We start from the raw sequence: 72,089 nt of genomic DNA, 5'->3' as shown, positions 1-72,089 counted from the left end.
CCTTCGCTATGGCAAGAACACCCTTCCTCAGATAAGGATAGCAAAACTGCAGACAATATTCCAGGTGTGGTCTCACCAAGTCCTGTATGATTGCAGCAAGACATCCTTGCCCCTGTACTCAAATCCTCTCGCTGTGAAGGCTACCATATAGAACATAGAACATAGAACAGTACAGCACAGAATAGGCCCTTCGGCCCTCGATGTGCCGAGCATTGCCCGAAACCAAGTACAAGCTATCCCACGCCCTGTCATCCTGGTGTGCTCCATGTGCCTATCCAATAACCGCTTGAAAGTTCCTAAAGTGTCCGACTCCACTATCACAGCAGGCAGTCCATTCCACACCCTAACCACTCTCTGAGTAAAGAACCTACCTCGGACATCCCTCCTATATCTCCCATCCTGAACCTTATAGTTATGCCCCCTTGTAAGAGCTACATCCACCCGAGGAAATACTCTCTGAACGCCCACTCTATCTATCACCCTCATTATCTTATAAACCTCTATTAAGTCGCCTCTCATCCTCCTCCGCTCCAAAGTGAAAAGCCCTAGCTCCCTCAACCTTTCCTCATAAGAACTATCCTGCAAACCAGGCAGCATCCTGGTAAATCTCCTTTGCACCCTTTCCAATGCTTCCACATCCTTCCTATAATGAGGTGACCAGACCAGAATGAGGTGGGCAGCACGGTAGCATTGTGGATAGCACAATTGCTTCACAGCTCCAGGGTCCCAGGTTCGATTCCATCTTGGGTCACTGTCTGTGCGGAGTCTGCACATCCTCCCCGTGTCTGCGTGGGTTTCCTCTGGATGCTCCGGTTTCCTCCCACAGTCCAAAGATGTGCAGGTTAGGTGGATTGTCCACGATAAATTGCCCTTAGTGTCCAAAATTGCCCTTAGTGTTGGGTGGGGTTACTGGGTTATGGGGATTGGGTGGAGGTGTTGACTTTGGGTAGAGTGCTCTTTCCAAGAGCCGGTGCAGACTCGATGGGCCGAATGGCCTCCTTCTGCAATGTAAATTCTATGAACTGCACACAATACTCCAAATGTGGTCTCACCAGGGTCATGTACAGTTGCAGCATAACTCCGCGGCTCATAAACTCAAGCCCCCTGTTAATAAATGTTAACACACTATAAGCCTTCTTCCCGGCTCTATCCACTTGAGTGGCAACCTTCAGAGATCTGTGGTCATGAACCCCAAGATCTCTCTGTTCCTCCACATTCCTCAGAACCCTGCCGTTGACCCTGTAATCCGCATTCAAATTTTTTCTACCAAAATGAATCACCTCGCATTTATCAGGGTTAAACATCTGCCATTTTTTGGCCCAGCTCTGCATCCTATCAATGTCTCTTTGCAGTCTACAACAGCCCTCCCTCCACCTCATCCACTACTCCACCAATCTCGGTGTCATCAGCACACTAATCTCTTATTAATTTTTAAAATAATCTTTATTGTCACAAGTAGGCTTACATTAACAGTGCAATGAAGTTACTGTGAAAATCCGCTAGTCGCCACATTCTGGCGCCTGTTTGGGTACACTGAGGGAGGTACATATTGGCTATGATGGATTGGGAAATATTACTGAAAGGAATGAAGGTGGAATGACAAACATTCAAGGTGCACATGGGTGAACTGCAACAACTGTCTGGTGCGGAAGTAAGACGGGAAAGGTTGCCAAATCATGGCTTACAAGGGAAATTAGGGATAGTATTAGATCCAAGGAAGTCGCATACAAATTGGGCAAGATAATAATCTTCCGAGTCAGTTTTTACGTCCTCTGCAAGCTTGCTCACGTACTCTATTTTCCCCTTCTTAATCCATTCTTTTGTCCTCCTTTTCTGAATTCTAAACTGCTTCCAATCCTCAGGTCTGTTGTTTTTCTTGCCCAATCTCAAAAATGTATAAAAGGATAAATGTGTTTAATTATTTCCCTGTGAAGATGACAAGAGCTAATTCTCAGTGAAGAAAATGTTCTGCTGCTGAGATTGTAGGCCAGGTTTTCTGAGTGATGCTGATCTATTAGTAATGTTGACGTGAGTGTCAAGGTGGCACAAAGTTAGCACTGCTGCCTCAGTGTCAGGGGGCCCAGGTTCGATTCCGGCCTGCGGTGACTTCTGTGTGGAGTTTGTACGTTCTCCCAGTGTCTGCGTGGGATTCCTCCAGGTGCTACGGTTTCCTCCCAAGTCCAAAGATGTGCTGGTTGGGTGGGGTTGCGGGGATAGGACGTGGGAGTGGGCCTAGGCAGGGTACTGTTTCAGGGGGTCGGCGCAGACCCGATGTCCCGAATGGCCTCTTTCTGCACTGTAGGGATTCTATGGGAATTGCTCCCGTAACAGCCTCCCCGAACAGGTGCCGGAATGTGGCGACTAGGGGCTTTTCACAGTAACTTAATTTGAAGCCTACTTGTGACAATAAGCGATTTTCATTTCATTTTTCATTTCATTTTCATTTCATTTCATTTCTTGCCCACGCCCTAATTCCTCTCTTTGCTACTTTTGGAGATATGGACAAGAGGACTTGCATGAGAACAGTGGTGGGTTAAGTAAAGGTGCCCGCCTGTAAAGGGCACTCCTGGGTCACCTCGCTTATTGGGACAGTTTGCTGTGAAGATATTTACATTGATTAGCAGATTTTAAAAAGAATACCTGACCCAAATTGTTGGCCATGGAATTACAGAATAATCATTGCACAGAAGAAGGCCATTCGGCCTGTCAAGTCATGGCCAGCTCTCTGCAAGAGCATTTCAGATAGTCCCACTTCCTTGTCAAGTCGTAAAGTAGAAAAGGGAAGAAGGGTTTAGGGAGAGACTTCAGAATTTGTGTAGCTGACAGCTACACAATGGAAAATTGGCTGAACCAGTCACTCAGGTGGTTAATAAAGCATCCTCATTGAGGATGACTTCTCCAAGGTAATTAGGGTAATTAAGCTTCACCTTACCATGGTCATCAGAATGAATAACATTTCAAACACAATCAAGTGGCCCATGCATTGGAATCAGGATGGGAATATTTTTGCTGTAGTTCTCTGACGCTGGCAAGTTTTAAAGGTGTAGAGTTTGGACCCCAAATATACGATCTGCAAGGCTGATGGGATCTGAGTCCTCAAGAACTTTCAAAAGGTAATAGAACGGTAAGATAAGTAATTTATAGCTAGGGTGGAAAAATTGGAATGTAGGACCAAATTGGAATGATCTTTCATGGAGCTGACACAAACCACAGTATGCCTAATGGGCTTCTCCTGTGCTGTAAGATCCTTACAATCCCTAGAGTGCAGAAGGAGGCCATTCAGCCCATCGAGTCTGCACCGGCCCTCTGAAAGAGCACCCGACCTTGGTCCACTCCCCACCCAGTCCCTGTTACTCCACCTAACCTTTGGACTAAGGGGCAATTTAGCATGACCAATCCACCTAAGATGTAAACTTTCTGGACTGTGGGAGGAAACCGGAGCACCCGGAGGAAATCCAGGCAGACAGTTCACACAGTCAGTCACTCAAGGTCGGAACTGAACCTGGGTCCCTGGTGCTGTGAGGCAGCAGTGCTAACCATTGTGGCACCGTGCCGCCCGCATGTATGTTCCCGAAAAAATGGCACAATGGTGCACCGATCCTCCGTCTGGTAGGGGGCTAGCAGGCACGCAGTGTACAGCTCCCAGCCCTAGCTGGAGATGCAGCCGGAGAATTGCCGTGGAACATGATGCCGGCTGAGCGCGGACCCGGACTGCCAAATAGTGCCCCCCATTGGCCAGGCTCACCACTCCCGGACCACCCCCCACCAGTGCCCCCAGCCCCCGCCAAAGCCCCCTCTGCCTGCGGATCGTCTCCCACCCCCCGACTGTGGTGGTGCTGGACTCAGTCCGCAGCCACCGCGCCGGGACCCCGAACAGAAATAGCACAAGCGCCCCACGCCACCGGGATCTCGGCCCATCGGGAACGGAGCATCGGGGGGGGAGGGCCTCAGGTAACGTCCTCAGGCCGTCCCGACGGCCTGCGGCGTACTCTGCGATTTCGTTGCCAACGGGGACTCTCCGGCCGATCGCCGAACGTGACTTTGGTGTCAGAGACAGGAGAATCCCGCCCTAGGCTTTTTAAATAGCTGGAAAGGTCATGCTGTCTAAATCAACCCATATAAACATGGTCCCCGTTTCCACAACGCCGCAAAAAGGGCAGGAATCTTGGGGCTATTGCAACCTATGGGTGTAAGGGACTACTGCGTGCGATACCCTCCACCCCAGGTCCCCAATGTTAAGGTGGAGGACTCCTCTGCAGAGGGACCGCCACTGGGAACCTCCGGCACCTGACGGCCACAAGGGGGCCAAGGTATGTCCGGGTGACAGGCGAGGGCAAAGAAGGGGAGGGCCTGCAACAACAGCCTCGACAGAAAACCCCTCCGTACAGTGAGAAAGGGCAGCGAGGGCATCCTTCATCACAATTTAGATTTAATTTGTGCAGTAATTGGATTCTGGGAGATGGAGACCACTGGCTGCCATGGGCGTCTGTAATGATTTAAAATAGTTTTTGAAAACGCCTGCTGTGGAGACTTGAGAATGTTAAACTATGAATATCTGCAATCTGAGCTCAGGGAGACTCTTTGACGAGGTAGTGTTAATAAATCCTCTACGCAACGGTGGTCAAGGCAATTTCTGTTGTGATATCTTCATCCCATAATAACCAGTAGGTTCATGACTGTCACTGGATTTATTTATACACAATTGGAAAAACTGCATTTACGACAAAATACTTGAACGTGCGTGAGGGCTTTATAACAGTGACTGCACCTCCAAAGGACGTCAATGGCTGTAAAGTGCTTTGGAACATTCTTAGGTCATGAAGGACATTATAGAAATGCAGTTATTTCCTTTTAAAATATCGTAATGTTGGGTGACGGTTTAAACAACCGATAATGGAAAGTACAGAGTCCATCTAACATCTCCCACTTTATACATAATTTAATGGAAAGAGAGATTGGGAGAAGCATATAACAGGCAACCAATCCAATCTCTTTTCGCACTGTGACTTGAAGTTAAAATTCATGCACTTTTCATTATTCTTTCATGGGATATGGGTATCAGTGGAAAGGTCAGCATTTGTTACCCACCCCTCATTGCCCTTGAACTGAGTAGCTTTTGTAGAATCCGTATAGTACAGAAGGAGGCCATTCGGCCCATCGAGTCTGCGCCGACCCTCTGAAAGAGCACCCCACCCAGGTCCACCCCCCTAACCCATCCCTGCAACCCCAACTAACCTGCACATCATTGGGCTGTGGGAGGAAACCGGAGCACCCACACTGAGATGGGGAGAATGTGCAAACACCACACAGTCACCCAATGTTGGAAGTGAACCCGGGTCCCTGGCGCTGTGAGGCAGGAGTGCTAACCACTGTGCTACCGTGTCGCCCTGTGCTTGCAGAAATATTTCAGAATCAACCATGTTGCTGTGGGTCTGGAGTCACATGTAGGCCAGACCAGGTAAGGACGGCAGATTTCCTTCCCTAAAGGACGTTAGTGAGCATGATGAGTGTGGTAGTCACCACTAGTAGTATATTACATATATTATGGCACTGCCCGTATAGTAGAGGTAGGGAGAGCTCAAGTGGTCATAGTAAAGACTGCGGAGAAGCACAGGATGGTCATTGACGACAGTCAGACCATCAATCGGTACACGCAGCTCAACACGTACCCCCTCCCACGCATACCTGACATGGTCAATGAGATTGCGCAGTATCGAGTCTTTACCACAGTGGACCTGAAGTCCGCCTACCACCAGCTCCCCATCCACCCGGAGGACCGCCAATACACTGCGTTCAAAGCGGACGGCCGCCTCTATCACTTCCTTAGGGTTCCCTTCGGCGTCACTAATGGGGTCTCGGTCTTCCAGCGAGAGATGGACCGAATGGTTGACCGGTACGGACTGCGGGCCACCTTTCTGTACCTAGATAACGTTACCACCTGCGACCACGATCAGCAGGACCACGACGCTAACCTCCAAAAATTCCTCCAGACCGCCAAACTCCTTAATCTCACATACAATAGGGAGAAATGCGTGTTCCGCACCAACCGCTTAGCCATCCTTGGTTATGTCGTGGAAAATGGAGTCCTAGGGCCCGACCCCGACGGCATGCGCCCCTCATGGAACTCCCACTCGCCCACTGCCCCAAGGCCCCTGGGGGTTTTCTCCTACTATGCCCAGTGGGTCCCTAATTATGTGGACAAAGCCCTCCCACTCATTCAGTCCACAGTTTTTCCCCTGACGGCTTCCCCCGCCAGGCCTTCAACCGCATCAAGGCAGACTTCGCCAAGGCCAGGATGCATGTGGTCGACGAGTCCCTCTCCTTCCAAGTGGAGAGCGATGCATCAGACGTAGCTCTGGCCGCCACCCTCAACCAAGCGGGCAGGCCCGTGGCCTTCTTTTCCCGCACCCTCCATGCCTCTGAAATTCGGCACTCCTCTGTCGAAAAGGAGGCCCAAGCCATTGTGGAAGCTGTGCGACATTGGAGGCATTACCTGGCCGGCAGGAGATTCACTCTCCTCACTGACCAACGGTCAGCTGCCTTCATGTTTAATAATACACAACGGGGTGAAATCAAAAACGACAAGATCTTGAGGTGGAGGATCGAGCTCTCCACCTATAACTATGAGATCTTGTATTGCCCGGGGAAGCTCAATGAGCCCCCTGATGCCCTATCCCGCGGTACATGTGCCAGCGCACAAGTGGACCGACTCCGTGCTCTTCACTATGACCTCTGCCACGCGGGGGTCACCCGGTTCTTCCATTTCACCAAGGCCCAGAACCTGCCCTACTCCATTGAGGAGGTCGGGACCGTCACCAGAGACTGCCAGGTCTGCGCAGAGTGCAAGCTGCACTTCTACCGGCCAGATCGAGCACACCTGGTGAAGGCCTCTCGCCCCTTTGAGCGCCTCAGCATGGACTTCAAAGGGCCCCTCCCCTCCACCGACCGCAACACGTACTTTCTGAACGCGATTGCTGAGTACTCCCGGTTCCCCTTCGCCATCCCATGCCCCGATATGACTTCTGCCACGGTAATTAAAGCCCTGAACAGCATCTTCACTCTGTTCGGTTTCCCCACCTACATCCACAGCAATCGGGGATCTTCTTTCATGAGCGATGAGCTCATAGATTATCATAGAATTTACAGTGCAGAAGGAGGCCATTCGGCCCATCGAGTCTGCACCGGCTCTTGGAAAGAGCACCCTACCCAAGATCAACACCTCCATCCTATCCCCATAACCCAGTAACCCCACCCAACACTAAGGGAAATGTTGGACACTAAGGGCAATTTATCATGGCCAATCTAACTAACCTGCACAGCTTTGGACTGTGGGAGGAAACCGGAGCACCCGGAGGAAACCCACGCAGACACGGGGAGGATGTGCAGACTCCGCACAGACAGTGACCCAAGCCAGAATCGAACCTGAGACCCTGGAGCTGTGAAGCAATTGTGCTATCCACAATGCTACTGTGCTGCAAGGGCATTGCCTCGAGCAGGACAACTAGCTACAACCCCCGGGGAAACGGGGAGGTGGAGAGGGAGAACGGGACGGTCTGGAAGGCCGTCATGCTAGCCTTGCGGTCTAAAAATCTCCCGGTCTCCCACTGGCAGGAGGTCCTCCCCGATGCGCTCCACTCCAGCCAATTGCTCCTCTGCACCGCAACTAACACGACCCCTCACGAACGTGTGTTTGCCTTCCCCAAGAAGTCCACCTCCGGGGTCTCGCTCCCAACATGGCTGACAGTTCCTGGACCCGTCCTCCTTCGGAAGCATGTGCGGACCCATAAGTCGGACCTCTTGGTCGGAAAAGTCCACCTCCTGCATGCAAACCCGCAGTATGCCTACGTGGCACACCCCGACGGGCGCCAAGACACAGTCTCCCTCCGGGACCTGGCACCCGCTGGATCCCCACCCACGACCCCCGACCTGACACCACCCCCCGGTTGCCTCAGTCACCCCTGCGCCACTCACCCTCCCTCCAGTGAAACTCACCGCAGCCCCCGCCCCAGTAGGATCCGTCCTCCCACTGGTTCCACTCAGGTGATGAAGACGAGGACAACACGCTCCCGGAGTCACTGGTGACCAAGTCGGCGCCCACATCACCATCAGGACTGAGGCGATCACAGAGGAGGATCAGGGCCCCCGACAGACTGAACTTGTAATGTTTTCCACCACCCCCACCGGGACTCTTTTTTTAACAGGGGGTGAATGTGGTAGTCACCACTAGTAGTATATTACATGTATTACGGCACTACCCGTATAGTAGAGGTACATGGGTAAATCCCTGCCTGCTGGCTCCGCCCAGTAGGCGGAGTATAAATGTGTGTGCTCGCCGGTGCTGCAGCCATTCTGGTTCCAGCTGCAGGAGGCACAACATCTTTGCTCAATAACGCCTCGATTATTCCACTACTCTCGTCTTTGTGGTAATTGATCAATGCGCTTTTACGATAATCGATGATAATTGCAGCAGTCACCGTTACTGAAACTAGTTTTGGATTCCAGATTTTATTAATTGAATTTAAATTTCACCTCCTGAATTGGTGGGATTCGAATCCAGGTCTCCAGTCTGGGCCTCTGGATTACTAGTCCGGTGACAATACCACTATGCCACCGTCTCCCCATAATTTACATTATCAGAGATAATTTAAATTACCCCACTGCGAAGGAATAATCTTCTACCATGATGAACTTTACATCTACTTGAACTGATATAGCATGTTCAGCACAGGAAACATTCTAAAGCGTTTCTCAAGGAGTGATGAATGTCACGTGGTGGTGGAAGAGTTAGGAGAGATGCCAGAAAGCTTGGTTTGAAAAGAGCGGTGTGGCGGAGGGTGACGGGATGTAAAGTAGGGGGTGCGGGATGGGTGAGGGGGTGTTTACGGAAAGAATTCCGAGAGGGATTTTCACACCAAAGATAATGGGGAATGCAGGACTTAATGTATGAGGAAGGCGGACTGGGGGGGGGGGTCCTACAATTCTGCTTTTAGAATAAAGAAAGTTGTTTTAACAATGTAGGAAGGATCCCAGTCTGAAATTATTTGAAGGCTAACAGGGTGGCATCATACAGAGCAGAGAGGTTATTTTGAACTTGTATAAGGCACCGATGGATCTCAGCTGGGGTACTGTTCTGGCCACAGCAACTTAGCATGGATTCGAAGGCATTGGAGAAAATGCAGAAAAAATTTACGGGAGTGGTTCCCGGGTTATGAAATAAGATGAGGGAAGTTGGGGAAAGAAGGCTGGGAGGAGATCTGATAAAGGAATTCAAAGTCATGAGGGGGCCAGGACAGAGTAGATAGGGAAAACGTTCCGCTGGCGAAAAGAGAAAGAATGAGATGACACAGATTTAAAGTACTTGGGAAAAGAAACAAAAATGATATGAGAAAAAAATGGGCAGGATTCTCCTGTCCGCCAGCCGCGTTTTCCTGGGTGGCACACCCTTGCCGGCAGCGGGATTCTCCGTTCCCGCCACCTGCCAATGTGATTTCCCATTGTGGCTGCCCCATGGCACCGGGAAATCCGTGGGCATGGGTGCACCACCTGCTTAACGGAGAATCCTGGCGACGAGAATGCTGCCCAATACTTCCACGCAGTGAGTGGCTAGGGTTGGAATGCGCTGCCTGAGAGCGTGGTGCAGGCAGGTTCAATTGAGGCACTCAAAAGGGAATTAGACTGTTATCCGAAAAGGAAAAATAGACAGGGTTGCGGGAGAAAGCGGGAGAATGGAACTTGCTCGTTTGGGGAGCGGGTACAGACACGATGGGCCGAATGGTCTCCTGCAATGTAACAATTCTGTGATTCTGTAAAAGAAGTGACAAAGAAAATGACATTGAAGACAGAATGGTGAGCGATAATTAATGAACCAAACTTAAAAAGAATAAAGGCGCGAGTCTGGATGGGAAAAGACAGTGGAGACACTATTACATAAAAAATCATTGGAAAAGGCAATTGTGCCTGAGGACTGGCGACCAATCATTATGATTCTCATTAATAAAATGGTGGATAGAACAAGTCCAGGGAACTATTGAGCAGTTAGCTTCATGTCAGCTATAGGAAAGATAATGGAATCTTCAGTCAAAGATCTAATGGAAAAACATCTAGAAACTGCAATTAATAATTAGGTTTTCAGCATGGCTTTGAAAGGGAAAGTCACACTTTGACCAACCTTAGTCATTAATGAAATAAAAACAGTGAGCATTGGGTTATGATTTTAAAGTGTGTCCATGTGGAGTTTGAACATTCCCTCCAGAAATAACCTCTCTGCTCTGTACGATGCCACCATATTAGCCTTCAAATAATTCTCCCTGAAGGATAGCAAATGTTGTCCCCTTGTTCAAGAAGGGGAGTAGAGACAACCCCGGTAACTATAGACCAGTGAGCCTTACTTCTGTTGTGGGCAAAATCTTGGAAAGGTTTATAAGAGATAGGATGTATAATCATCTGGAAAGGAATAATTTGATTAGAGATAGTCAACACGGTTTTGTGAAGGGTAGGTCGTGCCTCACAAACCTTATTGAGTTCTTTGAGAAGGTGACCAAACAGGTGGATGAGGGTAAAGCAGTTGATGTGGTGTATATGGATTTCAGTAAAGCGATTGATAAGGTTCCCCACGGTAGGCTACTGCAGAAAATACGGAGGCATGGGATTCAGGGTGATTTAGCAGTTTGGATCAGAAATTGGCGAGCTGGAAGAAGACAAAGAGTGGTGGTTGATGGGAAATGTTCAGACTGGAGTCCAGTTACTCGTGGTGTACCACAAGGATCTGTTTTGAGGCCACTGCTGTTTGTCATTTTTATAAATGACCTGGAGGAGGGCGTAGAAGGATGGGTGAGTAAATTTGCAGATGACACTAAAGTCGGTGGAGTTGTGGACAGTGCAGAAGGATGTTACAAGTTACAGAGGGACATAGATAAGCTGCAACGCTGGGCTGAGAGGTGGCAAATGGAGTTTAATGCAGAAAAGTGTGAGGTGATTCATTTTGGAAGGAATAACAGGAAGACAGAGTACTGGGCTAATGGTAAGATTCTTGTCAGTGTGGGTGAGCAGAGAGATCTCGGTGTCCATGTACATAGATCCCTGAAAGTTGCCACCCAGGTTGAGAGGGTTGTTAAGAAGGCGTACGGTGTGTTAGCTTTTATTGGTAGAGGGATTGAGTTTCGGAGCCATGAGGTCATGTTGCAGCTGTACAAAACTCTGGTGTGGCCGCATTTGGAGTATTGCGTGCAATTCTGGTCGCCGCATTATAGGAAGGATGTGGAAGCATTGGAAAGGGTGCAGAGGAGATTTACCAGAATGTTGCCTGGTATGGAGGGGAGATCTTATGAGGGAAGGCTGAGGGTCTTGAGGCTGTTTTCATTAGAGAGAAGAAGGTTAAGAGGTGATTTAATTGAGGCATACAAGATGATCAGAGGATTGGATAGGGTAGACAGTGAGAGCCTTTTTCCTCAGATGGTGATGTCTAGCGCGAGGGGACATAGCTTTAAATTGAGGGGAGATAGATATAGGACAGATGTCAGAGGTAGGTTCTTTACTCAGAGAGTAGTAAAGGCGTGGAATGCCCTGACTGCAACAGTAGTGGACTCGCCAACACTAAGGGCATTCAAATGGTCATTGGATAGACGTATGGACGATAAGGGAATAGTGTAGATGGGCTTTAGAGTGGTTTCACAGGTTGGCGCAACATCGAGGGCCGAAGGGCCTGTACTGCGCTGTAATGTTCTATGTTCTATGTTCTATGTTCTCCGTGTCTCGGTGGGTCTCACCCCCACAACCCAAAGATGTGCAGGTTAGGTGGATTGGCTAAATTGCCCCTCAATTGGTTAGGGGCTGGTTTAGCACACTGGGCTAAATCGCTGGCTTTTAAAGCAGACCAAGGCAGGCCAGCAGCGTGGGTTCAATTCCTGTACTAGCCTCTGTGAACAGGTGCCGGAATGTGGCGACTAGGGGCTTTTCACAGTAACTTCATTGAAGCCTACTTGTGACAATAAGTGATTTTCATTTCATTAATTGGGGAAAAAAATAATTGGATATTCTAAATTACTTTTAAAAGTGATCTTTAAAACCTTTGAAGCTCTTGTATAACTAGGGCAGTCGAAAAGGCTTTAAACTAAATAGTGGGGGCAAGATATCAGTTTTGAAAGATGTGGGGCGGGATTCTCCCCTACCTGGCGGGGCAGGAGGTCCCGGCGGGACGGTGTGGTGTGAACCACTCCGTCGTCAGGCCGCCCCAAAGGTGCGGAATCCTCCACACCTTCAGGGGCTAGGCTCACCCCGGAGTGGTTTGCACCCCGCCGGCTGGCGGGAAAGGGGCTTGGCGCCACACCAACCGGTGCCGAAGGGCCCCCACCGGCCGGCGCGAGTCGGCGCATGCGCGGGATCCCGGGGCCAGATCCCTCCGCAACCCCGCAAGAACGCCGGAACCCGCTCGCGCCGCCAGGTCCCACCGATAAGGGACCGACTCTAATTTACGCCGGCGGGACCGGCATAGAACGGGCGGGACTTCGGCCCATCGCGGGCCGGAGAATCCAGACAGCCCCAGGGCCCATTGAGTCGCGACGGACCCCGCATTCTCCGAGGCGGGCGGCGCGACTCATGCCGGTCCGGTTTTTGGGGGGGCGGGAGAATTGGGAGGACGCCAGGGCGGGATTCACGCCGACCCCCGCCGATTCTCCCACCCGGCGGGGGGTCGGAGAATCCCGCCCGTGAGCAACGAAATCGAGAAGGTACTTAAATACTTGTTTAAAAAAACTTTCCAATTAAGGGGCAATTTAGCGTGGTCAATCCATCTACCCTGCACATCTTTGGGTTATGGGGGTGAGACCCACGCAGACAGAGGGAGAATATGCAAACTCCACACGGACAGTGACCCGGGACCGGGATCGAACCTGGGTCCTCGGCAGCGTGAGGCAGTAGTGCTAAACATTGCACCACCATGCCATCCTGAAACAGAGATAAGGCAGGAGAGCAGGCCAGCAATACGAGAAATGATGACCAAAGCATGGCAGGAAGGGGCAGATTGTATAATCATAAGAATGTCCCAGCAGATAAGGCTAGAGGTTGCAAGAAAATGTAAAAAGACAGAACTAGCCTTTGAATCTGAATGTATGGAGCATTTAGACATAGAATTTACAGTGCAGAAGGAGGCCATTCTGCTCATCGAGTTTGCACCGGCCCTTGGAAAGAGCACTCTACCTCAGCCCACACCTCCACCCTATCCCCAGTAACCCACCTAACCTAAGGGCAATTTATTATGGCCAATCCACCTAACCTGCACATCTTTGGACCGTGGGAGGAAACCGGAGCGCCCGGAGGAAACTCACGCAGACACGGGGAGAATGTGCAGACTCCGCACAGACAGTGACCCAAGCCAGGAATCGAAGCTGGGCCCCTGGGGCTGTGAAGCAACTGTGCTAGCCACTGTGCTACCGTGCTGCCCAGTTCTCTCAAAAAGCATCACGCAGAAACCAATCTGTGACTGTTGTCAGGCAGAAACCAGCCACTGGTCAACCCACTGGCTGCCAGTTAACCAATTGAACCAACTTCCTCCAAAGTTGGTCCATCAGACCCACTCAGCGCCGACGAGTCTGGTTTCTCCTCTCCAAAATAACCACTGTGCTACCGTGCCACCTGGTAACAAAACAGATGAATTGACAGCACAAATAGAGATAAATTTGGATAATGTGAGAGACATTACTGAGCCATGGCTCCAGGATGGCAAAGGTTGTGATCTGAATATTCGAAGATACAGAACATTTAGGAATAATAATAATAATAATCTTTTATTGTCACAAGTATGAAGTTACTGTGAAAAGCCCCTAGTTGCCACGTTCTGGCGAGGACAGGAAGCTTCCAGAAAAGGCGGAGGGGCTGCTCTGTTAGTTAAGGTTGACATTGATACAACAGAGGGAGAGGACCTTAGTTCTGGAGATCAAGATGTAGAACCAATTTGGGCAGGGATGAGGAATAGTAAAGGTAAGAGGTCACTTGTGGGAGTGGTTTATAGGCTTCCTAACAGTCATTAATTGGGCTGTAGGACAGTGTATACAGGAAGAAATAATGGGAGGTTTGTGAGAACAGTACAGCGCTAAGGTTTTAATCTTACATTTAGAGACAACGAATCAGATTGGCAAACGCGCCTGGATGCTGAGTTCCTAGAGTGTTTTCAGGACAGTGTCTCAGAGCAGCTCATTTGAACACCAACCAGACAGCAGACTATACTTGATCTGATATATGTGCAATGAGATAGGATTAATTAATTACCTCATATGAAGCTGCCCCTGAGGTTCGATCATAATATGATTGATTTTCACTTTCAGTTTGATGAAGAGAGGAGTGGTTCTAAGACTAGTGTTTTAAATGTAAATAAGAGCAATTATGAGGGGGTGAAGACAGAGCTAGCTAAAATACTCTAGAAAATTAGGTTAAGGGATGGGTCAGTAGAGATGCAGTGGAAGACATTTAAGGAGATATTTCAGAAAATATATATTCCAGTAAGGGTAGGACACACGGCTAACACATGGCTAACTAAGGAACTTAAAGATAGTATCAAATTGGTGGCACAGTGGTTAACATTGCTGCCTCACAGCATCAGGGGCCTGGGTTTGATTCCGACCTTGGGTGACTGTGTGGAGTTTGCACGTTCTCCCCGTGTCTGCGTGGGTTTCCTCCGGGTATTCCGGAATCCTCCCACAGTCCAGAAACTAGGTGGATTGTCCATTTTAAAATTGCCACTTAGTGTCCAAAGATTAGGCGGTGTTATTGTGACAGGGCAAGGCAGTGGGACTATGTAGGATGCTCTTTCAGAGGGTCGGTGCAGACTTGATGGGCCAAATGGCCTCCTTCTGCACTGAAGGGATTCTATAATTCTATGAAAGAAAAAGTATATAATTCTGCAGGTCAGAAGACTGGGCAGAATGGAAAGAACAGTAAAGAATGATTAATGGGTTAATGAAGAGGAAATTAGAGTACGAGAGAAAGCTAGCTATTAATATTAAAACAGAAAGTAAGCGTTTGTACAGGTGTTTAAAAAGGAAAAAAGCAATAAAGTGAATGCTGGCCTTCTAGCGAGTGAGAATGGAATTATCATAATGGAAGATAAGGAAATGGATGAATTGAACAGTTATTTTGTGTATCTTCGCTGTGGAGGATACAAATAACATGCTAGAAATAATGGTGAATCAGGAGGTGAAAGAAAAGGAGGAACTTACAACAATTACAATCGGCAGGTAAAGGCTACTGAGAGAATCATGCAATTTAAAAGCTGACAAATCTCCAGGTCCCAGTGGACTTCATCCTAGAATCTTAAAATAAGTGGTTGCTAAGACAGTATCAGTTTCAATTTCCCAAATGCTTTAAATTCTGGAAAGGTCCCAGCAGATTGGAGGACAGTAGATGGGATTTTCCATGGCCCCGTGGTTTGTTTTGCGACGACGGGAAACAGCTCGCTATTGGCTGTCGGCAGGATCTTATGGTCCCTCTGCTGTCAACAGGGTTTCCCGTTTTATACGCCCCCCACCGGTAGGAAACCCGCAGCGAGGGTTCACCGTCAGTGGGGCCGGATTATCCCGCCAGCGGGAACAGTCAGAAAATTCTGACCAGTGAATGTAGCTCCTCGATTCAAGAAACATGGGAGACAGAAGGCATGAACGTAACTACAGGGCAGTAAGCTTAGTGCACCATCATCTATTATTAAGAAGGTTATAGTGGGTCACTCAGAAAGTTGCACTACTAACAAGCAGTCAACATGGCTTTGTGAAAGGGAAATCATGTTTGACTAATTCATTGGAGTTCTTTGAGGAAGTATCAGGCAACGTTGATAAAGGGGAACCTGTGGATATGCTGTACTTAGATTTCCAGAAGGCATTTGACAAGGTGCCATGTCAAAGGTTGCTATGTAAAATCAGAATTCATGGTGTAGGGGGTAACATATCAGCATGGACAGAGAATTGGTTAGCAAACAGGAAACAGAGAGTAGGCATAAATGGGTCATTTTCGGGTTGGCAAGAAGTAACAAATGGAGTGCCAGAGGGATCAGTGCTGGGGTCTCAACTATTTATAATCTATATTAATGACTTGGATGACAGGATTGAATGTATAGTTGCTAAATTTTCTGATGACCCAAAGATAGGTGGGAAAGTAAGTTGTGAGGCGGACATAAGGGGTCTGTAAAGGGATACAGATAGATTTAGTGAATGGGCAAAAATTTGGCAGATGGAGTCTAATGTTGGAAAATGTGAAGTTGTCCGCTTTGGCAGGAGGAATAGAAAAGCTGCATAACATTTAAATGGAGAGAGATTACAGAACTCTGAGGTGCAGAGGGATCTGGGTGTTCCGGTACATGAATCAGGAAATGTTAGTATGGAGATACAGCAAGTGATTAGTAAGAAAAATTGAATATTGTTGTTTATTGCAAGGGAAATGGAATATGAAAGCAGGCATTGTTTTGTGCAAAGAGTTATTTGGAACTCCATCTAGAGTTCCGAGTTTTGATTTCCTTATTTAAGAAGGGATATAAATGCATTTGAAGCAGTTCAGAGAAGGATTACTTGACTGATACCTGCGGTGGGGAGAGTGGGGGTGTTATTAGACGAGGAAATGTTAGACAGGCTGGGTTTGTATCCACTGGAGTTTAGAAGAATGAGAGGTGATCTTATTGAAACATAAGATTCTGAGGGGACTTGGAAAGGCGGATGCTAAGAGGATGTTTCTCCGCGTGGGAGAATTTAGAACCAGGGGACACAGTTTAAAAATATGGGATCTCCCATTTTAGACAGAGGTGAGAAGAACCAATTTCTCCCAGAGGGTTGTGAGTCTTTGGAACTTTCTTCCTCAGAGTGCGGCGGAGGCAGGATCAATTCATATTTTTAAGACAGAGGTAGATATTAATGACTTGGATGACAGGATTGAATGTATAGTTGCTAAATTTGGATGACAGGATTGAATGTATAGTTGCTAAATTTTCTGATGACCCAAAGATAGGTGGGAAAGTAAGTTGTGAGGCGGACATAAGGGGTCTGTAAAGGGATACAGATAGATTTAGTGAATGGGCAAAAATTTGGCAGTTGGAGTCTAATGTTATGGGGTTATGGGGGGAGGGAGGCAGGAATGTGGAGTTGATGGCACACTCAGATCAGCCATGATCATATTGAATGGTGAAGCAGGCTCGAGGGGCCAAATGGCCTACTCCTGCTTCTGATTCGCACGTTTGTATTTTTGCATGTTTGTATGTGCCTGATAATCCTACTGGGTATAACAGAGGTCTGATTATACCTGTGTATAACTCAGTGTTGCCTTGACTTAGAGATAGCAGGCTTGTCTATGAGGAGGATGGTTAGAGGAAGTCACGTCGAGGATTTGAATAAATACCGAGGGCCGCCAGTTGATAATAAATCTTTAAGAAAGAGATGTCGTAGTGGGGTTACATTATTGGTGAGCTGCAGTCTTCTCAGGAGATCTTTCAGGTGGGTACCATGCTGGTCTGTATGGAAGCACAATAGGTTACTTACTGTCACAATGCACTCAGCTAAACTCATTCTAGTGTCGCTCTAGGGGAACTGTAACTGGTCTCAAGTTGAAAGAATTCACCAATGTTAGGTCACTGTACAGTGCTCCCTGTCCCAGGGTGTGTGTGTATGTGTTAGAATAGGTGAGTTTGTGTGTGTGTTAGTGAATATGAGTATGTGAGTGTCTGTATGTACAAGGGTATATGAGTGTTTGTGTAAATGTGTATGAGTATGTACGTGTGTTAGCATATGAGTGTGTGAGTACCAGTATATATATAGGTATATCAGTGTGTGTGTGTGAGTATGTGTAAATATTGGGACAGAACAGGATTGGGCATGGATATGATACTCCCACAGTTGAACAGCCTGTCAAAACTGACTGAATAGTTCCACACGTGAAACCATGGCTGGTTGGATGAGGTGCTGTAGGTGTGCCAGTATTGTACACCCCACCAGGAGCCAATATCTCCAAGAGAGGAGGGAAGGATGAGAACTGCTGAGGAAGTAGGCCATGTTGGAGCTGGACTCTACAGCTGCCCGGCATTACCTCTTCGTGCCTGAGTCTAGTTATTGAGTGGCCAGTTATTCACTTGAGTTTAGAAGGGTGAGAGGAGATCTGATTGAAACGTATAAAACTCTAAGAGGACTGGACAGACTAGATGCAGGGAAGATGTTTTCCCTGGATGGGGAATTTAGAATCAGGGGTCACAGTCTCAGGGTACCGCATTGACCATTTAGGATTGAGACGCGGAAACATTTATCAAAGGGCAGTGAACCCATGGAACCCAATTCATTTTTTCCAATTGAGGGGCACCTACCCTGCACATCTTTGGATTGTGGGGGCGAAACCCACGCTAACACAGGGAGAATGTGCAAACTCCACACAGACAGTGACCCAGAGCCAGGATCGAACCAGGGACCTCGGCGCCGTGAGGCAGCGTTGCTAACCACTGTGCCACCATGCTGTCCTAATTTATTAGATTTTATTGGCATCAAGGGTATGGGAGAAAGTGGGAAGATGGCATTGAGATAGAGGATCGGCCATGATCATACTGAATGGTGGAACAGGCTCGAGGGGCCAAATGGCCTACTCCTGTCGCTAGATTTGATGTTTCTATGTTGTGTTATGATGGCACTTGAGTCCAGACCCTGTTTTCGATCAGAACTGCACATGTCCACTTGCACCAAAGTGCAAAGTGCTGGTGTTGTTCCTCTTCTCACTGAGTTTGGATGCTGAGATCAATACCAGTTGGTCTGAGCACATCCGTACTCAGGTAGGCTAACTGGGTACAGACTGAAGATTGAACTTGTGACTGTCCTGGCTTGTACGGAGGCTGGAGCATTATCAGCTGAGCCTTCCGGGGACCAGGAAGCCATCTGTTTGGGGGCATTTTCCGGGCTTTTCGAGGTCGGAAATATTTTGAATACCGCGCTGAATGCCGAGTGAATAATTCAGTGACTGGAGGATGAGGCTGTGAGCTGACAAATCCGATCATTTTACTTTTGATGTGAAATGCGTGTGTGTGGAATTTCACAGACAGGCAACAGACGTGTAATTGGATCATCACGGTACTGTGTCATCCAGCTGTGAGAAGAGCAGAGGCAGGTGGGATTGCGGAATGTGTCTGGAAAATCTTCAGCAGCTCACTGAAACCTGAGCCATTGTGTTGTAAATAGAAGAAAATTAAGAAGAGATTTAATTTCTGTGACGCCTTTCGCAATCTCGGGACGTCCCAAGACACTTCACATCCAATGAAGTATTTTTCAGAAGTGGTGTGATAGTGGATCTTAAGCATCCACCTGAATAGTTAAATATGTTTCACGGCTCCTTCTCAAAGCTTTCAAATCATCAAAGGCCAGACCAAAGGTGTTCTGTGTTCTCCTACATTTCAGTGACACATCCGGTTTTCCACAGAAATCAGCCACAGAAACCACCCGAAAACCTTTTCAAAATTACGACAATGGTCAAACCACAAATGCTGATTAAAGTGTCTAACATCTAGTTTCTAATGGTCTGACACAGGACAGAGTGCCAAGTCCATGATGGTAGGCAGGCTTCATCACGCAGGTGAAGAAGAGGGAAATAGTGGTGTCAAAGAACAAGAAAAGGTTTTCTTTCTGGGTGGTTACTGTGAGGAAAATGAGTCTCAATATTAATTTTTTTGAAATGTCATACACTGGGAAACAAGCTTGTATGGGTGTGACTGGTTTGAATCGGAGACAGATAGATTGCAAAGGTCAAATATCAATAAAGGAGGTATAAAGTGGTTTGGAATAGCAATGAACAAAATCTAGGAGAACCTGAATAGGAATTTATATGAAACAAATAAAATAAGTGGTTTTACGCTAGATGTTGTATTCCAAAAGGAACATATACAATTGGAAGATTGTAAAAAAGATGAGGCAAAATAGGATAGGTTCATGTTTGAAATATAGTAGCTATAAAATAAGGGTTGATCAATTCTGGGAAAAGGAATTTCGAAAGGGTTGGTAGTAATGGAGTGGAAGATGAAAGGATCAAATAGATTTGAGGAAACATTGGAGACTATGTTGGTGGTTGTGAGATCCTGAACAAGACAGTTGTTGAAGCCAGATCTGTGAACAGCAGTTTTCTGCCACCTTTGGAGCAGGCCATTGTGTGGTAACAGTACTGGAATTTTATTGATTAGGAAATCTATAAGGACTGTTGCCATCAAAAGGGGTGGGTGGGGGGGGGGGGGGGGGGGGGGGGGGGGTTACTCTGAATTTATTGAAACCAAAATCTTTTAGGGAATGTTTGCCAAGTACTGTTAATTGAGTGAAGGTGTTTTTGAGTTTTCTTTTTTTTTTTCTTTATTCTCATAAACATTTAACACTAATATAAAATCATCACAATTGGTCTGAGAGTTACTTACCCTGGAGGGACTTCAGAAAACACAAATTGCAAAGTCGCTCTGGCAGCTGATTAAAGTTTCCCTTGGGGAATCTGCACTCCCTGGCACTCACCAGTGCCAAAACACAATATGGGCACACCAATATATCCCTGTTCATTTGGCTAGGCGGTGAAGAGGGATTTGCTATTCTATCCAAAAGGAGAAGAGAGCTTCTGGTGAATGCAATCTCCATTTGTGTATTCTTCTCTCACTTAACAATTTTACGATTTAATACATCAGTACAAGATGATAAAAGCACGCAAAAGAGTCTTTGCTTCTGCAGCCCTTTAAAACATTGCTGCAACACTGGGAAGCACTGCCTCTTTTCCCGCTCTCTGCCAGTGGCGTCAATAGTTAGGGTCAATCCTGAAATTTTAGGTGGGACCAGCCATGAAGATTTGGCACTTTTTGAGCCTTTACCTCAGAGAGAAAAAAGGCTGCTCAAAAAATAAATACATCAGGAATAGTAACAAACTATAACAGGATGGCACACTCTGTTCTCACTGGACTCCAGTTAATTCCTGACTTGCACAGAACAGAACAGTCTAAAATTGACCTCTGAAGGAGAACAAGATTAGGTTTTGTGCTGATAACAATGTTACAACACTCTGGGCAAGTGCACGGTCAATTCCAGCCCCACAGGCCTCGAAGTCCCAACACAAGTGAATTAACCGATAGTTTCATACAAAGTTTGCAGATCTTTTTGCCCCTTGACTGCTCAATAAGTTACAGTCACCAGGTTTGTAAGTTGAACAAAATAACTGTTTATTTATAACAGGAACAAAGTGGAAATATGCAATAATTATAATGGAATAACAGCCAGATAATCTACTACCACCCCCCCCCCCCCCCTTTTACCCACCCTCTAACCAAACACGCACAAGACAGGCACCCAGACAGGGAGGGGAAGCGATAAAAATAATAGAAATTAAAATGAACTGAAAGATGAGTGGCCTGGCTTCTGATGTCAAGGTTGTTGTGGAAGACTGTCCTCCCAGAATGGTTAACTACCGAAGACACCGGTATAGTGTTAGAGATGATCTCCTGACTGGGGCTTTCAGTCAGTAGTCCCCGACAATAGGTTTTCCCCTGGAGAGGCACTTTAACTTTTATTAACCCGGGCCTTCATTCAAAGGACTTTCCAACTCCACCCAAATGACCAACAGCCTTACTGACATAAGAACAGAGTTTGCCGCACAGGATTTAAAAAGAGTTTTAAACAACTGACCCTGCCTTCAGCTGGGGTAGGGGGGTGGGAGGGGAGGGGGCTGGTGGCTGGACTGGATTTCTTTGCAGTTCAGTCTGGCTGTGGAAAGAGAAAAGTCTTTACTTTCGATCTTCAGAACGAATCCATTAGATGAATGAGAGAGATCAGGGCTGTGACCCTCCAGCTTCTGACCCGAAATGAAAGTAAAACCTGTTTTCACTAAGGAATGTTTCAGAGACAAAAGAACCAATCACTTCCTGTCCTATAGAAGAACCCGGCTTATGGGATAGCTCATTGGCCACCAGCCAAGCCAATCAATCCGGGTCATCACTGATGTCAGACCAAACCGCAGGTCCTGCTGGGTTTGCTGTTTTTAAATTAAAGGTAAGCTGCTTGTCCTTAAAGCCATGAATCAGTCATGGACCAAAATTGCAATCGCACAATATAACCAAAATTAAATGGCGGAAAAGGTAACAGACAGGGTTTAACAGGTGGATCCTTCCACAAATATCTAACAGTTCCAGGTTACAGAGACTGATGTTAGGGGCTGGTTTAGCACAGGGCTAAAGAGCTGGCTTTTAAAGCAGACCAAGGCAGGCCAGCAGCATGTTTCAATTCCCGTACCAGTCTCCACGAACAGGCGCCGGAATGTGGCGACTAGGGGCTTTTCACAGTAACTTCATTTGAAGCCTACATGTGACAACAAGCGATTTTCATTTCATGTCCCCACATAACATCTTGGTTGGGATGCTCCGGTTCCCCAGCCGCTTGTTTCTCGGAGATGTGCTGTTCGCTGGCGGCGGGATTCTCTCTTTGCACTGCTGTCAATGTCATTTCCCATTGAAGCCACCCCGTGCCACCAGGTAACCGATGGTTGGGGGGGTGGGGGGTGTGGGGGGGGGGTGCTGCAGTTGGGAATACACCCAGTCATGCCTCTCTCTAATCACCCCCTCTGTGCCCCTCTCTCTCATCACCCCCTCTGTGCCTCTCTCTAATCACCCCCTCTGTGCCCCTCTCTCTAATCACCCCCTCTGTGCCTCTCTCTCTAATCACCCCCTCTGTGCCCCTCTCTCTCATCACCCCCTCTGCGCCTCTCTCTCTTATCACCCTCTCTGTGCCCCTCTCTCTAATCACCCCTTCTGTGCCCCTCTCTCTCATCACCCCCTCCGTGCCCCTCTCTCTCATCACCCCCTCTGTGCCTCTCTCTAATCACCCCCTCTGTGCCCCTCTCTCTAATCACCCCCTCTGTGCCCCTCTCTCTAATCACCCCCTCTGTGCCTCTCTCTAATCACCCCCTCTGTGCCCCTCTCTCTAATCACCCCCTCTGTGCCTCTCTCTCTCATCACCCCCTCTGTGCCTCTCTCTAATCACCCCCTCTGTGCCCCTCTCTCTAATCACCCCCTCTGTGCCTCTCTCTAATCACCCCCTCTGTGCCCCTCTCTCTAATCACCCCCTCTGCGCCCCTCTCTCTAACCACCCCCTCTGTGCCTCTCTCTAATCACCCCCTCTGTGCCCCTCTCTCTAATCACCCCCTCTGTGCCTCTCTCTAATCACCCCCTCTGTGCCCCTCTCTCTAATCACCCCCTCTGCGCCCCTCCCTCTAATCACCCCCTCTGTGCCCCTCTCTCTAATCACCCCCTCTGCGCCTCTCTCTCTTATCACCCTCTCTGTGCCCCTCTCTATAATCACCCCATCTGTGCCCCTCTCTCTAATCACCCCCTCTGTGCCCCCTCTCTAATCACCCCCTCTGTGCCCCTCTCTCTCATCACCCCCTCTGTGCCCCTCTCTCTCATCACCTCCCTCTGTGCCCCTCTCTCTCATCACCTCCCTCTGTGCCCCTCTCTCTAATCACCCCCTCTGTGCCCCTCACTCTAATCACCCCCTCTGTGCCCCTCAATCTAATCACTCCCTCCGTGCCCCTCTCTCTAATCACCCCCTCTGTGCCCCTCTCTCTAATCACCCCCTCTGTGCCCCTCTCTCATCACCCCCTCTGTGCCCCTCACTCTCATCACCCCCTCTGTGCCCCTCTCTCTCATCACCTCCCTCTGTGCCCCTCTCTCTAATCACCCCCTCTGTGCCTCTCACTCTAATCACCCCCTCTGTGCCCCTCTCTCTCATCACCTCCCTCTGTGCCCCTCTCTCTCATCACCTCCCTCTGTGCCCCTCTCTCTAATCACCCCCTCTGTGCCCTTCACTCTAATCACCCCCTCTGTGCCCCTCACTCTAATCACCCCCTCTGTGCCCCTCTCTCTAATCACCCCCTCTGTGCCCCTCGCTCTCATCATCTCCCTCTGTGCCCCTCTCTCTAATAACCCCCTCTGTGCCCCTCTCTCTACTCACCCCCTCTGTGCCCCTCTCTCTCATCACCTCCCTCTGTGCCCCTCTCTCGAATCACCCCCTCTGTGCCCCTCTCTCTCATCACCTCCCTCTGTGCCCCCCTCTCTAATCATCCCCTCTGTGCCCCTCACTCGAATCACCCCCTCTGTGCCCCTCTCTCTCATCACCTCCCTCTGTGCCCCTCTCTCTAATCACCCCCTCTGTGCCCCTCTCTCTCATCACCTCCCTCTGTGCCCCTCTCTCTAATCACCCCCTCTGTGCCCCTCACTCTAATCACCCCCTCTGTGCCCCTCTCTCTACTCACCCCCTCTGTGCCCCTCTCTCTAATCACCCCCTCTTTGCCCCTCTCTCTAATCACCCCCTCTGTGCCCCTCTCTCTCATCACCTCCCTCTGTGCCCCTCTCTCTAATCACCCCCTCTGTGCCCCTCTCTCTCATCACCCCCTCTGTGCCCCTCACTCTAATCACCCCCTCTGTGCCCCTCTCTCTAATCACCCCCTCTTTGCCCCTCTCTCTAATCACCCCCTCTGTGCCCCTCTCTCTCATCACCTCCCTCTGTGCCCCTCTCTCTAATCACCCCCTCTGTGCCCCTCTCTCTAATCACCTCCCTCTGTGCCCCTCTCTCTAATCACCCCCTCTGTGCCCCTCTCTCTCATCACCCCCTCTGTGCCCCTCTCTCTCATCACCCCCTCCGTGCCCCTCTCTCTCATCACCCCCTCTGTGCCTCTCTCTCTAATCACCCCCTCTGTGCCTCTCTCTCTAATCACCCCCTCTGTGCCCCTCTCTCTAATCACCCCCTCTGTGCCCCTCAATCTAATCACCCCCTCTGTGCCCCTCTCTCTAATCACCCCCTCTGTGCCCCTCTCTCTCATCACCCCCTCCGTGCCCCTCTCTCTCATCACCCCCTCTGTGCCCCTCACTCTAATCACCCCCTCTGTGCCCCTCACTCTAATCACCCCCTCTGTGCCCCTCTCTCTCATCACCTCCCTCTGTGCCCCTCTCTCTAATCACCCCCTCTGTGCCCCTCTCTCTAATCACCCCCCTGCGCCTCTCTCTCTTATCACCCCCTCTGTGCCCCTCTCTCTAATCACCCCCTCTGTGCCCCTCTCTCTCATCACCCCCTCTGTGCCCCCTCCCTAATCACCCCCTCTGTGCCCCTCACTCTAATCACCCCCTCTGTGCCCCTCTCTCTAATCACCCCCTCTGTGCCCCTCTCTCTCATCACCCCCTCTGTGCCCCTCTCTCAAATCACCCCCTGTGCCCCTCTCTCTTATCACCCTCTCTGTGCCCCTCTCACTAATCACCCCCTCTGTGCCCCCTCTCTAATCACCCCCTCTGTGCCCCTCTCTCTCATCACCCCCTCCGTGCCCCTCTCTCTCATCACCCCCTCTGTGCCCCTCACTCTAATCACCCCCTCTGTGCCCCTCACTCTAATCACCCCCTCTATGCCCCTCTCTCTCATAACCTCCCTCTGTGCCCCTCTCTCTCATCACCTCCCTCTGTGCCCCTATCTCTAATCACCCCCTCTGTGCCCCTCACTCTAATCACCCCCTCTGTGCCACTCACTCTAATCACCCCCTCTGTGCCCCTCTCTCTAATCACCCCCTCTGTGCCCCTCGCTCTCATCATCTCCCTCTGTGCCCCTCTCTCTCATCACCCCCTCTGTGCCCCTCACTCTAATCACCCCCTCTGTGCCCCTCTCTCTAATCACCCCCTCTGTGCCCCTCTCTCTAATCACCCCCTCTTTGCCCCTCTCTCTAATCACCCCCTCTGTGCCCCCTCTCTAATCACCCCCTCTGTGCCCCTCTCTCTAATCACCCCCTCTGTGCCGCTCTCTCTCATCACCTCCCTCTGTGCCCCTCAATCTAATCACCCCCTCTGTGCCCCTCTCTCTAATCACCCCCTCTGTGCCCCTCTCTCTCATCACCCCCTCCGTGCCCCTCTCTCTCATCACCCCCTCTGTGCCCCTCACTCTAATCACCCCCTCTGTGCTCCTCACTCTAATCACCCCCTCTGTGCCCCTCTCTCTCATCACCTCCCTCTGTGCCACTCTCTCTAATCACCCCCTCTGTGCCCCTCTCTCTCATCACCTCCCTCTGTACCCTTCTCTCTAATCACCCCCTCTGTGCCCCTCTCTCTAATCACCCCCTCTGTGCCCCTCTCTCTAATCACCCCCTCTTTGCCCCTCTCTCTAATCACCCCCTCTGTGCCCCTCTCTCTCATCACCTCCCTCTGTGCCCCTCTCTCTAATCACCCCCTCTGTGCCCCTCTCTCTCATCACCTCCCTCTGTGCCCCTCTCTCTAATCACCCCCTCTGTGCCCCTCTCTCTACTCACCCCCTCTGTGCCCCTCTCACTAATCACCCCCTCTGTGCCCCTCTCTCTCATCACCTCCCTCTGTGCCCCTCTCTCAAATCACCCCCTCTGTGCCCCTCTCTCTCATCACCTCCCTCTGTGCCCCTCTCTCTAATCACCCCATCTGCACCTCTCTCTCTAATCACCTCCCTCTGTGCCCCTCTCTCTAATCACATCCTCCGTGCCCCTCTCTCTAATGACCCCCTCTGTGCCCCTCTCACTAATCACCCCCTCTGCGACCCTCTCTCTAATCACCCCCTCTGCGCCCCTCTCTCTAATCACCCCCTCTGTGCCCCTCGCTCTCATCACCTCCCTCTGTGCCCCTCTCTCTAATCACCCCCTCTGTGCCCCTCTCACTAATCACCCCCTCTGTGACCCTCTCTCTAATCACCCCCTCTGCGCCCCTCTCTCTAATCACCCTCTCTGTGCCCCTCTCGCTAATCACCCCCTCTGTGCCCCTCTCTCTAATCACCCCCTCTGTGCCCCCTCTCTAATCACCCCCTCTGTGCCCCTCTCTCTCATCACCCCCTCCGTGCCCCTCTCTCTCATCACCCCCTCTGTGCCCCTCACTCTAATCACCCCCTCTGTGCCCCTCTCTCTAAACACCCCCTCTGTGCAACTCTCTCTCATCACCTCCTTCTGTGCCCCTCTCTCAAATCACCCCCTCTGTGCCCCTCTCTCTCATCACCTCCCTCTGTGCCCCTCTCTCTAATCACCCCATCTGCGCCCCTCTCTCTAATCACCTCCCTCTGTGCCCCTCTCTCCAATCACCCCCTCCGTGCCCCTCTCTCTAATCACCCCCTCTGTGCCCCTCTCACTAATCACCCCCTCTGCGACCCTCTCTCTAATCACCCCCTCTGCGCCGCTCGCTCTCATCACCTCCCTCTGTGCCCCTCTCTCTAATCACCCCCTCTGTGCCCCTCTCTCTAATCACCCCCTCTGTGCCCCTCTCTCTAATCACCCCCTCTGCGCCCCTCTCTCTAATCACCCCCTCTGTGCCCCACGCTCTCATCACCTCTGTGCCCCTCTCTCTAATCACCCCCTCTGTGACCCTCACTCTAATCACCCCCTCTGTGCTCCTCTCTCTCATCACCTCCCTCTGTGCCCCTCTCTCTAATCACCCCCTCTGTGCCCCTCTCTCTCATCACCTCCCTCTGTGCCCCTCTCTCTAATCACCCCCTCTGTGCCCCTCACTCTAATCACCCCCTCTGTGCCCCTCTCTAATCACCCCCTCTGTGCCCCTCTCTCTAATCACCCCCTCTTTGCCCCTCTCTCTAATCACCCCCTCTGTGCCCCTCTCTCTCAACACCTCCCTCTGTGCCCCTCTCTCTAATCACCCCCTCTGTGCCCCTCTCTCTCATCACCTCCCTCTGTGCCCCTCTCTCTAATCACCCCCTCTGTGCCCCTCTCTCTACTCACCCCCTTTGTGCCCCTCTCACTAATCACCCCCTCTGTGCCCCTCTCTCTCATCACCTCCCTCTGTGCCCCTCTTTCAAATCACCCCCTCTGTGCCCCTCTCTCTCATCACCTCCCTCTGTGCCCCTCTCTCTAATCACCCCATCTGCGCCCCTCTCTCTAATCACCTCCCTCTGTGCCCCTCTCTCTAATCACCCCCTCTGTGCCCCTCTCACTAATCACCCCCTCTGCGACTCTCTCTCTAATCACCCCCTCTGCGCCCCTCTCTCTAATCACCCCCTCTGTGCCCCTCGCTCTCATCACCTCCCTCTGTGCCCCTCTCTCTCATCACCTCCCATTGCCTCTCCATGACCCTCTCCCTCATCATCCCCTCTCTCTAATTACCCCTCCCTTCCTCTCTTGTTCTGTAATCACCCACTCCCTACCCAGACTCTAATTACCCCTCCATGCCCCCTTGCTCGCTAATTACCCCTCCCTACCGCCTTCTTCTGTAATTTGCCTAATTACCCCTTCCTGCCCTCTCTCTTAATTATTCCCCACTGCCTCTCCCTCTAGTGAAGCTCTTTCTGCCCCATTTCTGCCCTCTCTCTCTAATCACCCCCTTCCCCGCCCCCTCACTCTCTCTAATCACCCCCTTTCCCACCCATCTCTCTCTCTCATCACTCCCTTCCCCACCCATCTCTCTCTCTCTAATCACCTCCTTCCCAGCCCCCTCACTCTCTCGAATCACCCCCTTCCTCTCACCCCCTTCCTCACCCATCTCTCTCTCTAATCACCCCCTTCCCCACCCCCTCACTCTCTCTCTAAACAGCCCCTTCCCCGCCCCCTCACTCTCTCTTTAATCACCCCTTGCCAAGCCCCTCTCTCTTTCACCCTCTTTCTAATTACCCCCAACATTGCCCCTCGTTCCCAGCCTGCCTCTGTGACCATTCCCTATGGATTCTCTCCCACTTGCAGCTCAGACAGAATGTGAAGCAGACCAGAATGCCCATTGCATGGAAGTTGCTATGTGAGTAGCTTGTTTGTTGTTTGTTGACAGAATCCACAAGTCCTGAGGAACTCTTCAGGAACCCGACATCTGATCATTGCTAAGAATAATGCAGTAAGTTTTCCAGTGCCAGCGATTGGTGCGTTGATCAGATTCTGGGCACTGGTTTGTTACGTGACACCCTGTCCCCTTTACTGATGCTCACTGCAGATTGCTGGATGTAAACAACTCTCTGAGGAGTTAATCCTGATCGGGGCCGTAATCAAATCTGGGAGAGGGAGTCCCATGCTCATTTGATACCTCCTTTTCTCCTTGATGGAGATGGGAGCTGCCTGGAGAGGGCGACCGTGTGTGTGTGTGTGGGTCATGGGTTCCTTGGTTCAGACTGAATATCCAGTGCAAAGTATATTAGATCCATCCTTGCCAACCCTGTTTCACTGCAGCACTCTTATCCAAAAGGTTGTGGGTTCAAGTCCCACACCAGGGACTTGAACACATTACCTAGAGGCTGATATCCTCAATGTTGTGTGGAGAGAGAAACAGAGTTAACGTTTCAAACCCAAATGACCCTTCCACAGAAGTGAAGAAAGGTGGAAATGTAAGATTTATACGGTAGGAGAGGTGGGTGGAGGAGGTGGGGCAGAATAGAAGGACAGGGTGTAAAGTCCCATTCTCTCCGAGGATCCTCCGCCATCTTGGCAGACAGAACAGTCGAGGGTCAGAGGTCAAGTGAGGTTTAATTAGATAATATTTGGAGCCCTGAGCTCAATTCGAGTAAGACAGTCTGGAAATGCTGTTCAAGCACTGGAGTAGGTGCAGGGAGGGGCAGCGGGACCGATCCCAAACACAATGGGAGGAACAATGTGAGAAGGTGACAAAAGCTTAAGTATTTAAGGATAACATGAAGTGCGAATCACATTGCTGATTAAGGGGATCAGAGCAGAGAAGGTAAATTTACATTGGGTTAATCTTGAGGTCAATTTTCATTCGTTTCCGGGCGGCATGTGGCGCAGTGGCTAGCACTGGGACTGCGGCACTGAGGACCTGGGTTCGAATCCCGGCCCTGGGTCACTGTCCGTGTGGAGCTTGCACATTCTCCCCGTGTCTGCGTGGGTTTCACCCCCACAACCCAAAGATGTGCAGGGTAGGTGGATTGGCCACGCTAAATTGCCCCTTAATTGGAAAAAAAATAATAATTGGGTACTCTAAATTTATAAATAATTTTTTTTTTTTAATTTCATTTGTTTCATCCAGAATAAATCCGTGAAGTCTAGCTTCAAGATGGGTTCAGTACCTTTATCCAAGCAAACCGGGCTTGAGTACTGACATTGAGTAAAGTCCAACACAATGGTGGCACCCTCACACTGCGCAATGTCAATACCAGCCAGCACTGAAAATCTCCATGTCTTCCCCATGCCAATGCTGGTTCATTTCACTATCCAACTGGGTCTTTTTCCTGTTGTCTGGCAGATGAGACTGTCACCATATTATAATATCCTCAGCATTCCTGTTCTTTACAGAGTTAGACGCCAATCCCAAATCCAACCATAAACCATCATGGCTACAGCAATCTGATCAGCTAAATTCAACAATGAACATGCAGTTCATCCAGTCCCTGATACCTTGTCGACTGGTCACAGGCTTTCTGCTGATTTTTATAAGTAAATTGTCCACCATGTCCAGATGGTGGCAGAATGGTAGCACCGTGGCTAGCACTGCTGCCTCACGGCATCAGGGATCCGGGTTCGATTCCCGGCTTGGGTCACTGTCTGTGTGGAGTCTGCACGTTCTCCCCGTGTCTGCGTGGGTTTCCTCTGGGTGCTCCGGTTTTCTCCCACAGCCCAAAGATGTGCAGGTTAGGTGGATTGGCCGTCTAAATGACTGCATGCTGTACAGGGATGTGCAGGTTAGATTACGGGTGTAGGGCGGGATGGATCCGTGCAGACCTGATGGGCCGAATGACCTCCTTCTGCACTGTAGGCGTTCTATGATGGGTGCTTGTGGAATGTCTGAGAGATTTTTTTTGGAGCAGCTTGTGACAGCCTACTGGGGAAACAGATAATTCTGGATTTGGTGATGTGTAATGAGACAGACTTGATTAGGGAACTTAAGGTGAAGGAATCCTGAGGGAGCAGTGACCACAATAGGATAGAATTTACCCTGCGGTTTGAGAGAGCGAAGCTGAAATCAGATGTAACGGTATTACAATTAAATAAGGTAACTACAATGACATGAGGGAGGAGCTGGCCAGAGTTGATTGGAAAACGAGCCTAGCAGGGACGACAGTGGAACAGCAATGGCAGGAGTTTTTAGGAGTTATTCGGGAGGCACAACAGAAATTCATCTTGAGGAGGAAACACGCTAAGGGGAGGACAAGGCATCCATGGCTGATGAGGGAAGTCAAGGACAGCATAAAAGAAAAAGAAAAAGCATACAAAATTATGAGGATTAGTGGGAAGCATTTAAAAGTGAGCAGAGGACTAGTAAAAAAGCAATAATGGGGGAGAAGATGAAGTATGAGTGCAAGCTAACGAGTAATATAAAGGAAGATAGGAAGAGCTTTTTTCAATATATGAAAGGTAAGAGAGAGGCAAAAATAGACATTGGACCACTGGACAATGTGGCTGGAGAGGTAATAATAAGAAACAAAGAAATGGCAGAGGAACTGAATAGTTACTTTACATCAGTCTTCACGGTGGAAGACACCAGTGGGATGCCAGAGATCCAGGAGAATCAGCGGGCAGAGGTGAGTGCAGTAGCCATCACTAAGGAGAAGGTTCTGGGGAAACTGAAAGGTCTGAAGGTGGATAAATCACCTGGACCGGATGGACTACACCCCAGGGTTCTAAAAGAGATAGCTGAGGAGATTGTGGAGGCATTGGTGGTGATCTTTCAGGAATCACTGGAGACGGGAAGGATCCCAGAGGGCTGGAAAGTGGCTAATGTGACACCACTGTTTCAGAAGGGAGGGAGGCAGAAGACGGGAAATTATAGGCCGGTTAGCCTGACTTCGGTCATTGGTAAGATTTTAGAGTCCATTATTAAAAATGAAATCGCAGAGTATTTGGAAGTGCATGATAAAATATGACTGAGTCAGCACAGCTTCGTCAACGGGAGGTCATGTCTGACAAATCTGTTAGAGTTCTTTGAGGAAGTAACAAGGAAGTTAGACAAAAGAGAAACAGTGGACATGATTTATTTAGATTTCCAGAAGGCCTTTGACAAGGTGCCACATAGGAGACTGTTAAATAGGTTAAGAGCCCATGGTGTTAAGGGTAAGAACCTGGCATGGATAGAGGATTGGCTGACTGGCAGCCGGTGACTAGTGGTGTGTCTCAGGGATCGGTGCTGGGACCACAACTTTTCAAAATATACATTAATGATCTGGAAGAAGGAACTGAAGGCACTGCTAAGTTTGCAGATGGTACAAAGATCTGTAGAGGGGTAGGTAGTACTGAGGAAGCAAGGGGGCTGCAGGAGGACTTGAACAGGCTAGGAGAGTGGATAAAGTGGCAGATGGAATACAATGTGGAAAAGTGTGAGGTTATGCACTTTGGAAGGAGAAATGGAGGCATAGACTATTTTCTAAATGGGGAGATGCTGAGGAAATCAGAAGTACAAAGGGACTTGAGAGTCCTTGTTCACGATTCTCTTAAGGTTAACGTGCAGATTCAGTTAGGAAGGCAAATGCAATGTTAGCATTCATGTCAAGAGGGCTAGAATACAAGACCAGGGATGTACTTCTGAGGCTGTATAAGGCTCTGGTTAGACCTCATTTGGAGTATTGTGAGCAGTTTTGGGCCCCGTATCTAAGGATGTGCTGGCCTTGGAAAGGGTCCAGAGGAGGTTCACAAGAATGATACCTGGAATGAAGAGCTTGTCGTATGAGGAACGGTTGAGGACTTTGCATCTGTACTCATTGGAGTTTAGAAGGATGAGGGAGGATCTTATTAAAACTTACAGGATACTGCGTGGCCTTGGCAGAGTGGACGTGGAGAGGATGTTTCCACTTGTAGAACAAACTAGAAGCAGAGGACACCATCTCAGACTAAATGGACGATCCTTTAAAACAGAGATGAGGAGGAATTTCTTCAACCAGAGGATGGTGAATCTGTGGAACCCTTTGAGGCAGAAGGCTGTGGAGGCCAAATCACTGAGTGTCTTTAAGACAGAGATAGACAGGTTCTTGATTAATAAAGGGATCGGGGTTATGGGGCGAAGGCAGGAGAATGGGAATGAGAAAAATATCAGCCACGAGTGAATGGTGGAGCAGACACGATGGGCCGAGTGGCCTAATTCTGTCCCTATGTCTTATGTTGGAGTTAAAGCTTCAGAAATTTGCTTTTCAGAGCCCCCTAGCAGCCAGAGTCTGAAATTACAGTGACAGTTGACATGGCAAAATTGATTGGGAAATGTTGACATACAATTTATAGTGGTAAATGTTGGCATGGAAATGTATGAATTAGGTGTCTGTACCCTTTACAAAGTTTAAAACAAATTATAATCAGAATAACTAATCACAACAGGTGAAAAAGGAAAACTGAGAAAAAGTACAAGATACATCTTTTATTATAAAATGTTTAAAATATTTATTAAGAAATTAAGTATTTATGTTTCTATAAAGACATAATTCTAATTACAATATGTGCAAAACATCATTATATACAACACTATTCATCTGCAAACATATATTGAAAACAAGAGAGAAGTAAAACGCTGGAGGAGCAACCCAGGGAGTCAAAATGTGGCAACATTCATTATTACTAAGTGAACAGCAGAATAATAGTGATGGAATGGAGGAAGCAAGCTTATTCACCCCTTCTGTACGTCTAGCATTCAAACCTAGGCTGTGAGGTGGGTTCTCACAATTGTTAATATCATTACAGACAATCCTTCCTCAGGTGCTTTGCATTTAATCCCAGAGTATATTGGGGAGTGGTGGGATGGGGTAGAGGTGTTTTTCTGTCTACTTGCTGATTGTAGTCTTTCTGTTTTGCTAGTGGGACAGAAGCCCCTTTATCCTCCACCTCCTGCTTCGATCAGGAGTGTCAATAGTGGCTCGGATTCCTGGCTAGTTTGTTACCTCTCGCTGCCACACTGAAACAGTTAGTTGGATTTTGCCTTGCTGGCTGAAAAGCAGATGTAGGATGTGGTTACTCTGGTCTTTCTCTGGAGTCTGTTCCCTCTGTGTTCAGGCACCCCCACCTCCACGTGACAACACTGTGGCACAGCGGGTAGCACTGCTGCCTCACAGCGCCAAGGACCCGGGTTCCATCCCAGCCCTGGGTGACTGTGTGGAATTTGCGCGTTCTCCCCCTGTCTGAGAGGGGTTTCCTCCAGGTGCTCCGGTAACCTCCCACAGTCCAAAGATGTGCAGGTTAGATGGTGTTACAGGGATAGAGTGGGGGTGTGGGCCTAGGTAGGATGCTCTTTCAGACGGTCAGTGCAGACCCAATGGGTCGAATGGCCTCCTTCCGTACTGTAGGGATTCTATGGATAACACCACTCTTACATTTACCATTTTAGTCCAAGTCACAGGAGACCAATGTAGGTACACGGGCTCCTTGAGTTTAAATCATTGCCACTGAATCCTTATCCCATTCTCGGGAGTCTACATGCATATAAACATAAGGAGCAGGAGTAGGCCATACAGCCCTTTGAGCATGTTCTGGCTATTTCAAGAATAGAACAAGGCTTTATTCCACTTGTTGTTGTTGTTGACAAGTTTCCCTCTGGTATATTGTAAAAGGACTATGCAAAAGGAGTAACAGGAGTGGCTGGTTGGGCCCTGGTCTCAGAATTGTGCTGGTTAAGGCCCCCACAAGAACAGCTCCTCAAGGCCAATACGTTCATGGAAAATTTCAGACAACTGCTTTCGATGGTGCCATCAGAATCCGTCCTCTGCTCCTCCATGTCTAATATTCTTATAACCGGTAGATTGAGGAGAACTTTATCCCAGTGGCTTGGGGTGGTCTTAGAGATGGAAGGATGCTGCGCGAATCACGGCCCATTAGCAGACAGGATTTCTCCCGAGTTTGGACACCATTTCACTTCAGTTAAACAATCTCTATCGCTAAATCTTACTACCCGGACAAATCTACGCACTCCAGGGCTAAATTCTACTTGGCAAAGGCTGCTCTCCTTTACGTGTCTCTTAACATTGTTACAGAGCGTCACACGAGTGTCGGTAGTCTCACAAATCTATTCTAACCGATCGCAAAGGTCAGATTAAAAAATGCAGCCACATCTCCACATTAACAGTAATACTGGCAGACACCAAGAAATATATTAAACACATACAGAAAAAAAAAGTCTATAAATATACACTCAGAATATTTACTACACAAGACCCTCTACAGTTGTCTCATTGCGCTTCAGAAATGAAGCATGTTCAATTCGGATCACTCCACCTCAGTGAAGTTTGTTTTAAGGGGGGAGAAAATAAGAATACAAATTAAATAGAGTTACTGTAGGAAGGTCCACCTCAGTGCACAGGCATTAGCTGCCCGATACTAAAATATTCACATCTCCTTGTTGCACAGTGCACATCCAAGAGCTAATCTCTACTGCCCCAACTGATAGAGAAGATGTGTTTCTAGAATTGAATGGTCGGACATTGGCTGGAATTCTCCGGGTGTTAGGATTCACTTTTCCCGCTCCCCGCCAGCAGGTTTCACGGCAGCGTGGGGTGGTTTCAATGGGATATCCCATTGACAAGTGGCGGGAAAATAGAATCCCGCCGCCAGCTACCGGAACGCGGCTGAGATACACGCAGCTGGGGGACCGAGAATCTCCCCCCCCCCCACCATTGTTTATGGCTATCTCCTCAGAACATCAGGACCAGCGTGTGTCTGTGCTTTCCGAATGGCTGCTTAGTTTCTTCCTGCTGCATTTCATTGCCCCAAAGTTAAGGCCCACCCTCACAAGGCAATCTGGGACGGGATTCTCCGATCACACTGCGGTGAGTGGGGAATTTGGCTGAGAGACAATTTCTCCGTCCTCACCAGCAGAGGTAGCGGAGCGGAGTCGCCACGGAGAATCCCGGCCCCGCTCTCATCTTCTGAACAAGGCCTGTGTTTAGGAAGTTGCAAGAATTGGGCTGAAGTGATTAAGCACCACCCAAAATTCGAATGCTAGACCTATTTTGTTTTAATTGCCATGGAACACTGACTTCACAAACAAAACATTTGGGAACGGTTTTGCCCTTTTGTTTATTAATGTGAGGCATGACCTCGAGCAAAATATACCTGTGTGTCCTTTGGAAATGTCGGAATTGCCAATGTAAGGGAAAGGTTTGCCAAACACTTTCCGCAAGGACTCTGACTTTTCCATTCCCCACAAATTATACCATGGCTTTATGATCAGGAGGAGGCCATTCAGCCCTTCAAACCTATTCTACCATTTGATTAGATGTTGGCTGATTTGTACAACACCAGTTTCCTGTTTTGCCCTATAAACTTTGACATCCTTGACGAACCAGAAATCTGTGAATCCAGTCTTGAAAGCTCCAATTGATGCAACATTCGCCGCCTTTTGGAGGCAGAAGCTTCCAGAATTCTAATGCCCTTTGTGTGAAAAAAGTGCTTCCTGCCTTCACTCCTGCATGGCCTCGCTCGATTATTAAGATCGTGTCCCCTTGTTCTTGAATCCAGCAGCAGAGGGAATAGTTCCTCTGGATCTACCCTATCAAGGGGCGGGATTCTCCATCCTTTCACGACAGTGGGATTGTCCGTTCCCGCTGCAGTGAATGGGCGATTGGGCTGAGCGCCAGATTCTCCGTCCTCGCCAGCAGTGGTAGCGGGAAGGTCGCATCGGAGAATCCCGGCCCACAATGTTTTAGCAGCCCTCATGTCACAGATTGGCAATGGGGGAAGACTGAGGGACGCATCAAAATTGAAAGTCTCAAAATTACAGAGAGCCACAAAGTTGATGGACAAGTGATCACCATGGGACCCTACTGTCAACTCAAATTGTCCTAAAGTGATAGAAGTTGCTGACAATATGAAGGTCAAAGTTATGGGCAGTCTATTGGAGTATGCAAGTGTACCACATGTTAATGCACATTCCTCACATGCCAAGTGCTGGAATGTGGGCTGACCAGGAAAAGCTTTGAATCAGCGTGGACAAACCCCACACAACAGCTGAGCCCCCATTTTAACCCAGCCCGATTGGTGCGTTTGAGTCCATGGTTTCAGTGGAAAATCGGGCAGGGAATAAAATGGACTTTTGGCCCAAACTCACCCTGGGTTAGGTTAAAATTGGGGCTCTGATTGCAGACTTGACTAGCGGTAGATTGGCGCCTGACTTTCTTCCCTGGTGAGTGCTTGATAACATGAGGCAGGGGGAACGAAGATAAAAATAGGAAAAGAAGACCAAAGAATCAAAAATTTATGGAAATCTCTTTTTTTTTAAAAAGAGATTGATCAAGGTGTTGGAGCATTGGGCCTGGTTGCCTTGCACTTTGCCCTCTTCTTCATTAACACTTATCTCTGCCAGTCATTAATTGCAGAATACATGGAATTCGAATGGAAAACTTCAGGCCCTGATTCTCCATCTAATGCAACATTCATGAGCCCAATCAGAAGTGCATTGGCAGACTGGCACAGTATCCACCAGAAATTGTCGGTGGCATTGGACACAGTTTCAGAAGAAATTGGAAAGTTAAAAAAGAAATCTTTAAGTAAGGCTCCATTAGGTCAGCCATCGTACACTTACTTCCTGAGGTGTTCCCCATCTTAAAGGCTCCTCAGAGATTGCTATTGGTCTTCTTAAAGTTGGCCATCATAGACCCTCTGCAGATGGACATCTTAAGCCTCCTTGGAGATGATCACCTTCTCGGGTAACTTTTGAGAGGTGTTTAGACAGCACCACAGGAGAAATAGAAACTAGCCATAATTCAGAAATAAGGGCCGGTCCAGTTTCCCTGGCAGCATAGGGGTGGCTTCAATGGGAAATCCCACTGACGAGCGGCAGGAGTCGAGACCCCCGCCACCAGCGAATGGTGCGCCACTAAGAAACACGTGGCTGGGGGACAGGAGAATCCAGCCCAAGAACTCCCAATTTGTTTTACATTCAAATATCTAAGTCCCTATCCCGTTTTCAACTTTGGAAAGAAACTATGTCCAATGAACTAAATTAACATTAAAAATCCAACTATATATATCACCACATTAACTCTGATTAAATTAGTTAAGGAAAAACATCAAGATGAATAGTTTTTTGTTACAGTTAATTTGACCAGGTCTAAACCAAGCTTGCAAACTGGTTTAGAAGAGATGCTAGTCGTAAACCAACCTATTCAACCGAAGCTTAAAGATTAGCACTTGCTGGGTAGGTAGAATTTGTCCGCGTCCTTTGTCCGATTTTTAATAAAACTTAATTTTCAGAGGTGCAAATTTAACAGCACATCCCGTTCTTTGAATCAACTGTGAAGATCTCACTTTTCTTGGACCCTTTCCAATGGATGTCGCCTTCATGTTTAATGGCTAGTTGGTTTTTAAGACAACGTGTCGGCTTAATGGGTCAACAGGCCCCCTACGGCGGAGGCTCCAAGAGATTGCGAGGGATGTACTGTACGTGGACCACTGGAAATAAACATCAACACGCATGACAGATATAGCCATCGCAGGCACTTAACTCCAAAATTCAAATGTGCCATGAGAGCCGATGCTGCGAATGGTCATGAATCTAGTCTTTAGGGTTGGTTAAATAGGTCAGTGAACTGGACTGGTATGGTTGCCAGTGTAGACATGAATAGGCAGCAAAGTGGACTAGTTGGCACAGCAAATGGCCGCCAGTCGTGACAATGCAGAAGTCTTTATTTTCGCCCGAGTCCGCCGTCGCTGCGCTTACTCGGAAAACTTGTGGATGTCGTTGTGAAGCATGTAGTAGGGGTAGGAGATCTCGTTCTGGTACGGGCAGTTGTAGTGGCACCGGCACTTGTTGGTCCACATCATACGCTTGGAGAAGGTCTCACCGTCCTCACAGAGGAAACGCACGTGGATGGTGCGGGTCTGCGATGGGGTACAGCAGCGTCCGTCAGTGCAGGAGCCGCACCAGCGGGGTTTGTACTTCCGCACACTGGTGCATCCGGCGTAGGTGAATCGCACGGGCTCCTTGGCCTTCTTCATTCTCAAGCACTTTTTGCCTTTCTACCAATGAGGAAAGAGAAGAAGTGATAGGACGCCATATCATGATAAACCCAACACCAAATAACACACAAACTCACAGCGCTCACGTCCCCGCTCCAGACGCCTGATCTTATCAATGTGCCAGACCAGGATCGGGGGAGGGAGTCTCACTTGTCCGTCGCACACAGCTGGAAACTTTCCCATCTAGTTACAAAGCATGTGCTGACCGTGTCAGCACACAGCAAAGGCCAACCCTTCATCTTGCATGTATTTAGAGGATGCGGAATATGAACCGTCACAGGGCTGGAATTAAATAGTCACATCAGGCAATATCCGCATGCCTAAAACAGCACACCCTGCGCCTCTGGCTCAGTTGGTAGCACTATAACCCTGAGTTACAAGACTGCAGGTTCCTGGGATGGCGCTGCTTTCATACGAGAAGTCGGTTAGAATTATATTGATTTGAGTTTAGAAGAGTGAGAGGGGATCTCATAGCAACTTCTAAAATTCTAACAGGATCAGACAGGGTAGATTCAGAAAGAATGTTCCCGATGGTGGGGGAGTCCAGAATTAGGGGCCATAGATTGAGGATAAAGTAAACCTTTTAGGACTGAGGTGAGGAGGAATTTCTTCACCCAGAGAGTGGTGAATCTGTGGAATTCACTATCACAGAAAGTAGTTGAGGCCAAAACATTGTGTAATTTCAGGAAGGAATTAGATCTAGCTCTTGGGGATAAAGGGATCAAGGGATCTGGGGGTAAAGCAGGATCAAGGTATTGAACTTGATGATCAGCCATGATAATAATGAATGGCAGGGCAGGCTCGAAGGGCCAAATTGCCTCCTCCTGCTTCTATTTTGTATGTTTCTATATCTAAGTCTCACTCCAAAATATGTGCACAAACTCTAGGCCGACACTCTGGTGCAGTGCTGAGGGAGTGATGTGGTGCCCTTTAAATAAGATGTTAAACTGACACAATAGCCGTTCTCTCGTTTGGATGTCAAAGGTCCCAGGATGTTATTTGGAAGAACAGCAGACGGACTATCCAATATTTATCCTTCCGTCAATGTTACAAACTGATTATTTGGTCATTTATCACATTGCTGATGGTGGGATCTTGCTGTCCACAAATAGGCTGTTGCTTTACATAGAATCATAGAATGGTTACAGCACAGGAGGAGGCCATTCAGCCTGTCATATCTGTGCTGGCCCTCCAGCGGAGCAATTCACCTCATGCGCCCCCCCCCCCTCTCCACCACTTCCCTGTAGCCATCCACATTCATCCTTTTCAAATAAGAACTTAATTCCCTTTTGAATTCCCATGATTGGACCTGCCTCCATCACATTCTGTAGGCAGCACAGTGGTTAGCACTGCTGCCTTACAACCCTAGGGACTCGGGTTCAATTCTGGCCTTGGGTGACTGTATGGAATTTGCACGTTCTCCCCGTGTGTGCGTGGGTTTCGTCCGGGTGCTCCGGTTTCCTCCCACAGTCCAAAGCTGTGCAGGTGAGGTGGACTGGCCATGCTAAATTGCCCCTTAGTGTGCAGGTTAGGTGGGGTTGTGGGCAGAGGCCGGGGGAGTGGGCCTAGGTACAGTTCCCGTTCAGAGGTTCGGTGTATAATTGATGGGCTGAATGACCTCCTTCTGCAGTGTAGGAATTCTATGTTCCATTCTACTCTCAGGCAGTATCTCCCAGATCCTAACTATTCGCAGCGCGAGAAAGTTCTTCATCCTGTTTCCATTGCTTCTTTTGCCACTTACCTGAAATCCGTGTCCTCGGGTTCTTGATCTTCTCCCTCAATGAAAACAATTTCTCCCTAACTACTCTGTCCAGGCCCCCTAATATTAAAGCAGCGATCACAGCCTGAAAATACTTTATTGGCTGTGACATTGTGGAAGGTGCTATACAACTGTAAGTCTTACCGTTGTAGGCCAGTTTAGGGGAGTTGGCAGTCAAATAGCGGCCAACTATTCAGACAACACATAGCGAGGAGCAAACCTTACCTTGAGGTTGGTGTTGAGTGTCACATTGCAGGGACGGAGCTGGCAGAGGCGAGTCTCTTTCATCAGTTTGCACTGGGGGTTGTCGCTGGTCACTCTGGTGGAGATGCCAATGCCACAGGTCTTGGAGCACTGGGACCAGTTAGTGGTCTGGACCAGACACTTTGACCTGGAGCTACGGCCGTGGGACTGCGCTTTCCAGGCTGCGGACAGAAACGAGTCATCATCAAGAACAATCTCATCTGGGTAGTAGCAGGCGGGTAAACATGAATAGGGTGCGCTTTCAGAGGGTCGGTGCTGAATCGATGGGCCGAATGGCCTCCTTCAGCACTGTAGGGATTCTTTGTTTCTGTATTCATTGGCTTTTAGAAGAATGAGAGGTGATCGTATTGAAACATAAGATTCTGAGGGTGTTTGACAGCGTGGCTACTTGATAAGATATTTTCCCTCATGGGGGATTCTTGAATTAGGAGGCATAGTTTAAAAATAAAGCATTTCCCATTTTAAGATGTAGATGAGGAGGAATTTCTTCTCTCAGTTAATCTTTGAAACTCTTCCTCCTACGGAGCAGTGGAGGCTGTGGCATTGACTGTTTTTTGTTCTACAAGGGAGTCAAGGAGCAGGCAGGAGAGCAGAGGTAAAGCCTCAATCAGATTAGCCATTGTATTCAATGGGCCGAATGGCATACTCCTGCTCCTATTTCCAATGTTCTTATAGTAATCATCAGAGGGAATGCTCCTTGATTGTTTCCCTCCCCTAGCCCAGGGCAGTAAACCCTACACTTCTTCCCAGCCGAGACCAGCCAGTACCACACAGGCCCAGAGCTTGAACCTGGGTATTTCCCGGTGCAAATGGCACAGTCCCAGACTGGCTAATAAGTGTTGCAATCCGGGAGCTGCCAATTCCTCTATTAAAGGGGGAAACACACAGGAGTTAACTACTGTCCTACCTGGTTCTATCTTAAGGCCGCCTCTGACCAGCTCTGTCAATTCATTGCTCGACAGAGGTTCTGAATCTGGCTGGTCTCCAATCTCTTCGTAACTCATCGAGTCATCTGCGTCCTCGGTGCTATCGCCAGAGTCTTCACCAATGTGGTTGGTCTCGCAGGCCCATTCTTCGCAGCACTGGCCTGGTATCTTGACTAGCCGAGGCTTTGGACAGTCCATGGTTGGTAGAGAGTATTCCTGGGGACAAAGGGGCATACAGCCCACCACTCCATCGATACAGGTACACTGGTGCTTGCAGTTGGGCTGAAAATTCTCTCCGTTCTGGTACATATTCCCACCAAACTCACAGGGCCTTCCTTCAGATTTAGCTACAGTATCAAAATAAAAAATAGCCATGTGCAATATTCAGCAAGAAACTCCTCAACTTAAAAATCTGCTGAAATGTTTGGAAAAGCCATCAATTTATTATGGTCTAGAAAACAGTGGCTGAAATACACAGATTCAATAGTAAACTTCAAAAGGGAATTGGAACTGTACTTGGGGGAAACAAGTGATTTGTAGGGCGATGGGGAAAGAGCAGGGCTATAGGACTTATTGATAGCTTCTTCAAAGAACTGGAATGGTCATGTTGGGCTGAATTGTCTTCCTCTGTGCTGTGTAATTCTAGGTTTCCAATTCCTAGTTTATTTCTCCTCTTCGTCTTTAGGATGTTCACGATGCTAGGTGTGGGCAAACACGGGAGTAGTTTTTTTTAAAATTCATTTTTACAGAATGTGGGCTTCGTTGGCCAAGCCAGCATTTATTGCCCATCTCTAATTGCCCTTGAGAAGATGGTGGTGAGCTGCCTTCTTGAACCATTGCAGTCCATGTGGCACAGGTGCACCCACAATGCTATTAGGGAGGGATTTCCAGGATTTTGACCCAGCAACAGTGAAGGAACGACGGATATATTTCCAAGTCAGGGTGGTGAGTGACTTGGAAGGGCATGTCCAGGTGGTGGTGTTTCCAGGTATCTGCTGCCCTTGTCCTTCTGGATGGCAGTGTTTGTGGGTTTGGAAGATGCTGCCTAAGGAGCTTTGGTGAGTTCCTGCAGTGCATCTTGTAGATGGTACACACGGCTGCTACTGCATGCCAGCGATGGAGGGAGTGAATGTTTGTGGAAGGGGTGCCAATCAAGTGGACTGCTTTGTCCTGGATGGTGTTGAGCTTCTTGAGTGTTGTTGGAGCTGCACTCATCCAGGCAAGTGGAGAGTATTCCACTACACTCTTGACTTGTGCCTTATGGACAGGCTTTGGGAAGTCAGGAGGTGAGTTTCTAGCCACAGTATTTATATGAGCCCAGTTCAGTTTCTGGATAATGGTAACCCCCCCACCAGGATGTTGGTAGTGGGGGATTCAGTGATGGTAATGTCACTGATGCATGTCAAGGGCGATGGTTTGATTATCTCTTATTGGAGATGATCACTGCCTGCTATTTGTGTGGCATGAATGTCACTTGCCACTTGTCAGTCCAAGCCTGGATATTGTCCAGATCTTGCTGCATTTGGACACGGGCTGCTTCAGTGTCTGAGGAGTCTCGAATGGTACTGAACATTGTGCGGTCATCAGCAAAAGTCCCCACATCTGACCTTATGTTAGAAAGGTCATCAATGATGCAGATGAAGATGGTTGGAATTAGGACACTACCCTAAGGAATTCCTGCAGTGATGTTCAGGGACTGAGATGACTGATCCCCAACAACCACAAGCATCTTCCTTTGTGCCAGATATGACTCCAACCAGTGGAGAATTTTCCCCCTGATTCCCATTGACTCCCGTTTAGCTAGGGCTCCTTGATGCCATTCGCGGTCAAATGCTGCCTTGATGTTAAGGGCAGTCACTCTCATCTCACCTCTGGCATTCAGCTCTTTTGTCCATGTTTTTGTTTTTAAATTTGGAGTACCCAATTCATTTTTTCCAATTAAGGGGCAATTTAGCATGCCGAATCCACCTACCTTGCACATCTTTGGGTTGTGGGGGCGAAACCCACGCAAGCATGGGGAGAATGTGCAAACTCCACAAGGACAGTGACCCAGAGCCGGGATCGAACCTGGGACCTCGGCGCCGTGAGACAGCAGTGCTAAGCACTGTGCCACCATGCTGCCCTTGTCCATGTTTGAACCAAGGCTGTAATGAGGTCAGCAGCTGAATGACCCTGGCAAGAACCCAAACTGAGCATCAGTGAGAAGGTTATTGATAAGTGAGTACCATTTGATAGCACTGTTGTTGACCCCTTTAATCACTTTACTGATTATTGAGAGTAGGCTGATAGGGCAATAATTGGCCGGGTTGGATTTGCCCTACATTGTTACATACGTGTTGTAGCTGTACTGGAACATCTTGGCTACTGGATGGAACTAGATTATGCAAAGATTACAGAGCACTGGGATTAATTTTGGATTACATTAGCGAAGAATGAGCGCAGTCATGTTTGGCTAAATGGTCTGTCTCTGCAGTACCTTACAGAGGTATGGTGACATCCTGCCCCACAGGTTCAGCACCATCTGTCTGTACTGTGTAAATGTATACCAGGAAATGAACTAGGGTTCGGATAGTTACTGACAGTTACACATAACCACAAAGGTTATGACTGAGTACTAATGACCAGGAGGGTTACTTCTGATGACTAGTAATTGGGAAGGTTTCTATTGATTGAAAATAACCACAAAGGTTATTACACATTACCAATAAGCACGAGTGTTAATACAATGATCAAAAACCACGAGAATTACTACTGATTACTGATAACCATGAGCTTTACTACTACTACTAATGATCTTTATTAGTGTCACAAGTAGGCTTACATTAACACTGCAATGAAGGTACTGTGAAAATCTCCTCGTCGCCACATTCTGGCGCCTGTTTGGGTAAATGAGGGAGAATCAAGATGTCCAAATTACCTAACAGCATGTCTTTTGGGACTTGTGGGAGGAAACCGGAGCACCCACACAGACATGGGGAGAACATGCAGACTGTGCTCAAACAGTGACCCAAACCAGGAATCGAACCGGGGACCCTGGAGCTATAAAGCAACAGTGCTAACCACTGGGCTACCATGCCGCCCATTAACTCTGTTCGGTAATTGTCGGTTATTGATAACCATAAGAGTCATTACAGGTTACTAATAAATATAAAAATTACCATGGGATTACGCTATCTTACTAATTGCGACAAGGGTTACGACTGATCACTAATAACCACAGAGGTTACTTACAACTACTGGGATTACTATAGGTTACTAATAACCACAGGTTACTGACGATCACTTTTGCTTGGGAAATCAGATTGAGCCCACTATGTACCTTGAGAAACAAGATGGCTTTCCCCCCTAAGCTTCCCTACTCCTGTTGAATGATCGACTTACCTCGGCAGATGCCCCGTGTGGCGGTGTCACTGGAGCCGAAGCTACACTTGAGTCCCTTGATGTGGTCACAGGGTTCCATGGTGCTACAATCCTGGTTGAATTGCCGGGCACAGACCTTACAGCAGTTGCAGCCATCCATTATCAAGCTGTTGCCCGGGGCACAACTCGAAGGGGCATCAGGGCAGTGGCACTCTGATCCACAGCCAATCTCCACCTGGGTTGGGAAAGACAAACATCAATCAGCTCTCTGCGGGCACTCAGCTCCTGTCCTGCTGCTTATGGCCAATTATATTGGAAGATTAGTGGAAACAGATCAGCGGCAGAGTATGATCAGGTCAGACTTGTGGGCAAACCAAGCCTCGACATTCAACACATTACTGAAAATCCCAGCATGGACTCACTGCAAACTGCACATCTTTTATTCATTCATTTCATCTTACCAGTTGGAAACTAATTGAGGGATCCTGGTTTATATACAGAATAACCGATACCCCACATTGAGTTCCAGGTTGGAATCTAATTGAAGAGTTTAGGGAGTTTATATTTTTATATGAGTGGCACGGTGGCACAGTGGTTAGCACTGCTGCCTCACAACGCCAGGCTCCCGGGTTCAATTCCGGCCTCGGGTTTCTGTCTGTGTGGAGTTTGCACTTTCTCCCCGTGTGTGCGTGGGTTTCCTCCGGGTGCTCCGGTTTCCTCCAACAGTCCAAAGATGTGCAGGTTAGGTGGATCGGCCAGGCTAAATTGCCCTTAGTGTCCAAAAGATTAGGTGAGAATATGGGAATGGGGCGGGGTGTGAGCCTAGGTAGGATGCTCTTTCAGAGGGGTGGTGCAGACTTGATGGGCCGAATGGAGGGATTCTATGATATATAGAATAACAGCGACATAGGAGTATTTTATAGGTTGGAATCTAATTGAAGAATTTAGGGGATTTATATATAGAATAACAGAGACCCATGAGTGAGATACAGGTTGGAATCTAATTGAAGAGTTTAAGGGATTTATATATAGACTAACTGAGTTACAGGAGATAAGTGGTCCTGTTCAGCCAGCTGCTTGGGGAGTATCTTACACGGAGCTATGATTCAAAAGATATGTGGGAACATGTCAACAAGCGCCCACAAGGGTTCAGTGTGACGATGCCTTGTTACATACAGAGTTTGTATTTCTGTTCCTCCACAGCCTCGGTGCTTTATTCTCATGCGGTGTGTGTGTGTTCTTTTTAACGAGGCATTAAACTGAGCTCCTGTCTGCTTTCCCGTGGTTACTTTGTCGAGTTTTCTCCAGCACCGGGAAACAGTGAGACACTGGCCCGTCAGATCACCCAGCTCTTCAACCCCCGATTGGTGCTGGCGTGTCTGTATGGGACTGTCCATTCAGAGGCATGACTCAGCACAGGAATAGATCCTGCACTTGTGCCAAACTCAGTGATCTCCAGGGCACTTCATGAATACAATTTGCAATTAGACTTTAGCAAGAATCGTCTGTTGTGAAGTGGCCTACGGGCGTTTAACCCTGACAGGTCCAGGCAAAGAACGAGCACTGCATTTTTGAGCTTCAACTCACAGAGTATGACACTGAAATAAATACCAATGTTATATTACTAAAAAAACATCATGGGTTCATCACTGAGGTTACTTGTTATCCACAAAAATAAATTCCACATTTTCGACATCGTTTTTTAAAAATAAACACTTTCATGTTGCTTGCATTGTCACCTCCAACCCACATCACTCTCTCTTGCCAATTTCCTTTTCACTCTATTCCTACTTGTTCAATTTGAATTTAATCTGTGCTTTAAAAAAAACTTAACCCACCCTGGAGTCATGCAAGCAGACCAGGGAATGGATAGGCAAGGGTTAATTGCCAAGGGAGAGCTTGATGTAGTCAGCTGACACACTGACCTTTCATCTCTGACCTGGGGTATCAGGTTGACTGTCTCCTCCTCGCTCTGATAGATGGTAAGATTTCCCATATTATGCCCCTTGCAGTGCCCCCTGGGAACTAAAGTGTGCCATCCAGCTCCCTTTATCCGGCCAAAGACCTGCTCCCAGGAGAGAGGCTGAAGGCACTGTCTCTCCTGAATCTATCTCCAAGCCATGGGAAACCAGAGCCTGTGGAATCATACCACTCAAACATCCTTCGACTCCTTACATTTAGCAGCCAGGAAGGCACTCTTGGGTGTCCATCATAGGTCAATGCATCCTCACCTCGGAGTCACTCCAGAGACCTCAGCCCACATCGGCTGACACTCTGGTGCAGTACTGAAGGAGTGCTGCAATGTTGGAGGTGTTGGTTTTTGGGCTAGATATAAAACAAAAGTCCCATCTGCCCTGTTAGGAGGATGTTTATCCCAACCGCCTCAGCATTCAACACCTATACTTCTCATCTCATCTTTACCTCATTGCTGCCTGCGGGATCTTGTGTTCCACACAATAATCACTACACTTCGAAAGTGCTGGCTGTGGGATGTCCTGAGCTTGTGAAAGAACGGCTATAGAACCATAAATACTTCTGCTTCCTCTCCGAGTCCAGGTATTAACCCTCCCCCCCTTTCCTTTGCACAATTCCTGATCCAGGTGTGACTCCTGTTTGAAACCTGGATTGGCATATTCGGAGAAGACAGGATGTTTTGTGTTCTTAATTACATGGCAGTCAGTCTGAGACTGCAGAATCAGGGATGTTTTGAGATGGTAACTATACTTAACTGGGTCACCACAGCCTGCGCTGTAGAACTGGCATATTTAACTGTTCGAGTGCTGCACACCTTTACCCTGTACATTTACATAGCCCGAGTACAGTGCAGTTTGAGGGCAACAGCGTCAAAGCAGAGACCGTTAACCCTCAGTTACCCACTGCAGTTCTCATAGATGCTGCAGGCGAATAACTCTAGGATGTTCCCGAAACAAAAGAAACATATCTGAGGTAAATTACACATTCACTTTACACTCTGGGTGCACTCAATGCTCTTTTTTTTTTGAGGGAACTAGCAATTCCATCCAAGGAATCAAGGGGTTAATGGATTTAGTTTCCTGGTGTTGTTCCCAAGTGTGGCTTCAAGATGTGGCCCCTTGGAGAGTTACCTCTGTCCACTCTGCTCCTCGCCAACCCTGGGTGTGACGTTTTCCCAAAGGCAGCCTTTGTCATTCAGTTTGTGGTTATTAAGGAGCAGCGTGAGGCCCAAGGTCAGGCTTCTAAATTGTGCCATTCAAGTCAACCAGCTTGGTGTGCATGTCAATGACAGGGGCCTCCCAGTATGTCAGGAATTTAGACCTAGAGCACAGTGGCCCAGGGTCTGTCGAGGCATTGTTTATTTTCCCTCACTCTGCACTCACTCCCCTTGGAGTAGAGTGTGAAGTAATGGAGGGTTTGCAGGCTGATGACACACTGCTCATTCCCTCAGAACTGTTTATTTAAGGGGCAGCCGAGGTCCCAGGTTCGACGCCGGCTGAGGGTCACTGTCCGTGTGGAGTTTGCACATTCTCCTCATGTTTTCGTGGGTTTCGCCCCTGCAACCCAAAGATGTGCAGGGTAGATGGATTTGCCATGCTAAATTGCCCCTTAATTGGCAAAAATTAATTGGGTACTCTAAATTTATAGAAAGAAAATAACTGCTTATTTGTAACATTTCTGGAAGTACATTACAAAACATCCCGAGCTGAAAATGACAGAAAATTCAATCCGTCTCCACACAGCGTGTTCCAATCTCGGGATGCCTCGACACAATTGTAATACTCTTGATCTTCTCAATATACACTCCGTGTCAGGCTTACAGTCTGAGGGCAAACTGTTTCAAATTAAGATTGCAGCAAGTGCAATAGAATTTAATTTGTTGCTGTACAGCATGTTTCATTGAAGTGTCTCAAATCAATTTCAATGTTCTTGACATTTACAAAATAGATTCCTTGTCAGGCATATAGCTGAGGGGTTCAACACAGTTCCTAACCCCCCTCTCCTGCTGTACTATGGCTGATAGATATCTTGATTTGTTTGTTAAGCAAAGGTATTAATAATAATCTTTATTATTGTCACAAGTATGCTTATATTAGTAACACTGCAATGAAGTTACCGTGAAAAAACCCTAGTCGCCACACTCCAGCGCCTGTTCGGGTACACAGAGGGAGAATTCAGAATGTCCAAATTATCTAACAAGCACGTCTTTCGGAACATGTGGGAGGGAACCGGAGCACCCGGAGGAAACCCATGCAGACAGTGACCCAAGCAGGAATCGAACATGGGACCTTGGTGCTGTGAAGCTAACCACTGTGCCGCCCAATAAGGGATATGGGCCAAAGGCAGGTATATAGAGTTAGGCCACAGATCAGCCATGATCTCATAGAGTGGCGGGGCAGGCTCGAGGGGCTGAATGGCCTACTCCTGTTCCTAACTGTGACTTTAATTGCTCCGTCATTGGCTTGGGCTGCCAGGGTCCGAAACTCTGGTTTCCTTCTCTGAACTCTACCTCCTTTTTCCTTAAGGCGCTGCTTAAAACCTAAAACTTTGGCCACATTTCTTTGCTCAGGTGTCCCAATATCAGTTTATGTGGTGCGTTGTCAAATGTTGTTTGTTAACAATCGAGTGAAGCACCTCAGGGTGTTTTTCTATCTGCTTATATAGCAAGTTGTTGGCTGTACAATGGGAGGACTTCCTCGTCTCTCACAGCCCAGAGGGTGGCCACAGGTTGGGGAAGGATGGGGAGGGGGGGGGGGGGTTACCCACACCCACCCAGGCACATGAATCCCTCTGGATGCCAATCCGGAACTCGAGAGCTACAGTCAACTGATCTCTACTCACCAGGAGTGTCTGGAACTGGGCTCGAGCTCCAGACCTCCTGACTCGGAGGGGGAATCCCGAGCTAAAGGCTCACCCCAAGGCTTTTCAGATGATGCATCGTTGCGATCCTATTTGGCAGGGGATGTCACCAAATGGAGGGGGGAGGTGACAGAAATTCCCGTTGGCAAAACTGGAGGGAGGGAGGGGAGAAGGCAGGAGGGCGGGGAAATCTCTTTTCACGTGGCTTATTTAAAGGTCCCTTTTTCGAGCCTGGCTTTAAACAGCCTTTTTTGAATGCACGCTGTGCCTCAGTGAGCAGCACTCTGGATGTACTCTGGGTTCCAGGAACTTGACTACAAAATCCAGGCACTAACTGAGGGAGAGCTCTCTGGTGAACTGGCCAATATTTATCCTTCAACTCTTTACACAGAGGGTAGTGGGTGCCTGGAACTCGCTGCCGGAGGAAGTGGTGGAAGCAGGGACGATAGTGAAATCTTGACAAATACATGAATAGGATGGGAATAGAGGGATACGGACCCAGGAAGTGTAGAAGATTGTAGTTTAGTCGGGCAGCATGGTCGGCACGGGCTTGGAGGGCCGAAGGGCCTGTTCCTGTGCTGTACTTTTTTTTGTTCTTTGCTCTTGCTATCCGCAATGCAGATTATTTGGCCATGATCACATTGCAGTTTGAGAGCTTGTGTTTCCCACGTTACGAGCAGTGACGGCACTTCAATAAACAGGCTGTAAAGCACTATGGGGTCCCCTGAGGTTGTCAAAGATGCTATAGAAATGCAAATATTAGCTTTTAAACATCTAGAAGCTGCAGCACCAAGGCAGGGAGTCGATTCCTGAGAAACGTTCCCCCACCTGCCTCGCACTCAGAGAGCTCCCAGCTCTGTAACTCAGCAACTTGGGTCAAAGCCACCAAGAGTGTTCTCCTAATAAAAATGGGGAAACAGAGCTACCCTGGTCAGGCCACCAGGAGCAACAGGCTATGGGATTGGGGGGGGGGGGGTGGTGGTTAGGAAACTTTTATCAAAATGCTACTGATTTGCAGCTCTTTGTCACAATCACAAGAAGATGTGATGACTCCCAGTGAAATGCGGGACAGAAAGTGCAAAGGTGTCAATGTCCCATTGATAAAAATCCTGGGAGAGATCCTTCCGGCTGTTCTCGCTGGGGGCATCTTCCGGTCTCGCCGATGGCACGCCCCATCGCTGGTTTACCCCTGGGGTGGATTCAGTGGGAAATCCCATTGACAGAGCCGTCGAGAAACACGGCACTTGGGAGGCCAGAGAATCTCGGCCCATGATTTTTTTACACATTGTTGATAAAAACAAAGCTTGCATTTATATAGAGCCTTTCACAACCCCAGGACCTCCCACGGCACTTAACAGCCAATGGCGTTATTTGAAGTGTAGTCACCACTGCGCGGCAGTCAATTTGAGTACAGCAACATACCACAGAGAGCGATTAAATAGCTACCGAATTGGTTGCGGGGTAAGTATTGGCCAGGGCCTTTGCGGGAGCTTTTCTTCGGAAAAGCACCGTGGGATCTTCCGTACCCGCCTGAGAGGGCAGATTGTTCCACGGTCTCATCCCAAAGACAGCACCTCCTCAGTTCCGCAGTGTGCTGGAGGCTGAGCTCAGACCATCTCGCTGGAGTGAGATTTGAACCCGCACAAACCTCTGCCACAAAGGCAAGGGGTAAACCACTGGGACACAAACCTGGACAAAGACGAACCTCGCCAGCAACCCCCCGCCCCCCAACACCAGGTTAAAGAGGTAATTGTGAGATTTCCTTTGACCAAATTCTTCACTTTGCAACAATCCAAAACTTTAATAATACATTTACCAGGGTTTGTGAGGGAACCTGGGAGCAGATTGCAGGGAATATCGCAAAGGTTTAAAATCAGATGGCAGATTGGATGAATTTAGGAGTTTATCTGTTTGTCTTTAATCCACACACTGCATCAGGAAACTTAAATGATGAGGAGCATTTAAAACAGAATGGACACTATGTGCATTTATATATTTAGATACACATATCATTTAACACACAGACTTTGTCTAATTTGTAGCGATTAATTTGAAACATTGAAGAGACACATACCCCAGACGCAGTCCCCAGCAGGATGATCAGATACGCAAGTGCTTCTTCCATCTCCTTTGCCAAAACAAATGGTCAAAACAAAAAACCTTTCCTGCTTTCTAATTACTTTCAAAACAGTTTTTTTTTAAACCCTTTAAAATAAACTAAATCTCCTTCGTGCAAAAGGTGAGGTGTTAATTTCAGGGTGAGTTTCAGGTGAAGTTTCAGCGGCGGGAGATCCACTTTGTCCCCGGAGGGAGAAATCAGTTGGAAATGGGGAAAAGACGCGTCTCCCCTACCCCGGTCCCCCCCGCTGTCGTCCTGGGTCTACCGTGCGCACCAGGCGAGATGGAGCCACTTGACTGACTCCTTCCAGACCAGGAAAGTGCTGCTTCTCGCTGGTGTTCTTGTCTTTCTAGCCGGTGTCAACACCGCGGGTCGCTGTTCATTCAGTGCCGGGAGCTCAGGCTTGTTTTTATAAGGAGAGGAGGCTGCCCCCACCCCCTCTACCCCCCCCCCCCCCCCACCAGCCCTCCCACCAGCCATCTCCTCCCCTCCCACCGCCCCCGCGTCACCGCCTGGCCGCTCTGATACCCGGAGCCAAGTGCGAAACACCTTCCGCTGTGAAAACCCGATTAAAAACACCATGGTGAGAGAGAGAGAGAGACAGATGGACAGAGAGAGAGACAGAGAGTCAGGGCGAGGGAGAGAAGCAGCGAGAGAGACAGACAGAGAAGCAGAGAGGTAGACCGAGGGAGGCAGACAAGAGAGACACAGAGAAGCAGAGAGCTAGACAGAGAGAGAGAGACAGACAGAAAGAGAGAAAACCAGCGAGATAGACCGAGACAGAGAGACAAACAGAGAGGGAGAAGCAGAGAGATAGACCGAAAGAGGCAGACAGAGAGAGAGACCGAGAGAGAAGCAGAGAGATAGAGAGAGACTGGTGGACACAGAGAGAGAAAGAGAGAGACAGTCAGGGCGATAGAGAGACGCAGAGAGATAGACGGAGAGAGAGACAGGGCGTTAGAGAGACGCAGAGAGATAGACAGAGAGAGAACTAGAGAGATAGACCGAGAGAGAGAAACTGGTGGACAGAGAGAGAGAGAGAGTCAGGGCGATAGAGAGACGCTGAGAGATAGACAGAGAGAGCGACAGAGATAGACAGAGAAAGAGACCGAGAGAGAAGCAGAGAGATAGACAGAGAGAGAGAGGCAAAGAGAGACACAGAGAGAGTGAGAGACAGAGAGAAGCAGAGAGAGACAGAGACAAAAAGAGACACACACAGAGACGGAGAGAGACGAGAGAGACAGAAGAGAGAAGCAGAGGGACAGACAGTCAAAGAGAAAGAGACAGAGAGGGACAGAAAGAGAGACAGCGAGAGAGACGCGAAACAGAGAGAGGCCGAGAGGGAGAGAGACAGCGAGAGACAAAGACAGACAGCGAGGGACTGAGAAAGAGAGAGCGAGAGACACAGAAACACAAAGAGAGCTGAGACAGAAAGAGAGAGATGAGAGTCAGAGAGACCGGGAGAGATGGAAGAGACAGAGGGAAAGAGAGGCAGGGAGAGAGAAAAAGAGAGACAGAGAGAGAGAGATGAGAGAGACAGATAGAGATAAAGCCAGAGAGGGAGAGGCAGAGATGAGAGACAGCAAGACAGAGATGAGAGACATAGAGAGAGACACAGGGACAGAGATGAGAGACAGAGAGGGAGACAGAGAGAGAGAGGGAGAAAAAAACTGACCCTTAACACACCGGTTTCCCAAATAGTTCTGTGCATTTAACTCCTAGTTAAAATGTATTATTGGCAGCAAACCTGCCATTGAAATTCGTTCGTCTGTAACTTTCCTCAAAGAAAAATCAAGTGTCCTTTCAGAATAAAAAAACCTCTTGCCACTTTTGAATCTCTCTGGCGAAATGGACTTCATTTCTCACGGTCAATGTGATTTATGTGTCTATTTTTCCATCTCTGTCCCCTCCCTGTCAGCTAAAAGTTGAAACTTGTTCTGAAATTGATCCATTTAATGTATTTTTTTTCGCTGTGCCTGCGGTTTAATATTACCAGAAAGGGCCAACAAAGGTTTCGTGAGAGTCAAAAGCTCCTCTTTTTTTTGGACATGGGATTAAAAATGCGGATATTTTTTGCGGGGAAAGTGTGAGGAGGAGAGGCGAAAGTCCGCGTGGGGGGAATGTCAGTGGGAGTTATGTAAGAAGGGTTTAGCCATCTGGAGCGCCAGCGTCTCCATTCGAGATCCAGATTAATAATAACTTGCACCCAGACACCAGTCTAACCATTTTGGAACTGCTGTAAACGTGTTGGGCCCCAGAGTTAGGAAAACAACAAAGTAAAATCAAGATGAATCGCTCAATATTTACATTTGGATTATTGCTCGTCTCCGAAGCAACTGAGAGCGCGTTGCAGATAACATGCATTCCATTCATTCCAGACACACTGGTACAAGCGCCTCAGGTTCTGAGCTGACGGCTCAGTCCCAGGTACCTGCCATACTGAAGGCTGCTGCTCGGCGGCGCTCTTTCCACGCGGCTCCACACCAAATATGAAGCCAGGCGTGCACTCTGCAATCTGTCATCTGGCTCCACTGACACCTCTTTCATTTTGGGAGATTACTCACTCACTATTCATTTTCGGACTATTTTGGCTATGTCCGTTCACTAAGTCACTGTATTTGGGGCAGATTGGGGGATTTTTTTGCATCAGGTTCAAGGGTGTGACACAGCAGGAGGTCCCCACTGCAACACTGACATACCCCACACCCCTCACAGTAACACTCTGATATACCCCACACCCCTCACCGTAACACTCTGATATACACCACACCCGTCACTGTAATACTCTGATATACCCCACACCCGTCACTGTAATACTCTGATATACCCCCACACCCCTCACCGTAACACTCTGATATACTCCACACCTCTCACCGTAACACAGTGACATACCCCCACACCCCTCATCGTAACACTCTGATATACCCCACATCCCTCACTGTAACGCTCTGATGTACCCACACCCCTCACTGTAAAACTCTGATGTACTCACACCCCTCACTGTAACAATCTCATATAACCCACACCCCTTACTGTAACACTCTGATATACCCCTACCCCTACAGTAATACAGTAATAATATAGCCCACAATCCTCACTCTAGCACTCTGGTATACCTCTCACCCCTCACTGTAACAATCTGATGTACCCCACACCCCTTACTGTAACACTCTGATATACCCCACACCCTCACTGTTACACTCTGATATACCCCACACACCTCAACGTAACTCTCTGATATCCACCACACAGCTCACTCTAACAACATGATATATCGAACACCTGTCACTGTTGCACTGATATACTACACAGCCCTCACTGTGACACTCTGATATACCCCACAACCCTCACTGTAACACTCTGATATACTCCACACCTCTCACTGTAACACTCTGAGACACACCACACCCTCACTGTAACACACTGATATACCCCACACCCCTCACTGTAACACACTGATACACACCACACCCTCACTGTAACACTCTCATATACCCCACACCCCACACTGTAACACTCTGATATACCTCACACCCCTCACTGTAACACTCTGATATACCCCACGCCCCTCACTGTAACACTCTGATACACTCCACACCCTCACTGTAACACACTGATATACCCCACACCCCTCACTGTAACACACTGATGTACCCCACACCTCTCACTGTAACACTCTGAGACACACCACACCCTTACTGTAACACACTGATATACCCCACACCCCTCACAGTAACACTCTGATATACCCCACACCCCTCACTGTAACACTCTGATATGCCCCACACCCCTCACTGTAACACTCTGATATACCCCACACCACTCACTGTAACACACTGATATACCCCACACCCCTCACTGTAACACTCTGATATACCCCACACCCCTCACTGTAACACTGATATACCTCACACCCCTCAGTGTAACACACTGATATACCCCACACCCCTCACTGTAACACACTGATATACCCCACACCCCTCACTTTAACACTGATATACCCCACACCCCTCACTGTAACACTCTGATATACCTCACACCCCTCACTGTAACACACTGATATACCCCACACCCCTCACTGTAACACTCTGATATACCCCACACCTCTCACAGTAACACTCTGAAATACCTCACACCCCTCACTGTAACACACTGATATACCCCACACCCCTCACTGTAACACTGATATACCCCACACCTCAAACTGTAACACTCTGATATACCCCACACCCCTCACTGTAACACACTGATATACCCCACACCTCTCACTGTAGCACTCTGATATACCCCACACTCCTCACTGTAACACTCAGATATACCCCACCCCCCTCACGGTAACACACTGATGTACCCCACACCCCTCACTGTAACACTCTGATATACCCCACACCCCTCACTGTAACACACTGATATACCCCACACCCCTCACTGTAACACTCTGATATACCCCACACCTCTCACTGTAACACTCTGATACACCCCATTCCCCTCACTGTAACACACTGATGTACCCCACACCCCTCAATGTAACACACTGATATACCCCACACCGCTCACTGTAACACTCTGATATACCCCACACCCCTCACTGTAACACACTGATATACCCCACACCCCTCACTGTCACACTGATATACCCCACACCTCTCACTGTAACACTCTGATATACCCCTACCCCTACAGTAATACTCAGATATAGCCCACAATCCTCACTCTAGCACTCTGGTATACCTCTCACCCCTCACTGTAACAATCTGATGTACCCCACACCCCTCACTGTAACACTGATATACACCACACCTCTCACTTTAACACTCGGAGAAACACGACACCTCACTGTAACACTCTGATATACCCCATACCCTCACTGTTACACTCTGATATACCCCACACACCTCAACGTAACTCTCTGATATCCACCACACCGCTCACTCTAACAACATGATATATCGAACACCTGTCACTGTTGCACTGAGATACTACACAGCCCTCACTGTGACACTCTGATATACCCCACAACCCTCACTGTAATACTCTGATATACTCCACACCTCTCACTGTAACACTCTGAGACACACCACACCCTCACTGTAACACTGATATACACCACACCTCTCACTTTAACACTCTGAGAAACACCACACCCTCACTGTAACACTCTGATATACCCCACACCCCTCACTGTAACACACTGATACACACCACACCCTCACTGTAACACTCTCATATACCCCACACCCCACACTGTAACACTCTGATATACCTCACACCCCTCACTGTAACACTCTGATATACCCCACGCCCCTCACTGTAACACTCTGATACACTCCACACCCTCACTGTAACACACTGATATACCCCACACCCCTCACTGTAACACACTGATGTACCCCACACCTCTCACTGTAACGCTCTGAGACACACCACACCCTCACTGTAACACACTGATATACCCCACACCCCTCACAGTAACACTCTGATATACCCCACACCCCTCACTGTAACACTCTGATATGCCCCACACCCCTCACTGTAACACTCTGATATACCCCACACCACTCACTGTAACACACTGATATACCCCACACCCCTCACTGTAACACTCTGATATACCCCACACCCCTCACTGTAACACTGATATACCTCACACCCCTCAGTGTAACACACTGATATACCCCACACCCCTCACTGTAACACACTGATATACCCCACACCCCTCACTTTAACACTGATATACCCCACACCCCTCACTGTAACACTCTGATATACCTCACACCCCTCACTGTAACACACTGATATACCCCACACCCCTCACTGTAACACTCTGATATACCCCACACCTCTCACAGTAACACTCTGAAATACCTCACACCCCTCACTGTAACACACTGATATACCCCACACCCCTCACTGTAACACTGATATACCCCACACCTCAAACTGTAACACTCTGATATACCCCACACCCCTCACTGTAACACACTGATATACCCCACACCTCTCACTGTAGCACTCTGATATACCCCACACTCCTCACTGTAACACTCAGATATACCCCACCCCCCTCACGGTAACACACTGATGTACCCCACACCCCTCACTGTAACACTCTGATATACCCCACACCCCTCACTGTAACACACTGATATACCCCACACCCCTCACTGTAACACTCTGATATACCCCACACCTCTCACTGTAACACTCTGATACACCCCATTCCCCTCACTGTAACACACTGATGTACCCCACACCCCTCAATGTAACACACTGATATACCCCACACCGCTCACTGTAACACTCTGATATACCCCACACCCCTCACTGTAACACACTGATATACCCCACACCCCTCACTGTAACACTGATATACCCCACACCTCTCACTGTAACACTCTGATATACCCCTACCCCTACAGTAATACTCAGATATAGCCCACAATCCTCACTCTAGCACTCTGGTATACCTCTCACCCCTCACTGTAACAATCTGATGTACCCCACACCCCTCACTGTAACACTGATATACACCACACCTCTCACTTTAACACTCGGAGAAACACGACACCTCACTGTAACACTCTGATATACCCCATACCCTCACTGTTACACTCTGATATACCCCACACACCTCAACGTAACTCTCTGATATCCACCACACCGCTCACTCTAACAACATGATATATCGAACACCTGTCACTGTTGCACTGAGATACTACACAGCCCTCACTGTGACACTCTGATATACCCCACAACCCTCACTGTAATACTCTGATATACTCCACACCCCTCACTGTAACACACTGATACACACCACACCCTCACTGTAACACTGATATACACCACACCTCTCACTTTAACACTCGGAGAAACACAACACCTCTCACTGTAACACACTGATATACCCCACACCCCTCACTGTAACACTCTGATATACCCCACACCCCTCACTGTAACACTCTGATATACCCCACACCCCACACTGTAACACTCTGATATACCTCACACCCCTCACTGTAACACTCTGATACACACCACACAATCACTGTAACACACTGATACACACCACACCCTCACTGTAATACTCTGATACACACCACACCCTCACTGTAACACTCTGATACACACCACACCCTCACTGTAATACTCTGATATACACCACAACCCTCACTGTAACAATGATATACACCACACCTCTCACTTTAACACTCTGAGAAACACCACACCTCACTGTAGCACTCTGATATACCCCACACCCCTCACTGTAACACTCTGATATACCCCACACCCCTCACTGTAACACACTGATATATCCCACACCCCTCACTGTAACACTGATATACCCCACACCTCTCACTGTAACACTCTGATATACCCCACACCCCTCACTGTAACTCTCTGATATACCCCACCCCCTCACTGTAACACTCTGATATACCCCACACCCCTCACTGTAACAGACTGATATACCCCACACCCCTCACTGTAACACTGATATACCCCACACCTCTCACTGTTACACTCTGATATACCCCACACCCCTCACTGTAACACACTGATATATCCCACACCCCTCACTGTAACACTGATATACCCCACACCTCTCACTGTAACACTCTGATATACCCCACACCCCTCACTGTAACACACTGATATACCTCACAACCCTCACTGTAACACACTGATATACCCCACACCCCTCACTGTAACACTCTGATATACCCCACATCTCTCACTGTAACACTCTGATATACCCCACACCCCTCACTGTAACTCTCTGATATACCCCACCCCCTCACTGTAACACTCTGATATACCCCACACCCCACACTGTAACACACTGATATACCCCACACCCCTCACTGTAACACTGATATACCCCACACCTCTCACTGTAACACTCTGATATACACCACACCTCTCACTGTAACACTCTGATATACCCCACAACCCTCACTGTAACACACTGATGTACCCCACACCCCTCACTGTAACACTGTGATATACCCCACACCCCTCACTATAACACACTGATATAACCCACACCCCTCACTGTAACACACTGATATACACCACACTCCTCACTGTAATACTCTGATATACAACACACCCCTCACTGTAACACTGATATACCCCACACATCTCACTGTAACACTCTGATATACCCCACACCTCTCACTGTAACACTCTGATATACCCCACAACCCTCACTGTAACACACTGATGTACCCCACACCCCTCACTGTAACACTCTGATATACACCACACCCCTCACTGTAATACTCTGATATACACCACACCCCTCACTGTAACACTGATATACCCCACACATCTCACTGTAACACTCTGATATACCCCACACCTCTCACTGTAACACTCTGATATACCCCACAACCCTCACTGTAACACACTGACGTACCCCACACCCCTCACTGCCACACTCTGATATACCTCACACCCCTCACTGTACCACTGATATACCCCACACCCCTCACTGTAACACTCTGATATACCCCACACCCCTCACTGTAACACTGATATACCCCACACCTCTCACTGTAACACTCTGATATACCCCACACCTCTCACTGTAACACTCTGATATACCCCACAACCCTCACTGTAACACACTGATGTACCCCACACCTCTCACTGTAACACTCTGATATACCCCACACCTCTCACTGTAACACTCTGATATACCCCACACCCCTCACTGTAACACTCTGATATACCCCACACCCCTTACTGTAACACTCTGATATACCCCACACCCCACACTGTAACACTCTGATATACCTCACACCCCTCACTGTAACACTCTGATATACCCCACGCCCCTCACTGTAACACTCTGATACACAGCACACCCTCACTGTAACACTGATATACACCACACCTCTCACTTTAACACTCTGAGAAACACCACACCTCACTGTAGCACTCTGATATACCCCACACCCCTCACTGTAACACACTGATATACCCCACACCCCTCACTGTAACACTGATATACCCCACACCTCTCACTGTAACATTCTGATATACCCCACACCCCTCACTGTAACACACTGATATACCTCACAACCCTCACTGTAACACACTGATATACCCCACACCCCTCACTGTAACACTCTGATATACCCCACACCTCTCACTGTAACACTCTGATATACCCCACACCCCTCACTGTAACTCTCTGATATAGCCCACCCCCTCACTGTAACACTCTGATATACCCCACACCCCTCACTGTAACACACTGATATACCCCACACCCCTCACTGTAACACTGATATACCCCACACCTCTCACTGTAACACTCTGATATACACCACACCTCTCACTGTAACACTCTGATATACCCCACAACCCTCACTGTAACACACTGATGTACCCCACACCCCTCACTGTAACACTCTGATATACCCCACACCCCTCACTATAACACACTGATATAACCCACACCCCTCACTGTAACACACTGATATACACCATACCCCTCACTGTAATACTCTGATATACACCACACCCCTCACTGTAACACTGATATACCCCACACATCTCACTGTAACACTCTGATATACCCCACACCTCTCACTGTAACACTCTGATATACCCCACAACCCTCACTGTAACACACTGATGTACCCCGCACCCCTCACTGTAACACTCTGATATACACCACACCCCTCACTGTAATACTCTGATATACACCACACCCCTCACTGTAACACTGATATACCCCACACATCTCACTGTAACACTCTGATATACCCCACACCTCTCACTGTAACACTCTGATATACCCCACAACCCTCACTGTAACACACTGTTGTACCCCACACCCCTCACTGCCACACTCTGATATACCTCACACCCCTCACTGTACCACTGATATACCCCACACCCCTCACTGTAACACTCTGTTATACCCCACACCCCTCACTGTAACACTGATATACCCCACACCTCTCACTGTAACACTCTGATATACCCCACACCTCTCACTGTAACACTCTGATATACCCCACAACCCTCACTGTAACACACTGATGTACCCCACACCTCTCACTGTAACACTCTGATATACTCCACACCTCTCACTGTAACACTCTGATATACCCCACACCCCTCACTGTAACACTCTGATATACCCCACCCCCCTCACTGTAACACACTGATGTACCCCACACCCCTCACTGTAACACTCTGATACCCCACACCCCTCACTGTATCAATCTGATTTAACCCTCACTGTAACACCCTGATTATACCCCTATCCCTACAGTGACACTCTGATACACCCCACACCTCTCACAGTAACACTCTGATGCACCCAACATACCTCACTGTAACACTCTGATATACCACGCACCCCTCACTGTAACACTCTGATATACCCCACACCCCTCACTGTAACACTCTGATATATCCCACACCCCTCACTGTAACACTCTGATATACACCACACCGCTCACTGTAACACACTGATATACCCCACACCCCTCATTGTAACACTCTGATATACCCCACACCCCTCACTGTAACACTCTGATATATCCCACACCCCTCACTGTAACACTCTGATATACCCCACACCCCTCACTGTAACACTCTGATGTACCCCACACCCCTCACTGTAACACTCAGGTATACCCAACACTCCTCACTGTAACACTCTGGTATACCCCACACCCCTCACTATAACACACTGATATAACCCACACCCCTCACTGTAACACTCTGATATATCCCACACCCCTCACTGTAACACTCTGATATACCCCACACCCCTCACTGTAACACTTTGATATACCCCACACCCCTCACTGTAACACTCTGATATATCCCACACCCCTCACTGTAACACTCTGATATACCCCACACCCCTCATTGTAACACTCTGATATACCCTACACCCCTCACTGTAACACTCAGATATACCCAACACTCCTCACTGTAACACTCTGATATACCCCACACCCCTCACTGTAACACTCTGATATACCCCACACCACTCACTGTAACACTCTGATACACCCCACACCCCTCACTGTAACACTCTGATATATCCCACACCACTCACTGTAACACACTGATGTACCCCACACCCCTTACTGTAACACTCTGATATACCCCACACCCCTCACTGTAACACACTGATGTACCCCACACCCCTTACTGTACCACTCCGATATACCCCTACCCCTACAGTAATACTCTGATATAGCCCACAATCCTCACTCTAGCTCTCTGGTATACCTATCACCCCTCACTGTAACAATCTGATGTACCCCACACCCCTTACTGTAACACTCTGATGTACCCCACACCCCTTACTGTAACACTCTGATATACCCACACACCTCACTGTTACACTCTGATATACCCACACACCTCACTGTTACACTCTGATATACCCACACACCTCAACGTAACTCTCTGATATCCACCACACCGCTCACTCTAACAACATGATATATCGAACACCTGTCACTGTTGCACTGATATACAACACAGCCCTCACTGTAACACTCTGATATACCCCACACCACTCACTGTAACACTCTGATATACCCCACACCCCTCACTGTAACACTCTGATATATGCCATGCCCCTCACTGTAACACTCTGATATACCCCACACCCCTCACTGTAACACTCTGATATACCCCATAACCCTCACTGTAACACTCTGATATACCCCACACCACTCACTGTAACACTCTGATATACCCAACACCCCTCACTGTAACACTCTGATATATGCCATGCCCCTCACTGTAACACTCTGATATAGCCCACACCACTCACTGTAACACTCTGATATACCCCATACCCCTCACTGTAACACTCTGATATACCCCATACCCCTCACTGTAACACTCTGATATATCCCACACCCCTCACTGTAACACTCTGAAAATCCCTCACCACTCACTGTAACACTCTGATATACACCACACCGTCACTGTAACACACTGATATACCCCACACCTCTCACCTTAACACTCTGATATACACCACACCTCACTATACCACTCTGATATACTCCACATTCCTCACTGTAATACACTAATGTACCCCACACCTCTCACTGTAACACTCTGATATACCCCACAACCCTTACTGTAACACTCTGATACCCCACACCCCTCACTGTACTAATCTGATTTATCCCTCACTGTAACACCCTGATTATACCCCTACCCCTACAGTGACACTCTGCTACACCCCACACCTCTCACAGTAACACTCTGATGCACCCAACACCCCTCACTGTAACACTCTGATATACACCACACCCCTCATTGTAACACTCTGATATACCCCACACCCCTCACTGTAACACTCTGATATACCCCAGACCCCTCACTGTAACACTCTGATATAACATCACCCCTCACTGTATCACTCTGATATACCCCACACCCCTCCCTGTAACACTCTGATATACCCCACTCCCCTCACTGTAACACTCTGATATACCCCACACCCCTCACTGTAACACTCTGATATACCCCACACTCCTCACTGTAACACTCTGATATTTCCCACGCCCCTCACTGTAACACTCTGATATACCCCACACCCCTCACTGTAACACTCTGATATACCCCACACCCCTCACTGTAACACTCTGATATACCCCAGACCCCTCACTGGAACACTCTGATATAACATCACCCCTCACTGTATCACTCTGATATACCCCACACCCCTCCCTGTAACACTCTGATATACCCCACTCCCCTCACTGTAACACTCTGATATACCCCACACCCCTCACTGTAACACTCTGATATACCCCACACTCCTCACTGTAACACTCTGATATACCCCACTCCCCTCACTGTAACACTGATATACCCCACACCCCTCACTGTAACACTCTGATATACCCCACACCTCTCACTGTAACACTCTGATATACCCCACACTCCTCACTGTAACACTCTGAAATACCCCACTCCCCTCACTGTAACACTGATATACCCCACACCCCTCACTGTAACACTCTGATATATCCCACACCCCTCACTGTAACACTCTGATATACCCCACCCCCCTCACTGTAACACTCTGATATACCCCACACCCCTCACTGTAACACGCTGATATACCCACACCCCTCCCTGTAACACTCTGATATACCCCACTCCCTTCACTGTAACACTCTGATATATCCCACACCCCTCACTGTAACACTCTGATATACCCAACACCCCTCACTGTAACTCTCTGAATGACCCACACCCCTCACTGTAACACTCTGATATACCCCACTCCCTTCACTGTAACACTCTGATATACCCCACTCCCTTCACTGTAACACTCTGATACACCACACCACTCACTGTAACACTCTAATATACCCCACACCCCTCACTGTAACACTCTGATATACCCACACCCCTCCCTGTAACACTCTGATATACCCCACTCCCCTCACTGTAACACTCTGATATACCCCACACCGCTCACTGTAACACTCTGATATACCCCACACCCCTCACTGTAACACTCTGATATACCCCACACCCCTCACTGTCACACACTGATGTACCCCACACCCCTCACTGTAACACTCTGATATACTCCACACCCCTCACTGTAACACTCTGATATACCCCACACCCCTCACTGTAACACTCTGATATACCCCACACCCCTCACTGTAACACACTGATGTCCCCCACACCCCTCACTGTAACACTCTGATATACCCCACTCCCCTCACTGTAACACTCTGATACACCACACCACTCACTGTAACACTCTGATATACTCCACACCCCTCACTGTAACACTCTGATATACCCCACACCCCTCACTGTAACACACTGATGTACCCCACACCCCTCACTGTAACACTCTGATATACCCCACTCCCCTCACTGTAACACTCTGATACACCACACCACTCACTGTAACACTCTGATATACCCCACTCCCCTCACTGTAACACTCTGATATATCCCACACCCCTCACTGTAACACTCTGATATATCCCACGCCCCTCACTGTATCACTCTGATATACCCCACACCCCTCACTGTAACACTCTGATATACCCCACACCCCTCACTGTAACACTCTGATATACCCCAGACCCCTCACTGTAACACTCTGATATATCCCACACCCCTCACTGTATCACTCTGATATACCGCACCCCCCTCGCTGTAACACTATGATATACCCCACACCCCTCACTGTAACACTCTGATATACCCCACTCCCCTCACTGTAACACTCTGATACCCCACACCACTCACTGTAACACTCTGATATACCCCACTCCCCTCACTGTAACACTCTGATATATCCCACACCCCTCACTGTAACACTCTGATATATCCCACGCCCCTCACTGTATCACTCTGATATACCCCACACCCCTCACTGTAACACTCTGATATACCCCACACCCCTCACTGTAACACTCTGATATACCCCACACCCCTCCCTGTAACACTCTGATATACCCACACCCCTCACTGTAACACTCTGATATACCCCACTCCCCTCACTGTAACACTCTGATATACCCCACACCCCTCACTGTAACACTCTGATATATCCCACACCCCTCACTGTATCTTTCTGATATACAGCACATCCCTCACTGTAACACTCTGATATACCCCACACCCCTCACTGTAACGCTCTGATATACCCCACACCCCTCACTGTAACACTCTCATATACCCCACACCCCTCACTGTAACACTCTGATATACCCCACACCCCTCACTGTAACACTCTGATATATGCCATGCCCCTCACTGTAACACTCTGATATACCCCACACCCCTCACTGTAACACTCTGATATACCCCATACCCCTCACTGTAACACTCTGATATACCCCACACCACTCACTGTAACACTCTGATATACCCAACACCCCTCACTGTAACACTCTGATATATGCCATGCCCCTCACTGTAACACTCTGATATAGCCCACACCACTCACTGTAACACTCTGATATACCCCATACCCCTCACTGTAACACTCTGATATACCCCATACCCCTCACTGTAACACTCTGATATATCCCACACCCCTCACTGTAACACTCTGAAAATCCCTCACCAGTCACTGTAACACTCTGATATACACCACACCGTCACTGTAACACACTGATATACCCCACACCTCTCACTGTAACACTCTGATATACCCCACAACCCTTACTGTAACACTCTGATACCCCACACCCCTCACTGTACTAATCTGATTTATCCCTCACTGTAACACCCTGATTATACCCCTACCCCTACAGTGACACTCTGCTACACCCCACACCTCTCACAGTAACACTCTGATGCACACAACACCCCTCACTGTAACACTCTGATATACACCACACCCCTCATTGTAACACTCTGATATACCCCACACCCCTCACTGTAACACTCTGATATACCCCAGACCCCTCACTGTAACACTCTGATATTTCCCACGCCCCTCACTGTAACACTCTGATATACCCCACACCCCTCACTGTAACACTCTGATATACCCCACACCCCTCACTGTAACACTCTGATATACCCCAGACCCCTCACTGTAACACTCTGATATAACATCACCCCTCACTGTATCACTCTGATATACCCCACACCCCTCACTGTATCACTCTGATATACCCCACACCCCTCACTGTAACACTCTGATATACCCCACACCCCTCACTGTAACACTCTGATATACCCCACACCCCTCCCTGTAACACTCTGATATACCCACACCCCTCACTGTAACACTCTGATATACCCCACTCCCCTCACTGTAACACTCTGATATACCCCACACCCCTCACTGTAACACTCTGATATATCCCACACCCCTCACTGTATCTTTCTGATATACAGCACATCCCTCACTGTAACACTCTGATATACCCCACACCCCTCACTGTAACGCTCTGATATACCCCACACCCCTCACTGTAACACTCTCATATACCCCACACCCCTCACTGTAACACTCTGATATACCCCACACCCCTCACTGTAACACTCTGATATATGCCATGCCCCTCACTGTAACACTCTGATATACCCCACACCCCTCACTGTAACACTCTGATATACCCCATACCCCTCACTGTAACACTCTGATATACCCCACACCACTCACTGTAACACTCTGATATACCCAACACCCCTCACTGTAACACTCTGATATATGCCATGCCCCTCACTGTAACACTCTGATATAGCCCACACCACTCACTGTAACACTCTGATATACCCCATACCCCTCACTGTAACACTCTGATATACCCCATACCCCTCACTGTAACACCCTGATTATACCCCTACCCCTACAGTGACACTCTGCTACACCCCACACCTCTCACAGTAACACTCTGATGCACCCAACACCCCTCACTGTAACACTCTGATATACACCACACCCCTCATTGTAACACTCTGATATACCCCACACCCCTCACTGCAACACTCTGATATACCCCAGACCCCTCACTGTAACACTCTGATATTTCCCACGCCCCTCACTGTAACACTCTGATATACCCCACACCCCTCACTGTAACACTCTGATATACCCCACACCCCTCACTGTAACACTCTGATATACCCCAGACCCCTCACTGTAACACTCTGATATAACATCACCCCTCACTGTATCACTCTGATATACCCCACACCCCTCACTGTATCACTCTGATATACCCCACACCCCTCACTGTAACACTCTGATATACCCCACACCCCTCACTGTAACACTCTGATATACCCCACACCCCTCCCTGTAACACTCTGATATACCCACACCCCTCACTGTAACACTCTGATATACCCCACTCCCCTCACTGTAACACTCTGATATACCCCACACCCCTCACTGTAACACTCTGATATATCCCACACCCCTCACTGTATCTTTCTGATATACAGCACATCCCTCACTGTAACACTCTGATATACCCCACACCCCTCACTGTAACGCTCTGATATACCCCACACCCCTCACTGTAACACTCTCATATACCCCACACCCCTCACTGTAACACTCTGATATACCCCACACCCCTCACTGTAACACTCTGATATATGCCATGCCCCTCACTGTAACACTCTGATATACCCCACACCCCTCACTGTAACACTCTGATATACCCCATACCCCTCACTGTAACACTCTGATATACCCCACACCACTCACTGTAACACTCTGATATACCCAACACCCCTCACTGTAACACTCTGATATATGCCATGCCCCTCACTGTAACACTCTGATATAGCCCACACCACTCACTGTAACACTCTGATATACCCCATACCCCTCACTGTAACACTCTGATATACCCCATACCCCTCACTGTAACACTCTGATATATCCCACACCCCTCACTGTAACACTCTGAAAATCCCTCACCACTCACTGTAACACTCTGATATACACCACACCGTCACTGTAACACACTGATATACCCCACACCTCTCACTGTAACACTCTGATATACCCCACAACCCTTACTGTAACACTCTGATACCCCACACCCCTCACTGTACTAATCTGATTTATCCCTCACTGTAACACCCTGATTATACCCCTACCCCTACAGTGACACTCTGCTACACCCCACACCTCTCACAGTAACACTCTGATGCACCCAACACCCCTCACTGTAACACTCTGATATACCCCACACCCCTCACTGTAACACTCTGATATACCCCATACCCCTCACTGTAACACTCTGATATATCCCACACCCCTCACTGTAACACTCTGAAAATCCCTCACCACTCACTGTAACACTCTGATATACACCACACCGTCACTGTAACACACTGATATACCCCACACCTCTCACCTTAACACTCTGATATACACCACACCTCACTATACCACTCTGATATACTCCACATTCCTCACTGTAATACACTAATGTACCCCACACCTCTCACTGTAACACTCTGATATACCCCACAACCCTTACTGTAACACTCTGATACCCCACACCCCTCACTGTACTAATCTGATTTATCCCTCACTGTAACACCCTGATTATACCCCTACCCCTACAGTGACACTCTGCTACACCCCACACCTCTCACAGTAACACTCTGATGCACCCAACACCCCTCACTGTAACACTCTGATATACACCACACCCCTCATTGTAACACTCTGATATACCCCACACCCCTCACTGTAACACTCTGATATACCCCAGACCCCTCACTGTAACACTCTGATATAACATCACCCCTCACTGTATCACTCTGATATACCCCACACCCCTCCCTGTAACACTCTGATATACCCCACTCCCCTCACTGTAACACTCTGATATACCCCACACCCCTCACTGTAACACTCTGATATACCCCACACTCCTCACTGTAACACTCTGATATTTCCCACGCCCCTCACTGTAACACTCTGATATACCCCACACCCCTCACTGTAACACTCTGATATACCCCACACCCCTCACTGTAACACTCTGATATACCCCAGACCCCTCACTGTAACACTCTGATATAACATCACCCCTCACTGTATCACTCTGATATACCCCACACCCCTCCCTGTAACACTCTGATATACCCCACTCCCCTCACTGTAACACTCTGATATACCCCACACCCCTCACTGTAACACTCTGATATACCCCACACTCCTCACTGTAACACTCTGATATACCCCACTCCCCTCACTGTAACACTGATATACCCCACACCCCTCACTGTAACACTCTGATATACCCCACACCTCTCACTGTAACACTCTGATATACCCCACACTCCTCACTGTAACACTCTGAAATACCCCACTCCCCTCACTGTAACACTGATATACCCCACACCCCTCACTGTAACACTCTGATATATCCCACACCCCTCACTGTAACACTCTGATATACCCCACCCCCCTCACTGTAACACTCTGATATACCCCACACCCCTCACTGTAACACGCTGATATACCCACACCCCTCCCTGTAACACTCTGATATACCCCACTCCCTTCACTGTAACACTCTGATATATCCCACACCCCTCACTGTAACACTCTGATATACCCAACACCCCTCACTGTAACTCTCTGAATGACCCACACCCCTCACTGTAACACTCTGATATACCCCACTCCCTTCACTGTAACACTCTGATATACCCCACTCCCTTCACTGTAACACTCTGATACACCACACCACTCACTGTAACACTCTAATATACCCCACACCCCTCACTGTAACACTCTGATATACCCACACCCCTCCCTGTAACACTCTGATATACCCCACTCCCCTCACTGTAACACTCTGATATACCCCACACCGCTCACTGTAACACTCTGATATACCCCACACCCCTCACTGTAACACTCTGATATACCCCACACCCCTCACTGTCACACACTGATGTACCCCACACCCCTCACTGTAACACTCTGATATACTCCACACCCCTCACTGTAACACTCTGATATACCCCACACCCCTCACTGTAACACTCTGATATACCCCACACCCCTCACTGTAACACACTGATGTACCCCACACCCCTCACTGTAACACTCTGATATACCCCACTCCCCTCACTGTAACACTCTGATACACCACACCACTCACTGTAACACTCTGATATACTCCACACCCCTCACTGTAACACTCTGATATACCCCACACCCCTCACTGTAACACACTGATGTACCCCACACCCCTCACTGTAACACTCTGATATACCCCACTCCCCTCACTGTAACACTCTGATACACCACACCACTCACTGTAACACTCTGATATACCCCACTCCCCTCACTGTAACACTCTGATATATCCCACACCCCTCACTGTAACACTCTGATATATCCCACGCCCCTCACTGTATCACTCTGATATACCCCACACCCCTCACTGTAACACTCTGATATACCCCACACCCCTCACTGTAACAC

General features: G+C 48.5%; 1 protein-coding gene across 1 annotated transcript; it reads right to left on the bottom strand.

Annotated features, from left to right (window-relative positions):
- Window positions 1-33,281: 33,281 nt before the first annotated feature.
- LOC140399075 (CCN family member 1-like) lies at window positions 33,282-52,520 on the bottom strand. The gene is made up of 5 exons (XM_072488189.1): window positions 52,085-52,520; window positions 45,199-45,412; window positions 41,799-42,164; window positions 40,853-41,052; window positions 33,282-38,868 (listed from the first exon to the last, which is right to left on the bottom strand). The coding sequence occupies exons 1-5, from the start codon at window positions 52,133-52,135 to the stop codon at window positions 38,566-38,568; spliced, it is 1,134 nt and encodes a 377-aa protein (XP_072344290.1). The 5' UTR covers window positions 52,136-52,520; the 3' UTR covers window positions 33,282-38,565.
- Between the last annotated feature and the right edge of the window lie 19,569 nt (window positions 52,521-72,089).

The sequence above is a fragment of the Scyliorhinus torazame genome, chromosome 22 (genome assembly GCF_047496885.1).
Source record: "Scyliorhinus torazame isolate Kashiwa2021f chromosome 22, sScyTor2.1, whole genome shotgun sequence".
In the NCBI taxonomy this organism is placed as follows: Eukaryota; Metazoa; Chordata; class Chondrichthyes; order Carcharhiniformes; family Scyliorhinidae; genus Scyliorhinus; species Scyliorhinus torazame.
This window is presented reverse-complemented; position numbering and strand designations above follow the sequence as displayed.

Excerpts from the sequence above, each read along its gene's own strand:
- LOC140399075 (XM_072488189.1), bottom strand. The coding sequence starts at position 52,135 with ATGGAAGAAGCACTTGCGTATCTGATCATCCTGCTGGGGACTGCGTCT. Across the intron at positions 41,053-41,798 it reads CGGCCTTAAGATAGAACCAG|CCTGGAAAGCGCAGTCCCAC; the intron begins GTAGGACAGTAG and ends TTCTGTCCGCAG. Across the intron at positions 38,869-40,852 it reads CACTCAACACCAACCTCAAG|AAAGGCAAAAAGTGCTTGAG; the intron begins GTAAGGTTTGCT and ends CCTCATTGGTAG.